The sequence below is a fragment of the Colobus angolensis genome, unplaced genomic scaffold, assembly GCF_000951035.1.
Source record: "Colobus angolensis palliatus isolate OR3802 unplaced genomic scaffold, Cang.pa_1.0 Scaffold41, whole genome shotgun sequence".
Classification (NCBI taxonomy): Eukaryota; Metazoa; Chordata; class Mammalia; order Primates; family Cercopithecidae; genus Colobus; species Colobus angolensis.
The window spans coordinates 7,208,485-7,280,573 of record NW_012117488.1 but is presented as its reverse complement, the minus strand read 5'-3'; the positions used below and the strand labels follow the sequence as shown (position 1 = coordinate 7,280,573).

At 38.7% G+C, this 72,089-nt stretch overlaps 1 protein-coding gene across 7 annotated transcripts; it reads left to right on the top strand.

Moving 5' to 3' along the window:
- The first annotated feature begins 16,377 nt into the window (after positions 1 to 16,377).
- On the top strand, positions 16,378 to 65,685 carry SAMD13 (sterile alpha motif domain containing 13). 7 transcript variants are annotated; one of them, XM_011956125.1, is made up of 4 exons: positions 16,378 to 16,573; positions 21,165 to 21,249; positions 40,399 to 40,510; positions 64,522 to 65,685. In XM_011956125.1, the coding sequence occupies exons 1-4, from the start codon at positions 16,564 to 16,566 to the stop codon at positions 64,663 to 64,665; spliced, it is 351 nt and encodes a 116-aa protein (XP_011811515.1). In that variant the 5' UTR covers positions 16,378 to 16,563; the 3' UTR covers positions 64,666 to 65,685. The 7 variants fall into 7 exon arrangements, with proteins under 7 accessions (XP_011811515.1, XP_011811521.1, XP_011811517.1 ...); XM_011956131.1 differs by lacking the exon at positions 16,378 to 16,573 and adding an exon at positions 17,618 to 17,630; XM_011956127.1 differs by lacking the exon at positions 16,378 to 16,573 and adding an exon at positions 19,569 to 19,764.
- Positions 65,686 to 72,089: the final 6,404 nt, after the last annotated feature.

Sequence of the window (72,089 nt, the reverse complement as noted above, 5' to 3'; positions counted from 1 at the left end):
TATCCTGGTAATGACTCACAAATTTCACACACAAAAAAGGCATGTAGCAAACAATCAGAGATCAGTTGATTTTCTTAGAACTAATGTACCAGAGAGAATATGAGGAGAAAGGGACTGAGTCAGAGGCAGAATCAGGTACTATTTTCAGAAAACTGCATCCTTGGACACAAACCAAAGGGCAGGCAATGTGTATGCAATCAGCACTGAGACCAAGTCCCACATCACTCTCTCTGGTAACAGCTGCACACAGATAGCAAATCGTTATCTTACCATCTAAGGATCTAAGATAAATATTGCATGGCAACATAGCTCTTCTTCAAAGAAAACTTGTACCAACAGGCACCTTGCCTCTGAGTTCAGACTGTCTTTCCATCCTCTCTGCTGATCTGCAGACTGCAGTGCCAAAGTCGTCCCCAACCCAGGAAGCCCGCTTGCCGTACTAATCACATCTGGACATGCTCAGCTGTTTGGAAACTCTCCTATCCTAGCAGCTAGAGGTAGAGGCAAAACTTGAGCACAAGTCTTCTTAACCTGACTTCAAATTTGGCCCTTTTTTGTTTGTCTTCTAACCTAGGATTTATTTCAACCCAGGCCATGCATCCATCCACATCCATCTAACCAGGAAAGTCTCAGGCACTGGGCCTGGTGGTGGAGAGACAGTCAATAAGACATTATAGAACCAGATGCGAGTGTAATGCTGCCATTATAATTATAGGGCCAGAATTTGCAGGATGAGTAGGAGGTGGCTAAATGGAGAAGGGAGGAAGAGCATTTCTGGCCAAGAGAAAGCAACATGTACTAAGGCATGGAGGCATGAAGTGCCATTGTGTGTGGTTTTGGAAGATCCATATAGATGGAAATAAAGAATGGGTTTAAAGGTTTGGAGGGATGTGACACTAGAGGGATGGTGAGGGGCCAGAACATGAAGAGCCTTGTGTGGTAAGCAAATGCCAGTGGCACAGAAGCTTCCTATGTATGCCCCACACCAATCTGTATAGCCTGCCTCCTTGGGCAAGCCACCCTGCTAAATTATGTGTTTATCGTTCCTTTGCTTTAATTTGCATAGTTGCCTAAGAATTTTTGTTTGTTTGCTTGTTTTAACAAGGATAAAAAATAAGTTGTATAGAATAATTTATCTGCAACCATTCATACTAGCATGTGCTTACTCTCTATTAATCTGTAATTTAGTGAATTGTATTCATTTGATTTTCTAAAGTTAGACCATCCTGTGTTCTGAGAGTAAACTCAATTTGTTTAAATAATACATTATTATTAAAAAATAATACATTATTTAAATAAATTGAGTTTGTTTAAATAATACATTATTCAAATAATAATAATAAAACAATATATTATTTATTTATTTATTATTATAAATAATAAAATAATAATAAAATAAATAATAGTAATAAATAATACATTATTTAATACATTATTTAAATGTATTTAATCATAATATGTTATATTCTGTGCATTGCTGGATTACATTTTTATACTTTTTTGCAGAGTTTTGCTTCTACATTCATGAGTGAAGTTTTTTTTTCATTTTTTATCTCTTGTATCATCCTTATATAGTTTGCTATATAAAATATATATTTTTTCCATGGAATGAGGCCATCAAATTTTTGAGGGGGGGTGTTTTTCCTTGTTTCAAGTTTTTGAAAGTGTGCCTTACACTGGAATTATGTTTTTTAGGTGTTTGTTAATATTCACCTATAAAGTCACCTGGGTCAGGTCTTTGTGTAAGATTTTAAAGTTGGTGAACCAATTTCTTTAAGGGCTTTATAATGACTGAATTTCTATTTCTTTCTCAGTTTGTTTTGGTAAGTTCCTTTTTTTTCTAATAATTTGACCATTTTGTCTAAATCTTCAAATGTGACACCAACTTTTTTGTACTAGTTTACTATTTTTTATATCTCTGAATTTTTTTAATTCCTAACATTTTTGTTGTCATCTTTCTCTTCTTCTTCCTCATCCTCCTTCCTCTTTCTTCTTTCTTTTAGTTCAACCAGGCCAGATCAATTTATCAATTTTAACTCACTTCTTTGAAAATCTTAATTTTGGCATTGCTGATCTTTTTTATTTTATTTGTGTTTTCTATTACATTAATTTCCAGGCTTATTCTTATCATTTTGTTTCTTCTGCTCTCTTTAAATTAATTCTATTTTTAAATAATTTCTCATGATTGCTTAGCTCAGCAATATTCAGCCTTTCTCAGTTTCTAATTTAAGCATTTATGACTTCAAATTCCCTCTAAGCCTCTTTTAACCATTTGTTTTAGTGAAGTTGGTAAAGTGGATTTTATTATTGCTTGATCCTAAACATTTTCTGTTTTGCATTATGATTTTCTCCTTGATTGATGAGTTATTCAAAAGTGTTTCTGGATTTTCTAAATTTTTAAAACATTACCTTTTAGCTAAAGATATCTTTATTAATTGAATTGTGGTAAAAAAATATAATGTGTTTAAGATCAGTTTCTTAAAATTGGTTGAGACTTGATTTATGGCCTAATTCATGATAAATTATTGTAGTGTTTCTTGCATAACCAAAACTAATTTGTATACCTTAATTTGGAATGTAGGAATCTATATGTTCAGTAGATCAGCTTTCTGTTTGCTTAAATTAATCATATCTTTAATGTTTTTGGTCCATTTTATCTATCAATTATTGTGATATGTATATTTAATGACTCACAATAGTGGAGAATTCGACAGTATCTCTTTGTAAATATGTCAAATTCCCTTTTATCTTATTGAAGCTATGTTATCAAGTTTTAAACTTTAGAATTTTTTCCACCTGGGGAGTTAAACCTCTTATCATTATTAAATGATCTCTTTTGTCTATCATAAGGTTTTTTTGCCCTCAAATCTATTTTACATTTTATATAGAGAGATATTCCAACTCTTTTTGCTTAATATTTGCTTAAAATATATTTTTCTATTCTTTTACTTTCAACTATTCTTTCTTAATGTCTTAGGTATGTCTCTTATAAAAAGCACAAACATAGATTTTGTTTCTTTTATCCAATAGATTTTGGTTTTTTAAATCCAATCTCACAACTTCCCTTTCAACTGGGTTTATTTCATTGATATATTTAAATTTACTCCTGTCATCAGTTTTTTAACTTTCTATTTTTTCTGGCTTTTCTGTTTCTTTTTTCTCTTTCTTGCCTCTTTTCAATTGATTAAATTACCTTTTTTTTTTTTTTGAGATGGATTTTCCCTCTTGTCACCTAGGCTAGGGTTCAATGGCATGATCTCAACTCACTGCAACCTCCACCTCCCAGGTTCAAGCAATTCTACTGTTTCAGCCTTCTGAGTAACTGGGACTAGAGGCACGCCCACCACCATACCCGGCTAACTTTTTTGTATTTTTAGTAGAGATGCAGTTTCACAATATTGGCCAGGCTGGTCTTGAACTCTTGACCTCAGGTGATCCGCCCGCCTTGGCCTCCCAAAGTGCTGGGACTACAGGTGTGAGCCAACCTGCCTGGCAGATTAAATTTCTTAAGTCCCAACTTTCCCCCCTCTAGTTTTGAAGGTATAGGCTTTACTTCTCTTCTGTTGAGTAGTTCCTTTGAAATCAGAACATGAATACTTAAACCTAACAAACTCTACATTTACTATCCTTATAACCTTCCCAAATGTGCAAAGAGCTAAGAATGTTTTAACGCCTATCAGCACTTCCACTTTACCAGCTATTATTTTTGAACTCCACAGGTTACACTCCGTTATTTATTTGTATGGTTTTCACCAGCAGTATGTGTTCAGATTTACCCAACAGTTTGTCTTTTACTTTACTGTGTTTTTTGTATCTCAGACTTTCTTTTTCAGATCACTTTCCTTCTTTTTGAAGACATGCTAAGAAGTTCCATTATTAAGAGTTTTTTGATGTTAAACTTTTTAAGTGTTTATCTAAACAGCCTCTATTTCATCCCCATGTTGAAAAATAGTCCTGGCAGAGAAAGTCAGTGAATATCCATGTGACTCTCTATATTTCCCACTCTGCCTTGCAGTTAGTTTGGGACCTTGTGACTTATTCTGGTCAATGAACTATGACTAGAAGTGATACATTTCACTACTAGACAAAGGCAGCTGGGACCTGTGCTCCTGCGCATCCCCTTTCCCTTCTGCAGTGATCTCATATGTCCCTACAGCACTGGATGCTGCAGCTACAGAGGGCGGTACTCTCTCAGCCTGTCCCTACTAATGGTGTAAGCAGAGCTCCACACAACCCATACTGGATGTGTAACTTGAGAGGTTTCAGAGTTAATTTTTGACTAACATGAGAGGCCAAGAGGTTTCAGAGTTAATTTTTTACCAAAGCATAATGTAACATATTCTGACCAATAATTTTAATGAGTAAATAATTCTATTTGAGAGTTACCCTCTCAGTACGTTAAAAATATTTTCCCACAATCTTCTGTTTTATGGTTTTTGTTGCTGAGAAGTCAGCTATCTAATTGCCATTCCTTTATTGGTAATTTTATTTTCTCTTCATCTAATTTTAATGTCATCTCTTTGTCTTCGGCTTTCTAAAGTTTTCTAACAATTTGTTTAGGGGTGTGTGAGTGTGTGGGGGTGTGTGTGTGTCTCAATTTATCTGTCTTACTAGGGATCTTTCGGGGTTTTGGAATCTGAGGTTATCTTTCATCAATTCTAAAAATGTCTCATTCATTGTCTCTTCAGTTATTGCCTCATCCTCTCCTCTGTTATCGCCTCTTAAAAACTCTGGTTACAGACGTTGAAGCATGTCACTCAGTCCTCCAAGTCCCTCAGCCTCTCAGTCATATTTGCCAGCCCATCTCTCTGCATTCTGTGTAAGGTCTTCTGGTCTATAATTCCCACTCGTTAATTCTCTCTTTGGCTGTGGTCTTGTCTACTGTTAATTCTTCCACTGACTTTTTAATTCCAATCTGTTTATGTTTTTATTTATATAAGTTCTATTTTGTTATTTTTCAGATATGATAGACATTTTTATGGTCTTTTACTTCTTCCTTGCATTTATATTTCCATTATATATTTTAGTTTTAAATTTATCCTTGCACTTAAAAGATTTATATATTTTATTACTCATGTTAAGTTCTTTAGAGTAGAAGTCTGCTCTCTATATTTTTACTTGTATTTTTATTATTTCAGATTGTTTATACTTGGGATATAAGGAAAATATCCCTGGGTCCTTCCCTGTCCCTAGATGTCTGATACTGGTTCCCTTTAGAATACTCACTATTGTAAGTAAACCAACATCACCTTATATTTGCTGTTTAATATATATTTCTCTTGTCAGTGAGCTTGTCTTCAATTGGTCATCCTTCTACAAAAAACTTCATTATTTTAATTCAGAATGTTTATGATTCTTTCTAATGCTTAGAGACCTATCCCTCTTTCCAGATTTCTAGACTGCTACTGTGTTTTGGAGAATGTCCAAAAGTTTGACCTTTGGATAAAGGGATGAGGCTGTACAAACTTTTGCTTCTTAATGCCATCTGCCTGGGAATAAAAACCTCTAGACAGGAAAAATAAAGGAAGGAAGAAATGAAGACAATTTTTGGAAAAATCTGTAAATGCATCCTTCCCACTAAGAGGACATGAGGGCGGAGATCCTGTATTCCAGTAATGACTTTTCAATGACTAGGGGTGGTTTCCACAGAAAATTTGGTTTCCTTATCCATACGCTGCTATAAATCTTGGCATATCAACTACCTAAAATTATCATGCATTTCTAACTGATTTATAGCTAATAATATATGTCACTCCAATTCTTATAGTAAGTATAGGTATCACCCGTTTTGTAAACTTTATAGATTAAATCATCTCAGTAATGTTCATTTACTACATATGATAAAACAGATCCCACACTGTGGAAGAAGAAAAGGAAGAAGAAGAAGAAGAGGAAGAAGAAGAAGAAGAAGGAGGGGGAGGAGGGGAGGAGAGGAAAAAGGGGAAGGAGGGGAAGGAGAAGAAGGAGAAGAAGAGAAGAAGCAGCAGAAGCAGCAGCAGAAGAAGAACCAGTAACCCTGGACTTGTTTTAAAATACACACTCAGCCCTTCCCCACATCTAGTGTGATGACTAACAGCCCAAGTGTGAACCTCAGGTGTCCCAATGTTCTCAAGGATGTCAACCTCACCAATATTTGCAGGTTTAAAATTTAAAGCATATGGATCTATCCTCAATATCAGCACAGAAAACCCACTTCAGTCACTTATCAAACTTTCTACTGTCCAACACATACCAAATCTTGATTGAGAGAGCTAACATTTATAAAACATTGTTGACTGAAATGCAGTTTATCTGTATTAGTTTCGTAAGGCTGCTGTAATAAAGTACCACAAACCAGGTGGTTTAAAACAACAGAAATTTATTCTCTTCCTTAAAAGGAAAATTACATAACATAAATCATAATATTTTGATGACAATAGACTGGAACAAGAATCATATTTGCTCTCCAAACTAAGAGGTGGGAAGAGAAAAGAGAGAATTTAAGTAGACTGATTTCATCATTTCATCCTCATTGCATTTCTAAAGTTAACTGAAAAATAAAAATGTAAGCATATTATTTAAAACAGACTTCACAACTCCCCAGTTGCCAGAGTGTGGTAGGTAGCCTTCTTAAATAGCTCCCAATTGGCCCCACTTCCTGGCATTCATGCCCTTGTGTTAGTCTAGACCTAATGACTTGCCCTTACCAAAAAGAATGTGGCAAAAGTGATAGGATTTCCCTTCTGAAGTTGGGCTATAGAAGGCCAGGACTTCTGTCTTGCTTACACTCTTACTCTGACTCTTCCCGCATACCACTTGCTTTGATAAAGTCAGCTGCCATATTGTGAGCTACCCTGTGGAGAAGCCCATGTGGCAAAAACTGAGGCCTTCAGGTGAACAGCCCAAAAGGAACCAAATCCTGCCTCCAACCATATAGGTGAGCCTGAAAGTAGATCCTCCCTAAATCTAGCCTTCAGGAGAGAAGAGCCCTGTCCATTACCTTGATTGCAGCCGTGTGAGACCCTGAAGCAGAGGATTCAACTAAGCCACACCAGGACTCCTGACCCACAGGAAGTCTGAGATAATAACTGTGTGTTGTTATAAGCTGCTAAGTTTTGGGGTAGTTTGTTACACAGCAATAAATAACTAATAACAAATATTTTCCTTGACCAGATTCTAGCCCTTCTCCTCTAAGCCCTCTTCTTGGTAAGGTATCAATCTTGGCCTATAAAGACTTGTACAAAAACTAACGTACTTTCTAACAATTCAAGGCCACATCCCTAGGTTGACATTAGCTCCTCCTAAAGTGCCTCACTGAGAAAGCTCAAGAATGCCAAAAAATTTACTATTTGTTTGAGCCGACACTTGGCAGTACGCCCCTTATCACCCTTTCTCAGACCATTTACTAAAAAGGGCTTGCAATTGTGACTCCTTCCTCTGTCTCTTTGAGATGTACATGTATCTCCTACAACTCAGGAGTGTCTTTCTCACTGACCCAAAAGCCATTTATTTGAAATATAATCATCAAGAAGAATAGGGCCTCTGTCTCCCAGTCTGTAGGAAGATAGAATCCTAATGTTTGTAACTGTCACCTACCAGAAACAGCTCTCCTTACCACTTTGTGATGTGCAACCCTTTGTAAAGTTTCACTTCTCTGACTCTCCTGAGCCCTCACTCACTCCCTGTCCTACTCCTATTTTAGTTGGTCATCTCTATATAAATCAGAGTTCAGTTCATGCTGGATGCTTATCTCTATTCTCTGATTATTCTATTGTAGATTGTCTCTATTACTTACTGATTAAAGTCTGTCCTTGCCACTTTAGAGTTCAGCTTTGTTAATCTTTGACACTAAAATGTAGAGGAAGATAAAAATAAAACCAAGACAAAAGAAAAGCAAAGAAAGCACAGATTGTAAAGTAAAAGAGAAAAAAAGAACAATGTGAATTCAAAAAATAAACACATGATCGAGATAAGGTTAAACATATCTAATTCAAATAATTTCAAGTGGGATAGAAGAAGCTATTTAAAAGCATTACATGGAACAAAGAAAGTCACCTTATAATGGCAAATGACACAGCTCACAATGAAGAAAATACTAGTATAAATGCCTATGTATCAAACAACACAGCATTAAAATACATAAATCAAAACTTCAAGAAATAAGAGAAAACAACAAGATAAATGTTAGGAGACTTTAACAAATTTCTTTTTATTTTTGAACAATCAAGAAAAATACATATTATATGGAAGATGTGAATAACAATTATCAAAAAGATTGATGCGATAATATCTATTATGTAATAGATGCTCAACAAATTTTTATTTATTATTTAACCTGAGAGCCTGCAAAGAAAAAATACTAATATTTTAGGTACTCACATGATATAGTTTGGATGTGTTTCCCTGCCCAAATCTCATGTTGAATTGTAATCCTCAATGTTGGAGGTGGGGCCTGGCAAGAGGTGATTGAATCACAGGAGTGGATTTCTCATTAATGGTTTCACATAATCCCACTGTCCTCACAATAGCAAATGAGTCCTGGTGAGATCTGGCTGTTTAAAAGTGTGGCACCCACCCTCTTCTGCTCTGGCCACGTGAGGTGCCTGCTGTCCCTTCGTCTTCCACTATGATTTTACTTACAGAGGAATCCACAGAAGCCAAGCAGATGCCAGCATCATGCTTTGCTTCCTACAAAGCCTGCAGAACCATGGGCCAATTCAACCTCTTTTCTTCATAAATTACCCAGTCTCAGGTATTTCTTTACAGCAATGAAAGAATGGATTAATACTTCATGTAACATTTACAAAAAGAAGTCATAAGCACAGGATAAAAATTTAGACAATATATACCATTTAACAGGGATTATTTTAGGAATGGGTTTATTGGGAATTTTCACTTTCTACTTTAAGTTTCTGATTGTTTCAATTTTTTTTATTATACAGTGTATTTTCACAATAAATAAAAAAATCTTTAAATAACGTTATACCCCCTTTTCTCCTTAGAATTTCCCTCAATATTACTAAATCATTCCATTTGCTTTCTTTCTTTCCTTTTTTTATTTTTTTGAGATGGAGTCTCACTCTCTCACCCAGGATGGAGTGTAATGGTGCAAGCTCGGCTCACTGCAACCTCCACCTCCCTGGTTCAAGTGATTCTCCTGCCTCAGCCTCCTGAGTAGCTAGGATTACAGGTGCCCACCACCACGCCCAGCTAATTTTTGTATTTTAGTAGAGACAGGGTTTCAGTATGTTGGCCAGGTTGTTCTCAAACTCCTGGCCTCAAGTGATCTGCCCGCCTCAGTCTCCCAAAGTGCTGAGATTACAGGCATGAGCCACTGTGCCTGGCCTCTTTCTTTTCTTATAGGAAGAAACTGTACCACTTTTCTTCCAAAGATCAAGAATCAATAGTGCCTTCTTCTCTAGGAAAATATTACATCAGTTACACCCTCTGTTCTGAACTTTCACATTTCTGCATCTAGTGGCTTCTTCACTTCACTGTACAAATATAGTTGTTTCCTATCCCCAATCCTAGAGCATCCTTTCACATTAAGGACCAAACTTTCTCCTGTCCTTCTTTGCCAGAATTCCCCATTTGCCAAATTTCTCAAAATTTCTCCATTTCCAGAATTTTAAATCTACTTCAGTCTATGTTCTAGAATACACTTTATTGAATCATCATTGTTTCTGGGCCTTTGTGCTTAGAATAATTACCAGCTTGCCCCAATCCTCAACTGCATCAAAAGGGCTTAAGTCCATCAAAAAGGTCAAGAGCAGAGGTAGAGAGGACTGCACACTCTGAACAAGTCAGCCTACTCCTGGCAGGAGTAATGAATAAGCATTGGCCTAGGGACTGAGTCCTCCTCTCCCCGGACCTTCAACATTCCATCAACATGGATTAAGAGTCCACCTGATTCTCAGACTTCTTCACTTCCATCCACAGAGTCAGGGAACTCAAACATTCATCAATACCCCCTACCCCCCAACACTCACAACCTCTTCACCATTTTATTTCTTGCCTTCTCTTGGACTGATTTCATTATACCCTTTATCTCTGTTTATGTGAGTTACCACAAGAATTCCCAGGCTACTAACTAGGTCATCCCCCAAGTCACATTCCTATAAGGCCCTGAACATACTTTAATGTATCTCCATCTCCCATCCCTCCCCAACCACTGAAACTCTTCCAACATGCACTATAGAATTCTTGATTTCTTTTCCACATCCACACCATCACTTTTCACTGCTACTGCTCTAGCTCAAGCCACTAGTATTTCTTGCCTGGACTACTACAATAGCATCTTGCCTAGTCTGCTTCCACCATTGCCTCTTAAGATTTATCCTTGATAGAGCAGCCAGAATAATCCTTTAAATCTATGCCTGACCATGTCACTCTTCCACTCCAAACTCTCCAACAGCTGCCCATTTCATTCAGAGTGAAAGCTGAAATTTCTTGCAATGCCCACAAGCCCTACATCATCTGTTTTCAGCCCAGGGGTTTTCCTGTCCTCCTTCTACTCAGCCCCTGCCCATATCCAACCACACTGGCATCCTTGCTGTTTCTTTTCTCAGAAATCCACAAGGCCATTCTCTTACCAACTCCAGCTCTTTCCTTGATTATCACCTTCTCAATGAAGTTTACCCTGATCACTATATTTAACATTTCCACCCACACCCTCTCCTACACTCCCAACTGCCTTTATCCTCCTTTTATTTTTCACAGCATTTATCACTTTATAATATAGTAGAGAATTTACTCATTTTGTTTATGTCTATTATTTATCATCTGCCTCTCCTACGTTACAATATTAACTCCATAAGGGCAATAAACTTTTTCTGTTTCATATATTGATGTATCTCAAGTACCCACAATGAGTAGGGACTCTGGAGATATTTATTTATTGAAGGAATAAATAGTTCTCCATCTTTTCAATCTTAACGATCCCTTTTCATAGCAAATATGAAACAATATGCTTTTTACTATTGTGAAGCAGAAGACATAAGCTACCTGCGTATGTAATTTTCTAAAATTAAAGCAATACCTTAACTATAATATAAAGTACAAAATAAAGTAATTTACCATAAAATACTGCATGATCCGCCTGGTGCAATGGCTCATGCCTGTAATCCCAGCACTTTGGGAGGCTGAGGCAGGCGGTTTGCCTGAGGTCAGGAGTTCAAGACCAGCCTGGCCAACATGGTAAAACCCCTCTCTACTCAAAATACAAAAACTAGGAGGGCATGGTGGCAGACACCCGTAATCCAGCTACTTGGGAGGCTGGGGCAGAACTGCTTGTACCCAGGAGGCAGAGGTTGCAGTGAGCTCAGATAGCGCTATTGCACTCCAGCCTGGACGACAAGAGCAAGATTTCGTCTCAAAAAAAACCAAACCAAACCATAACAAAACAAAAAAAAAACCCTGCATGATCCAAAATGCAACTGCTCAAGCATCCCTAAGCTAAGACACAATAAAGTAGTCAGATACTTGTTCCACATGCAGAATCACAATCACCATGAAAGATACAGCCACAAAATGAACTGTATTGGTGATACAAATTCCATAAATGATATTGCCATTCAATTTGCTTCATTCCAGGAAAATTTGATATAACTTAAAACTGTGTGGAAAACAGTTTATGTTTATATATAAAATAGATTCTAGGCTCAGATAATTATAAACAGATTTTTCATCTACATAAATGAGCTGAGCAGTGGGACAAATAAGTCACACAAGATGCAGGACAATTCTTTGCTCTGCGTGACTGTCCTGGTCAATGAAGGATGTCTAGAATCTTTGACCCCACCAACTATATTCCAGTAGTGCCCCGCTCCCTCATATGGTTTGGCTCTGTGTCTCCACCCAAATCTCATCTCAAATTATAATCTCCATGTGTCAAGGGAGGCAGGTGATTGGATCATGCAGGCAGTTTCCCCCACACTGTTCTCATGACAGTGAGTGAGTTCTCACCAGATCTGATGGTTTTATAACTGTAAGTTCCTCCTTCACAGCACTTCTCTCTTTCCTGCAACCTTGTGAAGAAGGTGCCTGCTTCCCCTACCTCCATGATTGTAAGTTTCCTGAGGCCTCCCCAGCCATGTGGAACTGTGAATCAATTAAATCTTTTTATAAATTACTCAGCCTTGGGTATTTCTTTATAGCAGTGTGCAAATGCACTAATACACTCCCCAATCACTGGGACAAGCAAAATCACTCTGGTAAATTTCCAAAAGAACCCCTGGAAGCAGTTCAATCCCAATAGTTTCTTGGTCTGTAAATCCAGAGGCCTCTTTTCTGTTGTCATTGGCTACCTCTCTAGAGCGTTTGATCTGTTGAGAAGCTGCTCCTCATCTCTCCATCCTCCCTTGCATCCCATGTCACTACACCCCTGAAGCTGTCCTTTCCTCCTTAACCAATTCCGGCCTGCTATTATTATCTGACTTCTCACCTCCCCATGCTCACGCCTGCTGTCCTTTCTTTTTCCTCTCTACATGCTCTTCAACTTTCTCTCCTAAGTAATTGACTCTCAAAGTCCCATTTCTACATGAAAAATCCAAATCCACATTTCCAACTTCCACTTGGTCATTCACTCAGATGAATCCTTAAGTTATGCATGTCCAAAATCAAACTGCAGGCCCCTCAGGAACACTGTGGGCTCAGTTCCAGACCACCACAATAAAACAAATATCACAATAAAGTAAGTCACACACATTTTTTTGTTTCCCAGTGCATATAAATGCTATGTTTACACTATATTGTAGTATATTCAGTATGCATTAGCATTAGATCTTCTAAAAAGTGCAAATCTTAATTTAAAAATACTTTATTGCTTAAAAATGCTAACGATCTTAAAGTCTTTAGCAAGCTGTAATCTGTTTGCTGGTGGAGGGTCTTGCTTCATTGTTGATGGCTGGTGACTGATCAGGGTAGTCAGTTGCTGATGGTTGGCATGGCTGTGGCAATTTCTTAAGACAACAATAAAGTTTGCCACATCAATTGACTCTTCCCTTAATGAAAGATTTCCCTGTAGCATGTGATGCTATTGAACAGCATTTTAACCACAGTAAAACTGCTTTCAGAATTGGAGTCAATCCTCTAAAACTCTGATGCTGCTTTATCTGCTATGTTTATGAAATATTCTAAATTCTTTGTTGTCATTTGAACAATGTTCGTAGCATGTTCACAAGGAATAGTTTCCATCTCAAGAAACCACTTTATTTGCTCAATCATAAGAAGCACCTCCTCATCCATTCAAGCTTGATCACGAGATTGCAGCAATTCAGTCATAACTTCACGTACCACTTCCAATTCTATTTCTCTTGTTATTTCTATCACATCTGCAGTGACTTCATCCATTGAAGTCTTGAACCCCTCAAAGTTACCCATGAGGCTTGGAATCAGCTTCTTCCAAACTCATGTTAACGTTATATTTTGACCTCCTCTCATGAATCATGAATGTTATTAATGGCATATAAAATGATGAATCCTTTCCAGAAGGCTTTCAATTATGATGCCCAGCTCTATCAGAGGAATCACTATCTGTGGCAGCCATAGCCTTATAAAAAGGATTTCTTAAATAATAAGAATTGAGAGTCAGATTTGCTGCTTGATCCATAGGCAGCAGAAAGGATGTTTTACTAGCTGGCATGAAAACAACATTCATCTTCTTGTACATCTCCATCAAAGTTCTTGGCTGAACAGGTGCATTGTCAATGAGCATTAATATTTTGAAAGGAATCTTTTTTTCTGAGTAGTAGCTCTCAACAGTAGGCTTAAAATATTCAGAAGACCATGTTGTAAACAGATATGCTGTCACCCAGGCCTTTTTGTCTCATTTATAAAGCACAAGTAAAGTCAATTTAGCATAATTCTTGAGGGCCCTAGAATTTTCATAATGGTAAATGAAAATTGGCTTCAACTTAAGGTCGCTGGGTGCATTCACCCCTAATAAGCCTGTCCTTTGAATCTTTGAAGTCAGGCTTTGATTTTTCTCTGGCTAGAAAAGTCTTAGATGGCATCTTCCAATAGAAGGCTATTAAGTCTACATTGATAAACTGCTGATTATTGTAGCCACCTCCATCTACCTTAGCTAGATCTTCTGGTAACATGTTACAGCTTCTCCATCAGCACTCACTTCTTCATCTTGTACTTCTATGTTATGCTTCTTTTCTTAAACCTCGTTTAAGAAACCAAACTCTGCTAGCTTCAAACTTTTCTACAGTTTCCTTACCTCTTTCAACCTTGAGTTAGGGCCTTGCCCCGGATTAGGCTTTGGCTTAAAGGAATGTTGGGGCTGGTTTGATCCTCTATGCAGACCACTAAAACTTTCTCCATATCAGGAATAAGACTGTTTCACTTTCTTATCATTCAAGTATGCAGTAGAATAGCACTTTTAATTTCCTTCAAGAACTTTTTGTTTGTATTCACAATTTGGCTGTTTGGCACAAGACGCCTAACTTTGGCTTATCTGGATTTCTGGCATGCCTTCCTCACTAAGTTTATCATTTCTAGCTTTTGATTTGAAGTGAGAGACGTATGACTCTTCCTTTCACTTGAACACATAGAGGCCATTATAAGGATATTAATTGGCCGAATTTCAATATTGTTGTGTTTCAGGGAATAGGGAGGACCAGCAGAGGGAGAAAGGTGGGGAACAGCTGGTAGGTGGAGCAGTCAGAATACACACAACATCTATAGATTAATGGGCATGGTCTGTGGCACCCTAAAACAATTACAATTGTAACATCAAAGATCAATGATCACAGATCACCATACCAGGTACAATAAAAATGAAAAAGCTTAAAATATTATGAGAATGCCCAAAATGTGACACAGAGACATGAAGTGAGCACATACTGCTGGAAAAATTGCACTAATAGACTTGTTCAACACAGGGTTGCCAAAAACCTTCAATTTGTAAAATAAACAAACAAAAAACACATTTTCTGTGAACTGCAATAAAACAAAGCACAATAAAATGAGGAAAACCAGTGGTCATCTTCCTCCAAAACCTGTTTTTCCATCAGTTGTATCTATTTATGAGAATGACAACATCATCTACTTAATCTAGAAATAACAACCAATTTGATTCTTGTTCTTCCTTCCCCACATCCAATTGATTGTACTCTCTGTTTTCCCTATCTCATGACAACATGGTTGCCTTTCTGTCAATGTAGTTCAAGCTATCATTGCCAGTAGCTTAGAGTATTGTCACAGCCTTCCAACCGGTGCTTCCACTCCAATTTATTTTTTGATACTTACACAAAGGGAATTTCTGCAGATAATAATAGAAGATAACATTAATTGCCTATCATATGCCCAGCACTATACTATGTGCTTCCTGTCTCTTTTTAATAGGCACAGCCACACGGTAAAGTCAGAACTTTTGTTTGTTTTTTTAATTTTGCAGATGAGGCAAAATAGGTTTGGGGAGGTTAAAGAACTTACCTAAGGTCACAGAGATAGCTCAGAAGTGACAACACCGGGAATCCAAGGTTTATCTGGTTTCTAAAAACTCTGTTTGTTTTTTGCTTTCTTTGCTACTAGCCTGTTTGCAATCTTTAATGTCTATCCCTATCCCATCTGCCTTTTCCTTCTCCTTCCCTTCTTCCAACCCATGAGTCCTTCTTTTGGTTTTACTTATTTCCTTAAAGATTTACTTGTTAGTCATTTCAAAGAAGTCTGTCACAGCAGGCTCCTCTTCTTCCACCGTGTCCACATCTGTCCTGAGACCTCTTTCTCTCCACTCTCTCTTCCCAGCTGCTAAGAGAGGCTGGAGAAAGAAATGAATAGACAGGATGACTCCGACCTCTGCAGATGCAGATACACAAAACTCCAAAACTCCCTGCATCAAGCCAAGATGGCGCTACAGAACTCCAGCCTGGGCGACAGAGCGAGACCCCGTCTCAAAAAACCAAACCAAAAGAAAAAACAAAAAAATAAAAACTCCCTGCATCTTTAGCTTTTCTGACTCTCAGGCTTGCTTTACGGTTCTTATATATAATGAACCAATCAAGTACAAAGTGCTTTGTAAAGACAGCTATAAAGCACCCTGCACGTGTAAGGTGCAACTAACTATTCACCTTCCTTTTACATGCTCAGGGCTTCAACTGAGATATTCTGTGAGCAAGAATATTCTGTGTGCGTCCAAGCAGAGAATGGCACATCTGTGTTCAAGATAAAGGGAGAATAGAGCCCTAAATAATATGAAGTTGGCAGGGAAAATCTCTACTTAACATTACTGCCAGAGTCCAGCTTAAAACTTCATTGGGGTTGTGATAAGGCAGTAAGACAGGAAGAAAATGGTATTAACCTAAAAAACCCTCACTTTAAAAATCTCTCTAGGAGGGTTCTCCTCCCCCCAGGTCCCTGAAGTTTTAAGTTTTTGCAAATATCCTCCCTTGTCCCGCCCAGGTCTTGTCCCTTCTAGTCCTGGCCTTCCCCATTCCTGGGAGCCCCCGCCCCTCCGACCCCCGCCGACCCGCGGTGGACTACAACTCCCGGCGTGCTGCGCGCGTCCGGCCGGCTGCACCAGGGCTTTGCGCGTGGCGGCCGCCGAGCTCCGCGCGGGGCAAACCTCCCAGCGCGGCCATGCGGGGAGGTAAGTAATCCGCCTGTGCGGCCAGGGCATGGGAAGGTGCCCGCCCTCTCCTCTCTCCAGGATGGAGGGAAACGAAGAATGCCGCAATGAAAACCGCTCTGCCCTCCCTCATCTTGGCCGTGTCCGGTGCTCCTGCAGCTCGTTGCACCCACGGACGTGGGCTCTCACCGTGGAGTGGAATGGGGGCAGAAGCGTGCCCTGCCCCACGGAGAGCCGGGGCTCGCCTGGGGCTGCTGGCAGTGCTCGGGGAGCGGGACGGGGTGGTGGCACGACTCGGCGGGGTGCCCCGAGAGCGCCACACCTACACCCTCGACTTTCCAAAGACCGGCTTTCCCGGGGAGCCCCCACACTAAACGCCAGCGAACCGTCTCTCCGTGAAAGTCTTAGCCAGAAACTTTCCCCGCTCTGTCCCCAGTGCTACAGAGAGTCGTGTGGCTCTGGGCCGGCGCTGCTGGTCCAAGAGGCAATTGGCGTCTTCTGCCCCTACCGTCCCCTCTCCAGGCCAATTCTCACTTGCCCCTGAGACGCCATTCCCGGCGCGGTGTGGTCGGCCCTGCCCTCGGGCGACTTCAGGCTGGACGCACCTGGGGTCGGATCCCGGGAGGCAGGGCCGGCGGCTCCTTTGGAACCGCGTTGGTTCCCTAGGCGAGTCCTTTCTGCCTGGGGGATGAATGCTGATCTAGAAAAGAAGCCAATCAAAGTCAACAGCTTCCCGCCCTTCCTAACCGCCTCCCCTCTCCCTATCTGAGCCCGTTCCCATGTGGGTCGAAAGTTCTGTTCCAGAATACTGACACCAAAGTTAATTTCAGCATATAATTTGGAGATTTCAAGATCTCCAAAGTTATTTCAGCATATCCCATAATGTGCTGGATCAAAAGGTCTTGTTTGGTTGCCTCTCTCCCTCACCCCCACACACTACATACACAGCCACATATGTACCACACCCACACACAAAGTACACCACATAGTACACACATTACACACACACATTTTATGCTACACACTACACACACTTTTTATCAGCAGAGGATTGATGTCAGTTTGTTGGAGGGAGTGTGTACTAGTGTGTGTATATATATATTTATATTCACAAGTGTCAGTTTACTACCAAAGTTAGAAACTAGCTGGTAAGTGAAACCTCCTGTTGTCATAATTTAGAATGTCTTTGTGGCCCACTTTTTATACCACGGGATTAACTTCCTACAACACTTTCTGAAACTTTACTGTTGTGTAACAGGCAAACTTTTGATCACAGCAGGCCAGATGGGAGGGGATGTCCCTTTGTACATGTAGGAAGAGATGCTTGGAAAATCTTCACAGAATCCTTTCTCCTGTGGCTGTGTCTCAGGAAGAGCTGGGTGTAACTACAGTCCCTTTGCCTTTTCCCCCTCAAGAGTGGAGAGCTGAACATGCTTTTGTTCTGAGCAGCACTGTCAGGAGAACCCCAGCTTCCCAGAACACAGAACTCCCAGTCCAACTCGCTTCCAATTTGGATTTACTGGGAGAACAGTTCAGGAATTTCAGATCAAGTCCAAAAGCATTATGGAATCTGTTAGTGAAAGAGCTCTTTATCTCCGTCAGAGTCCATCATTTTGACATCAGCCGTGGTGAAAGATCCACATGCCTGACCCGTGCTCAAAAACAGTGCTCAAAAATATTTAATTGGTTCCTAGATTACTATTGTTTGCCTTTTCAAGAGAGCAATGGCAAATATTTGAAATCTTTCTCGGCAGTGATCTTTAAGGAAGTTGAAAATTTCTAATATAATTCCTGGAATAAGTAAAGGACCAATTTTTGACCTTGAAATTCAGGTTCCAAATTTAGATCAAAGTTGATCTTCTAATGTCCTAAAAGATTATTTTTAAAAAGGGAGGCAGGCAGCTTTCTCCTCGGATTCTACCTGAATTCTACAGCATATTACAGCAACACATAACTTTTCCAAGATCTTTCTGGGAAACCTGTGTTCTGTGTCCTGTTTTGAGTAGTTTTGTTGACCATCTTGACCTAAAAGTGTACAAATGTTGATTGATGTTTATTTCAATGAAGAGGCAACCATGTATGTTTTCTGTGTATGTGCAGAACATTTATGGGATGAGATTATTACCCTGGAAAAGTGGTTTAAGCCAAGCACAGAAACTGTGAGAATGACCAGGGTAACTTAAACAAAAGATCTTGCCCAGCCTCTCTGCTCCACCTCCCAGTTTTCTGATTTGGTATTTAGGATGATGGCGGGAGAGACTATGAATTTTGGGGTGGGCATAATGTCTTTCTACTCATATGCAACTAATATAGTACTGGGTACTCATAGATGGTAAGTGTTGGTTGAATTTCTTGAATTATGCTTTTTGTGCAACTGGGATAAACAGTTAAAATTAAACCTCCCAGAACTAATTGTTTTCATTTTGTAGAATAAGGTTTTGTTTGTTTCGGTCTGAATTTTTGCTGGCTTCATTTGGCAGGATAAATGCCAAAATAAAAGAATGTGGGCGTTTTCAGGAGATCTGGTCATCTATTTTGCATCCTCTCTGAAATATGTTACTTCCTGCATAATGAAGTAAAAGGATTTGCTGCTGGGCAGTGCTTTCCTTATTCTCACAAAGAGATTACTTAAAAGCCAGCCCTGGGAACTTTGTCCACCAATCTCTATTAGGAAAAAAAGAGTAACATGGAACTGCAGCTTCCAAGTGTTCTCTGGTTATAGCCTATAAGCACTGGGTTCTCACTCTTATTCTTCCCTCTGGGGAGAAAACGAAATAGTTTGAAACATGACATTCATGCTCAGAACAACAGCTAAGACCTATCATGCAGCAACAATGAAGGGGAGGGAGAAAATAAGAAGCTATTGAGAGAGCTTGTTTTTCTTTGTACAAGACAGGTGCAGGGAGAATTCTGCAGGTTTTGGACTCCTGACTCATTCTCTTGCACTAATTGTGCTGAAGGTAGTTAGCAAAAGTGAACAGGCACACTGTAGCTTTAAAAAGTCAGCCATGAACCAGAAGGCAGTTGGTGCAGCTTGTGTGTGATTCCTAACGTCATGTTGGCTGAGAGCCAGCCTGGTTTTATTTCACTGTGTCAAATTGTACCTCCTTATTGAATTCCTTTGCCAGCCTACTTTGTGAAAGAAAACATTGGGGTTTCTTTGGCTGTTCTTGATAAGCCTATAAAAAATGATATTTTTTAGTTGCTTATAGGTAGGTTTTCTTTTTACTCTTCCACAAAAAAAGAAAATAATAGTAATAATAATAAGACAATGTAGTGTGATGTTGCAGAGTATCAGTGTGAGTGTTTTGTTTTGTTTTGTTTTCTGAGATGCTTAGAAAATGGTGAATGTGTAACAGTTTCCAACTGAAGTGAAATCATATTCTGTTAGCATGGAGCAGCAGCACTGTCTTCCTGTCTACTCTGTAACGGTGTGTGAATGTATGCTAATATCTATCTATATATTAAATGTTGGATTTCTCTATCAGTGATCTAAGTGGTTTAGCAACTGGAAGTTTGTGTGTGTGTGTGTGTGTTTCAGGAGTGAAAATTATCCCACACTTATAGTGTTATTGTTAATCATCTACTTCTCTAACAGTGATAAAATCTTGCGAATATACTAAATGATGCACTTGCCATGTCAGAGTAATCCCTAGAGAAGGAGTGCCGAAGTATAAAGTGATTTGAGTGGAAATGTGTTTAATTTATGGCTTCAACTGAATAAGAGCAAACACGTTTCGGGACTGTTTCTTCCGTTTTTTTTTTTTTGTTTTTTTTTTTTTCTTAAAGCAGTTTTGTTCATAGCTTTTTCATTTTGCTAATTGCATATTAATTGTGGAAGGCTTTTAATTTTTCACAGCCCTCATCCTACTAAACAAAAAGACAGAATGATGGATGCTACAGTATCTCCTTAAATGTTTTGATGATTTTTCATAAATCTAATGAGCTACCTACTCTTTCTTACACACACACACACACACACACACCCCAGCACCACCTTTCTGTGCTAAGGGCTATCTGGCATTTTTTGTGAGCTTCCTGCTTTACCACAGCATGGCCATCTCACAGACGGGTTTTTGAGGCTTTCGTTGAGAATGTGAGGTAGGGGAATACTTACTGACAAAAGCTTTAAGTGTCCTTCTGCATTGCAATGAAAAAATCTAGGAGCAAGGGGGAGTGGACAAAAAAAAAACAAATGCAATAAGAAAAAACAAATCACAGCCCATAATGGGAGGAGGGAAGGAAAAGGGGGATTGTTTTTCTCTACTTTGACTCATTTATGAGTTGCAGTGTCTTAAGTGAGAGCTAGGCACCCAGGAGAAGCTGTGCCAGTTCACACAGCACTTGTTTTCAACAAGGATTCAATTTCATTTGCAAATGCTTATTGTCAAGGCAGGGAGTGCCAGTACAGATGAAAGCACCCCAATCCGTCTCCTCCAGTTCTTTAGGTTTAATCACGTCTCTCCAATCGCCGAGGGAACTGGAGATTTAAACAAACATATGTGAACTGGTGTGAAGCTGTAAAAGGGACCATTATGTTTCCGATTCAGAATATATATTCTTCTCTCACTTTCTAAGAATTAAACACAAGCTTTTCTCCCTTATTGATTAGTTGCTGAAGTAAAGGAACCCTGCAGCCTTCCCATGCTATCTGTTGACATGGAAAACAAGGAAAATGGCTCTGTCGGTGTAAAAAAGTAAGTGAAGCTGGCTTCTGAGTTCTGCTTCTGCAAACAACAGAGGGACTTGGTTTCTATTTTCGTACTTCTTGCTTATCTACTACAATATACAGTTCGGAGGTCGCCTTGGTTTGTCTACGTTAGCCAGCAACCTCCCTTCTCTCCCCTACCCCAGTTACCTTTTACCGTATTCCATTTCTAAGACAGAGATGACTCAGACATCAAAATATATATGAAAGGTTTGTGTATCAGGCTTTGGAACAAGGATGGTTGAGGATTTCAGCCCAGCATTCTGTATATTGAAACAAAAACTCCAAGCAGAGACTCTTCCGTAGACAACACAGAATGAGGGCAGAAAATTGAGTTCAAATTTTTTTTTTTTTTTTTTTTTTTGAGATACAATCACCTCTAACTCTGAAAACTAAGAGCTATAGTGCAGGAAGGGAAAAAGCTTCAGTAGGAATATAGAATATAGTTTAACAACTTCTCCGTCCTAATTTTATGAACTGTTTAATGAATGTGAAACATTTCAGTGCATACATGGTGTTTATGTTAATGTCTGTTCTCACATTTGAAACTTGTGTTTCTATGTGTTGTGTAAGAGTTATATACTTGATTCTTTTAAATGGGAACATTCAATTGCATATGTAACATAATATTTTGATATTTATGAGTATATGAAAAAATATATATTCTCACTTAGGAGTTATAGCAAAGCAATAAGTACTTTGATTACAAGGAGAAAGTAAGTTCCAAGAGGGAGTTATCTGCTTCATTTCTCTCCATATCATTTAGTTTAAAATTGACATCAACTTGAGCTTTGGAGGAAACTAATTAAATATAATCCATAGAAGCTGTGATATCTAAATGAGGAAACAGTGTGCTATATGTTTATGAATAGAAGGTATATTTTGCTCCACAGCAAAGTTACATTAAAACTAACGTAATAAAATCTGTTTTTTAAAGTTCTCGGGTAATTTATATATCAGTGCCATACTGCCTTGCTTATTACCATCCCTAAAGTTTGGGGTAGGTAGGTGGAGGAGAAATGAAAGAAACAGATGCTGTTTTATGTATGAGTTAGATCAGTGTTATCCAACAGTACTTTCAACAATGATGGAAATGTTCTGTATTTGTGCTGAAATGGTAGCCACTAGCCACATGTGGCCACTAAGAACATGAAATGTGACTAGTATAAGAAACTGAACTTTTATTTTTTACTTAATTGTAATTAGTTTTAAAATTAACAGCTTTACTGAAGTATAATCCTTGCATAATAAATTGCATGTGTGTAAAGTAAGTTTTGATATTTTTATCCCCTCTTGAAACTACTGCCACAATTAAGATAATGAATATTTCCATCACTTCCAAAATTTCCTTATGACCTTTTGTAATCTCTCCCTCCTGTCCTTTTCTGCCCCCATATCCCCTGGCAACCACTGTTACGCTGTCATTATAAATTAGTTTCCTTCTTCTAGAATTTTATATAAATGAATGTGTACACACCCCCCCACACACACACACATATAGTTTCTGTCACTCAGCATAATTAATTTGGGATTTATCCATGTTATCGTATATATCAATACATCATTACTTTTTAATTACTCAGTAATATTTCATTGTTTGGATCTATAACAGTTTGTTTACTACCATCCAAATGATGATAGACGTTTGGTTTGTTTCTATTTCTTAGGTATTATAAATAAAGCTGCTTTGATCATTTGTGTACAGGTCTCTGTTTGGACATATGCTTTATTTCTCTTTCATAATTACTTAGGAATGGAACTGGCTGGGCTCTATGGTGGGTGTCTGTTTAACTTTTTAAGAAACTGCCAAACTGTTTTCTAAACTAGTTGTCCCATTTTCATTCTCACCAGCAGCGGGTGTCGTGTTCCAGTTGTTCCACATCCTCGTGAGCTTAGTGTGATCAATCACTTTCATATTAGATATTATATCAGGTGTTTTATGTTTTAATTTTTATTTCCCTAATGACTAATGATGTTGGGCGTCTTTTCCTGTGTTTATTTGCCATTCATATATCTTCCTAGATGAAGTATTGTTCAAATCTTTTGCCCATATTTGTATTGGGCTAGTTTTTTCATATTTATTGTATAGAGAGTTTTTATATATTATGAATGTGTCCTTCATCATATATACTATTTGAAAATATTTTCTTTAAGCATGTGACCTGTCATTTCATTCTCTCCATAGTATCTTTCAAAGTATCAAAGTTTTTAAATTTTAATGAAGTCTAGTTTATCAATTTTCTTCTTTTATGGATAGTGCTTTTGGTGTCATATTTAAGAATTCTTGGCCTAATGCAAGGTTACAGTTATTTTCTCCTAGGTTTTCTTTTAGAAGTTTCACAATTTTAGGTTTCAGGGTTTAGGACTATGATTTTTGAGTTAATTTTTGTTTGTGGTGTGAGATAAGGGTTTGAAGTGTTGAAGAGCTTTGTGTGGTGGTGGTAGTGGTGCTATGGATATCCAGTCTTCCCACCTCTGTTCAAACACTTCTGCAACTTTGTTGAAAAATTATTGATCATATATGTGCAGGCTTATTTCTGGACTCTGTATTCTATTCCATTGATCTTTTTGCATATATTTATGCCAATACAACACTGTTTTGATAAATGTAACTTGAAATCAGGTAGTGTTAGCCATCCAACTTTGTTCTTTTTCAAGGGTGTTTTGCCTCTGTACATTTCAATATGAATTTTAGAATTAGCTTGTCAGTTTCCACCAATTTTTTTTTTGAAAATCTGTTGACATTTTGATTGGCATTGCATTGAATTATATATCAATTTGGAGAGAGTTGGTATTTTAACAATATTGTGTCTTCCAACAAATGAACACAGTATTTTTCTCCATTTGCTTAGGTCTTCTTTAATTTCTCTCAACAATATTGTGTAGATTTCACTGTGAAGATCTTGCACCTTTTTGCCAGATGCATCCCTAACATTTCATGTTTTTGATGCTATTTTAAGTGATACTGCTTTTCTAATTTGAATTTTCAATTATCTTAACATATACAAATACAATTGATTTTTTATATTGATCTTATATGCCACAACCTTACTAAACTCACTTATTACTACTAGTAGCTTTTTAGTAGATTACACCACATTTTGTAACATAGACAATTATGTCTTATGTCTTGTGAATAAAGACAGTTTTACTTCCTCCTTCCCAATCTGAATGCCTTGTATTTCTTTCTCCTACTTTATTACACTGACTAGAATCTGCAGTGAAAAGCTGAAAAAAGTGGTGAGCTGGGTATGGTGGTTCACACCTATAATCCCAGTACTTTGGGAGGCCAAAGTGGGCAGATCACACATTCTGAGACGGAAGAGTAAGTGAATCTTATATTTAATTTTATATTCAGGGTCTTCAATAGTAATAACCAATAAATCAGTAAGAAAAGCGCAAACAGAAAAATACCAAAGAAAAATGGCCAAAACGTGAGCAAACGTTTCACAGAAGAGGAAATATATATGGCCAATTAACATATGAAGAGATGTTTAGTACCACTAGTGACAAAAAAATGCAAATTAAGATCATAATGACGTACCCATTAACTTGGCAAAAGTTTTAAAACGAGGCAATTCTAATCATTAGTGAAGATATGGATAGGATACAATGCTAGTAGGAATATTAACTGATAGGGCAGCTTTGCAGAACAGTTTGGTACTTTTTCTAGTGTTAAACAGTGGAATATTTTATACATTAATAATTCAGTTTCTGGATATATGTATCAGTCAGTGCTGTCCAACAGAAATAAAATCTGAGCCCCATATGTAATTTTCAGTTTCCTAGTGGCCACATTTAAATAGGTAAAATACATTTTAATAATATATTTTATTTAACTCATTATATCACTTTAACATGTAATCAACATGACATTATCAATGAAATATTTTACATTTTTGCACTAAATTTCCTAAATCTGTTGTGTACTTTACACTTAGAGCAGGGGGCTACAAACTTTTGGCTTCTCTGGGCCACACTGGAAGAAGAATTGTCTTTGGCCACAGATGAAATACACTACCACTAACAATAACTGAGGAGGACAAAAAAATCTCATAATGTTTTAAGAAAGTTTGCGAATTTGTGTTGGGCCACAGTCAAAGCCATCCTAGGCCACATGGAACCCGTGGGCCACAGGTTGGACAAGCTTGACTTACAGTATCTCTCATTTTGGACATAAACATTTCATTGGACATATTTAATCTGCATTTATATTTCCTAAAATTTACAGTTCAAAAGGTAGGATCACATACCCAAATAATTCCAAACATATTTAAAAGTTTTCCAAAAACTGAATTATGTGAGAAATTATTTTCTTACAATATTTACATCCACATTGACACAACTGATTTGTCTTGATTTGACTTTGAAGCAAAAGCATATTGATTTCAAAACTATGTCTGTTCAAGTTAAATCAATTTACTAACACACGTCAGTATTACCAACATTGAATTCAAAGAGGTTTTGCATAAATTGATAAGCAACAATAATCTTATCAATTTAAATAAATCTGCAAATTTTCTTGAAGTTTATTCATGTTAGAAAATGTATGAAATTATTATTGTATATTGTATTGCACTCTGAAAAGCTGCAATTTTAGCCTAAAATTTTGTTCCTCTTTAGCTAGATCACAAATCAGCTTTTCATTTCCTTGGAACTTCAAATTTAGCTGTTTCATATGCAGTGTGATATCAAAGTTACTCAGTCGTTTTTGTCTTTAATTTTTGAATATTTGGCCAGGCGCGGTGGCCCATACCTGTAATCCCAGCACTTTGGGAGGCCAAGGCAGGCAGATCACTTGAGGTCAGGAGTTCGAGGCCAGCCTGGCCAACATGGTGAAGCGCCATCTCTACTAAAAATACAAAAATTAGCCAGGCATGATGGTGGGCACCTGCAATCCCAGCTACTTGGGAGGCTGAGGTAGAATTGCTTGAACCCAGGAGGCAGAGGTTACATTGAGCTGAGATCGTGCCACTGCACTCCAGCCTGGGCAACAGAGCAAGACTGCCTAAAATAATAATAATAATAACAACAATAATATTTGACAAGCATTCCTTTTGTTTCAGTAAAATCTTGAACAGTAGAGCAAATCTTTGTGAATCTTTTCTATTAGTCAACAAGCATTGGCAAAGAACACAGATTATTACATTCATTGTCTTCTATTTCTTTTAACAGTTGCATTAACAGGCATTGATCCATAGCATTTGCAAATATATGCTGAACAATTCAACAGTAGTATCTGTAACACTTTTCAAGAGTCTGCTTCAGAAAATGAAACATAGATATCATACAGTGGAATGAAGCAGTAAGAAAACATCAGTCTTTTGTTTTAAAATTACAATAAATTCCAATTTTTAAAATTCAGATTTTTTAAAAAACTAGCATTGCTGGAGCACCATCCATCTGGATAGAATTTGATTTTTGTATATCTAGCTAAAATTCTTTGACAGAGATAAAAGATTCAAAAATATCTAAACCATGAATTTAGTTTTTCAAGTTGTAAATTGACGTTCCTTTATAAATTAGGAAGTCTTCTGAGATGCAGCATACCTCAAGGATTAATTAGGCAGTGTCTTTATGTTGTACTTTCATCTAAAACTAAAGTTTTAATGGCTTTTTACATTTTGAATCGGTTGGTCTTAGGTTTGGTTAGAAAGACCTTGTATTCTTCAGGCAATTGTTTGGTTGCTTGATTGGAAAATCTTTTACATTTTGTGATAATACCTGTTGAGTCTTTTCTGATAATATTCTAGCAAAATTTCTGTAACTGAAATAACCATATGTCCACTGAAAAATTGTTTGTCTATGTAAAGATCCAAGCCATTTATAGCTAAACAAAGTCATAAGCTCAGATTCTGTTTTAAATCATATTATCTTTACCTTTTTTTACACGACAAACAGCATTTTCTTTCTCTTGCTATCTTCTAACAAATTGCAATTGCTATTCATCATGAAATTTCCAACATACCTTCTTTCGGTCCCTTTTTTCTTTATTGTATGTTACTAGTTTCTGCATCTCCTCTCAATTCTGCTTTCTTTTTAGATTTTAAAATTTAACTGTGCTTATTTTTAACTAAAAATATTTAATTATATAATAATTAAAATAATAATAATAATTTCAATTTAATTACCAGTTACAATATAGAAATATACATAACTCCTGCTGTCCATAAGCATTCAGCAAACACATTACAGTGTTACCTGGGTGAATAGGAAAAAATTAATTTGAACTGAATCAATCTCTGATACCAATCAAACAGGGGATGTACTACCAGAAAGGACACATGCACCCACCATGAGAACTTCAACCATAGTACCCTATAGGATGGAACAGTTCAATTAAAATGTAGGCAAAACAATGGAATTGTGTTTAACATAAACATATTTTGTACCACTTCAAGTTTTTACATTTAAACTAAATTAAATTTAAAACTTAGTTCCTCAATCACATTTTAAATGCTCAGTAGCCACATGGGACTAGCTGCTATCATATTGAAAAGCACAGGTGTATACCCAGACTAAATTCTTGCATCAGGGGAAAGGTTATATGAACATGAGGTTGAGGGTGATGATTCACTCAGGTGGGGAGAGCATGAATGGGGAGCTCTGAATCATGTAGATAGATGTGATTATTATTAAGATTCCAGATTGTATTTTGCCTAGTAAGTCCATGAGTATTTATTTCATTTTTTAAAATAGCTACCTAAATAACTAAGATGGAGCCATCTGAATAGTTGAGATATCCTTTTTGGCAGTTTTTGTACACATACTGTATGTATCCACATGTACACATAATTCAAGAATATATACATATATTCCCATGCACTAGGAATGTACACGTATATGGGAGCACACACAAAAATGTATACATATATTCAAAACACACATACAAATAGGCTTTTATCGAACAAATGGGATCATAGTATTCTCTTTTTGTGGATTTCAGATACACAGATTTGGGATTAATTATAAACGTTGGTTCATGACACACTCTTATCATTGATCTATGTTTGGCCATGTTAGATTCATGTTAGAATTTAGACTAAAAATTTTTTAATCCATGTATTTAACGTGTATCTGTTCAAATCATGAGAATTCAATTTTTTTTTTCCCATTTGCTTAGTCTTTCTCCCTTTTTCAGATGAAAAATATCTTTTTCCCCCTTTTTCATTTTATCCTAGGATGGGAGAAGGAATCGATGTTTCCACATGACACATGCATGTAGTAAGTTCCTTTTCAACAGGAAGCAGTTTATTTCCCTACCACCACCATGCCCCCAAGCCCCTCAGTGGAGAAGACCTACTGCAGTAGAAAGTTCCCAGTGATGAAGCTTAGCAAGGACTTTCAAAGCAAGCCATTTCTTATTAAAGCCACTTCTTTTCTTGCACATGCGTCTTCACCATATTCCTCTGCCTTTGTGTTCACTGTGTTGTTTCATTTTGAAGCAAAGGCATTTAAAAAAAATTTTAGAACTAACATTCCTGTCATAATTAGTAATATGATGCTTTTTTTTCTTGGTAATGAATGTTGTAAGGCTTTGAACTAACTGTGAAATAATTACTTTTGAAATAGCCCTCTCTGAAACCTAACTGTATACCTGTTAAGCTGTGTATTATGTTAAAGAAATTACCATTTTTGCTCGTGTGAATTAGATGATTAGAAAGTGAATGACAGAACTAAAATATTAAGGTAGACTTAGAAATTACTATGGTATTGCTAGAGTTTCAAAACTCTGACTTCATTGTAGAGTTAAAAGAACTTGTATAAAACATTGTAGAAAAGAGAACTTTTCATATAACAATAATAAAACAACAGCTACTATTAGCTCATTAAAAAAACGTCCCACCATGCATACATGTACAGCAATCTACAGGTCAGTCAGGTCTGCATCTCCATGGGAAGCAGTCACATCCAGAAATGAATAAAAAACCTCACAGGTCCTTGATTGTTTGCCCGGAAGCCTGGTCTGGCTTCTCATGAAAAAAGGAATGGGAAACCGACTGAAGTAACTATGTGCCTGATCACTGACTTCAGCATTTGTTTATTTACTCCTAAGCCTATCCTCTTGTAGTATAGAGCATAAATAATTATCAAGCCTCAGATGTATCTTCTTTGAAAGCAGTGAGGGGATTTTATTCAGCTTGCTAGGTAGTTTCTGCGTGATCTCTCCATCAGGCACACTTTCGTCTGTTCTGTCCACTCTTCCCAGTCCCCACAACCTCACTGCCTTGACCCTACCTGAATGTGCGATGGTTCCTGGAATGCTCTTCTTCCCAAAAAACAGCAATGTGGAAAGGGGTGGGGGTGGGGTGGGGGTGCAGCTGTGATCATGATGGTAAGATGTTGTATCCTAAAAGCCAGGGAAAGTATTAACTCCCAAGACATTGTAAGTGTCTAGTTATTAAATATCTCTTAACAGTCTGTCAGAAAATGAAAAGAAAGAAGCAAACTGAGCCAATAATTCAAACCTGAAAAGTGACCTTTCTAGCCAGGATCTGATGTTGTAAACCCTTTTCCAGATGCATATGATAAGATAAGTTAGAGTGTGCTATGGTTCTTCCCTCCCTCCCTCCCTTCCTTCCTTCCTTCCATCCTTTCTCTCTCGCTCGCTTTCTTTTTCTTTCCTTCCTTCTTTCTTTTTTTTCACTGTCTTTTTTAATGTGGTAAGAACATTTACTATGGGGTTCTACACTCTTAACAGATTTTTAAGTCTACGATACAGTATTATTATCTGTAGGCACAATGTTGTACAGCAGATCTCTAAAACGTATCCATCTTCCAGGCAGAAGTTTTATACCTGTTGATTATCAACATCCCCTTTCCCCCTTCCCTTAGCCTCTGCCAACCACCATTCTATTCTTTGCTTCTATGAGTTTATTTTAGATACCTCATATAAGTGAAATCATGCAATATTTTGCCTTCTTTGACTTGGTTATTTCACTTAATGTTCTCAAGGTTCATTCATTTTGTTGAAAATGTAAGGATTTCCTTCTTTTTTAAGGTTAAATAGTATGCCATTGTAAGTATGTACAGCATTTCTTTTTTGAGGTGGGTCTCCCTATGTTGCTCAGGCTGGTCTCAAATTCCTGATTCAAGGGATCTTCTCATTTCAGCCTCCCAAGTAGTTGGAATTATTGGCATGAGCCACCAAGCCCAGCTATTACACTGTATTTTTCAAATTCATTTATCTGTCAATGGACATTTCAGTTGTTTCCGTATCTTGGTGAATAGCGCTGCAGTGAATATGGGAGTGCTAATATCTCTTTGAGTTCCTGATTGCAATTCCTTTGGATAAATACTCTGAAGTGGGTTGCTAGATCACCTAGTAGTTCAATATTTAATTTCTTGAGGAATCTACAGTTCCGTAGCAGCTTCCCCATTCTGCATTTCTACCTTTTCTACCAACAGTATGCAAAGGTTATGATTTATTCACATCCTTGCCAACATTTGTCATTGTTGTTTTGATAATAGTATCCTAAGAGGTGTGAGATGATATCTCATTGTTGCATTGATTTGCATTTCCTTGATGATTGGTGATTTTGAACCTCTTTTCGTATATGTACATATTGGCTGTTTGTGTTTCTTCTTTTGAGAGATATCTATTATGACCTTTAACCATTTTTTCAAATTGGGTTATTAGTTTTTTTGCTATAGAATTGTAAGAATTCCTTACATATTTTAGAAAGTAACCTCTTATCAGATACATAGTTTGCAAGTATTTTCTCTCATTTCATAGGTTTCCTTTTTACACTATTATTTCCCTGGCTGTATAGAAGCTTTTTAGTTTTATATAGCGCTGCTTGTCTATTTTTGCTTTTGTTGCCTATGCTTTTGGTGTCATATCCATGAAACTATTGCCAAACTAATGTCTTGAAGTTTTCCACCTGTGTTTTCTTTTAGATATTTTACAGTTTCAAGTCTTATGTTTAAGTCTTTAATCCATCTTGAGTTGATATTTTGTGTATGGTAAAATATAATCCAATTTTATTCTTTTGCATGTGGATATCCAGTTTCCCCAAAACCATTAGTTGAAGAGACTCTCCCTTCCCCATTTTGTATTCTCGGCATTCCAGTCAAAGATGATTTGACCATATATCCATGGATGTATTTCTGGGCTCTCTGTTCTGTTCCATTAATCTACATGTCAATCTTTACGCCATTGTCATACTGTTTAAATCACTGTTGCTTTGTAATATATTTTGAAATCAGAAAGTGTGTTGCCTCCAACCTTGTTCTTTTTCAAGATTGTTTTGGCTATTCAAGATCTTTTCTGGTTCGATATGGATGTTAGAATTTTTTTTCTATTTCTGTAAAAATATCATTAGGATTTTGATGGGGATTGCATTGAATCTGTGGATTGCTTTGGGTCATATGTAAATTATAATAATATTAAATCTTCCATCCATGAACTTGAGATGTCTTTACATTTGTTTATGTCTCCTTTAATTACTTTCATCAATGTCTCCTAGTTTTTAGTACGAATGTCTTTCACTTCCTTAGTTAAGACTATTCCTAAGTATGATGTAATTGTAATTGGTATTGTTTTCCCAATTTCTTTTGCAGATAGTTAATTATCATTGTATAGACATGCAACTGATTTTTGTATGTTGATTTTTGTATCCTGCAACTTTGCTGAATTTGTTTATTCATTCTCACAGGTTTTTTTTTGTGGAGTCTTTAGGGTTTTCTCTATTTAAGATCATATAATCTGTAAATGTAAGGACAGTTTTACTTCTTTCTTTTCGATTTGGTGGCTATTTATTTCTTTGTCTTGCCTAATTGCTCTGGCTAGGATTTCCAATCCTATGTTGAATAAAAGTGGCAAGAATGGGCATCCTTGCCTAGTTCCTGATCTTCATAGAAAAGTTTTCAGTTTTTCACCTTTGAGTATGATGTTAACTATAGCCTTTTCATAGATAGCCTTTATTAGGTTAAGGTAATTTCCCTCTATCACTACTTTGTTGAGATTTTTTTTTTTAACATGAAAGGATTTTGAATTTTATCAAACACTTTTTTATCTTAGATGATCGTGTGATTTTTATCCTTCATTCTGTAAATGTGATATGTCACATTAATTGATTTTCGTATGTTGTGCCATCCTAGGAATAAATCCCACTAGGTCATGGCAAATGATCTTTTTAACGTACTGTTGAATTCTGTTTCCTGGTATTTTGTTGAGGATTTTTACATCTATATTTAATCAGGGATATTGGCCTATAATTTTCTTTTTTTCTGTGTCTTTATCTGGCTTGGTAGGAGGGTAATACCGGCCTCATAAAAAAAAGTTCAGAAATGTTCCCTCCTCTTCAGTTATTTGGAAAAATTTGAGGATTGGCATTCATTCTTCCTTAAATGTTTGGTAAAATTCTCCAATGAAGCCGTCTAATCCTGGGCTTTTCTTTTATGGAAGGTTTTATACTACTGATTTAATCTCCTTACAGATAGATCTGCTTGGATTTTCTATTTCTTCATGATTCAGGCTGGTGGGTTGTATGCTTCCAGGGACCTATTTCTTCTAGGTTATCCAGTTTGTAGACCTATAATTGTTTATAGTAGTCTATATGACCTTTTTCATTTCTGTAGCATCAGTTGTAATGTCTTTTCATTTCTGGTTTTATTTATTTGAGTCTTCACTCTCTTTTTCTCTTAGCCTAGCTAAAGGTTTGTCAGTTTTGTTTATCTTTTCAAAAGCCCGAGTCTGAGTTGATTTTTTCTTACTGTTTTTCTATTCTCTATTTTACTTCTTTGTCTAATTTCTTTAGGTAGAAAGTTTAGGTTGTTTGATATCTTTCTTTTTTTAATGTAGGTATTTGTGACTAGAAACTTCCCTCTTAATACTGCTTCTGTTTCATTTCATAAGCTTTGATATATTGTGTTTTTGTTTTTATTTGTCTCAAGATATGTTCCAATTTCACTTTTCATTTATTTGACCTATTGGTTATTCAAAAGTGTGTTGTTTAATTTTCATGTATTTGTGAATTTTTCAATTTTCCTTCTGCCATTGATTTCTAGTTTCATTCCATTGCAGCCAAAAAAGATATTTTGTATGATTTCATTAATTATATATTTGTTAAAAATTGTTTTGTAACCTAATATGTGATCTATACTGGAGAATATTCCATGTATGCTTGAAAAGAAATGTATATTCTGCAGTTGTTGGGTTGAATGTTCTGTATATGTCTGTTAGGGTCACTTGGTCTACAGTGTTGTTCAAATTCACTGTTTCTTTGTTGAATGTTTTCTTGAATATTGATAATATATGGGAATTAATAATGATACTTGTAAATGGCACTATTTTATTTTTCTTACTGAAGGTAAAATTCATTCCTTGATATGTTATAGTTATCTGTTCATTCTGATATATGGTCTTATGATAAATAAGTCTTTGATTATTCCCTTCGATTAAATGATAATGGGTTAAGAATTGAGTCTGTTTATTATTTTGAGTTATACTATTTTTTCCATTGTAAATACCTGCCTTGAAGTGTACATTTCAAAAGAGTAAAATACATAAAACTATAGAGTCAGTTAAGCATATTAAGACATCATATTTTAAATGTGAAAACAAAAGGAGTTTCAATCAATGCCAGCAGAATTCACAGACATTGACTATATATCTTTTATACATTGTCAGCCCTCAAGGACTGCTGTTTTTTTTATATAGTTTCTGTCTTGCTGCTGAGATCCCTACAGAAGAAAAACCAAGTTTGTCTAAGCAATGAAGCCACACCCAAATCCTTTGGAACAAAGACCATTGTGCTGTGGCTCAGAGCAGGGAGGAAAAGTTCTTCAGGTAGTCTCTAGACTGTTGTGTTTAGTATTAATGATTAGGATATGAAATGTTTATGTTTGTGTTTGGCATGAATTGTATCTGATAGTGAATAAAAATTACTCATTGAGTCTGCTTGAAAGCAGTGTTCTTGGCCAGGCACGATGGCTCACACCTGTAACCCCAGCACTTTGGGAGGCCAAGGCAGGTGGATCTGAGATCAGGAGATCAAGACCACCCTGGCCAACATGGTGAAACCCTGTGTCTACTAATAATACAAAAATTAGCCAGATGTGGTGGCATGCACCTGTAGTCCCAGCTACTTGGGAGGCTGAGGCAGGAGAATCGCTTGAACCTGGGAGGCGGAGGTTGCAACAAGCTGAGATCCCACCACTTCACTCCAGCCTGGGTGACAGAAAAAAAAAAAAGGAGTGTTCTTATTTACACTAGGGGATTTTAGTTGTACTAGAATGTACAAATAAAAAGAGGACAAGGAAAAGAGGCTGTTTATAAGATCCTTTGATTTCAGAAAGATGGGTTGGGAAGACATTCCAGGCAGAGGTATGCCAAGGAGAGAATGCTGTATGATTTCAGAGGAAAGCCATTAGCCTGAGGGGAGATACCTATACAGAGGAAAGAAATTCTGCAGGAAGATGCTCCATCCGTCTGGGGTGCCTGCTCCTAGTCTTACTGGTGACTCAGGGCTCCAAATCCTTTCATCCACACACCTAGCACAGGCTGACTCACATTGCCATGTTTACTATCCATCCTTCTTTCACTCATCTATTTCCCCTGTTCCTTAACCACTTTTTGGAATAGAGCTGGAAACAAACATCATGACCCTCTTCCTCCCACAGCTGACCTGAGATTATCCTCTTGATTAGACTATGAGTTTTCAATGCTTATTAAGTGCCGGGCTCATAGTAGGCAGGTTAAAATTAAGGGGACATTAAACTGGTCTCTTTATAATGAGCAGGACTAATCCCTGGAATTTGAACAGAAAGGGTTTGACTGACATAAGCAAAGTCATGGGTATGGAAAAGTCTGGGATGTTGCCCAATTAGGTTTGAATCAAGCATCTGAACTCTAAGCTAAAGAATTTGGAATATACAGAAGGTTTGATGAATTATTTGCCTTTTCAATGCTTTCATCATTTTGATGTGCTGCATCTAAGTCAGTCAACTCTTATTTATCTGAATATTTAAAAATGGAAAATGTCCTGTCCATAAACTTTCAATCATCCTTTCTCTTTTTGGGCGTGCCATTTAGCCAGATCCCTGCTTGTTAGCATGAAGGGAGAGGGAGAAAGGAATGGAACTAACACTAACGTTCATTTAGTTGCTTCATCCTTAGGTATGTCATAGGCAAAGAGATCAATATTAATTTATTAGAATCAGAATTAAATTGCTTTTAGCCAGAGGCTGTTTTAAGACATGAGCAAAGAGTAGGTTAATTTCATTTTGAAAATAAGTTATAAATATCTAGGCAGCACAAAGTTAGAGTGCACTGCTGAGTGTAAAAATAAGTAACATTCAGAATCAGCTTTATAAAAAAAGTAATGTGACAAATATATCATCATAATATGTTAACCAGTGTCTAAAGTAACTTGCTCCGAACTTTGAAGTGGAAATACAATTGATTAATATAATGGAGTTGTGATATTACATGTGGATTGCATTTCCCCAGAGTACCCTTTTGGCCTGACCAACTCTCAGCATCCGTAATATCATAAATACCATAAAATGTACATACGCTAGAAAATAGTTTCAACTATTTTCTGCCTACCTTCTTACAAAGGAAAATGGAGACTTTTGCTGCCAGAACTTAAAATTATGATGTGCCAACATGAAAACCTCATTATAAAGGCTCAATTGATCTGCATATATCTCCCAAATTTGTTATTATTGCATTTTTGTCCCCGTGGTTGTGTCTCTCTAACTCTCATTAAAAATGAGGTGATTGTTTAATTAAGGTATAATCATTTCCTTATGTGAATTATTCACGCATGATATAATTTTTATCAATACTTGATGGACCTAACCATATGCACAAGGACTAAAAGGTGACTGAGCTAAATGGAAACATTGATAATTTGATTAAGTACTGAGATTTCTTGCTAATTTTTAATAATAAAGCTGTATATAAAATATATATTTTAAAGATTATGTGCCTGGAAAATACTCATATATTTATTTATCATATTAACATGTATTATATTCTAAGAAACATTTTGCTATGACGATAGTGAATAATAAATATCAAATGAAAATGGCACTTTTGTATCTGCCATTTCATTTTATCAGCGCAAAATTAGCAGCCACAATGGAACCACCACCTGGCAGGTATTTTAAACAGTGTGACATTTAAATTCCTTCTGGAATTTGACATGCAAAGGTCATAAGAAAAGATGTGGCGAGAATGGACCATTTATAAGGAAATAACTAAAGCTAAGTGTCTCAATTTGGACAAAATACCAGTCCTTGGGGAGACATCATGTATTCCTAGCAGAGAATGGTGCTGCTTAAATCTATCCTCCAGTACCTTCCCACGTCAAATGTTATCTGGTTTTGGCACTCTGGCTCCTGCCCTGCACACCCTTCCACTTGGCCTATCCTTGTTATGTTATTTTTGGATCATCACCAGCTTTCTCCTTAAAACTGTTGCTGAAACCACTGGAAGAGCTCAGTGAAATCACCCATCGTGCATTAACACAAGCAACCTAGAAGTGATGGTGTGTGCCTGCGGAGACATGCCTCTGCAAGCCATCCCCTCTCTGGGGCCCCGCTCAGAGTGTGTTGAGGGCAATAAATGCCTTTTTAAACTGCCATTGAAAATCTTCAAGTGTTCTAGGCAGGCTGAACTAACCAGTCCTCCCTTACATACATCCTCAACCGCACTTCGTTCACCCCTTGATTCGAGTATTCCTCAGAGCTAGCTGTTTCCACATCTGCTCTCCCTCACCAGATTGCCAGCTCCTTGAGGGCAGGGACTATGCATTCCCTGTCCTTGTAACCCTGCATCTAGCACAATACTGAGAAGACAGACTTTCAATAAATATCTGTTGTGTCAATGAATAAGTATAGTCTTGGAGTCAAGCGTATCTGGAATCCAATCCTAGCTTTATCTACCATGCGATTTGGGGTGCATTTCTTAACCTTTCTGAGCCTTTGTTTCCCAAAAGCAGGTTACAGTAGCCAGTTCACAAAGAGGTGGGAGGCTGATATTGAGTAACGTGTGAAAAACAGATTTTAGGTTGTAAGTGCTCTCTGGTTGTTAGTCCATTGTGATATTTTGCTGTGTATCAACTGTGCACCGGTCAGACTGTGCTAGGCGTTGGTGCTACAGAGATGAAGATAGATTTTTCTTCTCAGGATCTCAATAGTCTAATGTGATTTTTTTCCATGTTAATTTGGCTTTGGGGGGCTATCAGGCTTTTAAACTTAAGTAGATCAATCATTAAATGTATTGGTTGGTTTCTAACCCCCTGTTTCTTCTGAGTGAATTCCCTTACCCTCTGAATGAGAGAGTGCCCTGTTCCACATTGCTTCTATTCATGGTACACTGCCAGCAGTTTTACAACTCTTTCTTCTCTGTGGCGTTGTTATACTCAATAATATTTCAAAATTATGGAGGTCATGATGTTATATCCCACCAGAATAAAAATCAAGAAAGCCTCCCATCTTAAAATTACAATGTAACATATTTTGTTATTACAATTGAGTATTCTTTTTAAAATGTTTTATTTTAGGTTTGGGGCTACATGTGATGGTCTGATAACTATTTTTGGTGAGGAAAGACAACTGAAGTCAACCACAGGGAGAGTGAATTCAGATGTTTTCTGGGGGCACTTAAAAGTGTGTTCGATGGGACTCTGTGTTCACTATCAGAAGTGAGCTAATTAGAAAACTGTAAAGACTTGTTGGAACAATGAACTCCTTTCCAAACATTCTTCAAAGACACCTTAAGAGAGAGGGAAGGAAAGTGGTACCTTGAAGAGGGTCCTCAGTGCCAGTTGCCGATTGCTTGTGTTGCTAGTGTATGGAAAATTCCAGCACATAAATAATTTTTTTTAAAATTTACCATTGATTTAAAAACACATAGTTAATATTTAACAATGTTAGGGTGAAAAATAGTTTTCTTCCTGATGTATATTGCCTGCTAAATGGTAGGAAGATTGTGTGTGTGCATGTGTGCACATGAGTATGTGTGTATACAGGCATGCAGTGGTTATAGATTCACCATCTTTAAGTCCAAAAGAGAAGACATTTAGAGTATTGGCTTTAAATGTTTTTAAATTAGGTGCTGTTTAGAAATGAACGATGACATGTGCCATTGATCAGTGACTCCCTTTAACTAGTACAGAAGTTGATTTTGTTTTCTTAAATCAAATATTTTAGGTTCCTGCTATGGGCAAAACATGCTGGGGGATGAGGTGGCTGGATCCTTGACTCTTAGACCTTTAAAGATCTTCAGGAATCTCCCTAAATCTAGCCAATTTTGTTTCCATTAAAAGTAACCTGGATCTTTTCAACTTCTACTAAATATTGAACCTCTCAAGCTTAGTTCTAGTCCCGGCTCTCTTCTCCTCCTCTCTCAAGATTTCCATTACTGTCTAAATGCCTCTGTCTCCCACAGGTGTATCTAGCCCACTCTTCTGCTTTGTGCTCTAGACTTATAGCCCACATTAAATCTCTACTTGGGTATAGACAGTACCCCAAATTTAGCATGTTCAGCTGGATAGATGTTACCACCATCCATCCAATTCCATGACACTTCTAATCCCTCCATTCTCTATATCTGGTCTAGCACTAAGTTACACTGATTTTATTCATTAGCTATCTTTTAAATCCACACACTTCTCTCGTTTTTCATAACCACCACCCTTGTCTAAGCATGATCTCTGGCTTGCATGACTGCAATAGGCTTCTCGTTGACTGGCTCCTCTCCAGCGTTCTCTTTCAAAATGTGAATCTGATCAGGTCACCCCCTTTACACAGGACCATTCAGTTCTCCTCATTGCTCTTAGCAAATATCCAGAATCCTCAGTGTGGCCTCCAAGACCTGCCTGGCTCCCTCGGCTGTATGTGTTTCTGCCACAGGGCCTGGAACATTCTTCATGTGACTTCTTCATACAGTTAATTTCTGACTGCTTTTTAGATCATACCTGAAAAGAAACTCCCATGGGAAAGCTTCCCCTATCGCTTAAACTATCGTAGTACGTGATGCTTGTCCTTCTTAACATTTAGCATAACTTGCAGCTGTATATTTACTTGTGTGATTATTGATCAATGTTCACTCCCCACAGGACTGTAAGGCCCATAAGAATAAGGGTGGTGTCTGTTTTGCTCTCCAGTGTATTCCTAGTTGGAGAGGTGAGGAGGGGCTTTGTCCTGAAGGACCTCCAAAGCAAAGTTAGGCTGTGTGATTGGATATACACTCTGGGAAAATCATCTTGGATGAGGTATAGAGAAAGCGAGACAAATACTCCCAGTGCAGAAATAAGGCAGAGTCCCAGTAACTGCAGGTCATTACCATTCTTTATTCTACTTATCCTTTCCCTCCTCTCTAATCCAGTGAGGAGCCTTACTCACAGACCCTCTCAGACAAATGCTTGATTGTCATCTGTTTATTTATTTGAACAATATGGATTAAGTTCCTAAGTACACTCTTGATACTAGGAATAATAAAATGATAAATGGTCTAGGCTCAAATGCATATCTCCAACCTGCATCTCCGACTCTAATGGGAGAGACTGTTCAATAAACAGAGGGTATAATTCAATGTGGAAGGTGCTACAATGGGAGTTTGAATGAAGTTCTAGAAGTCAAAGGAGGTTATGACTAAAACATGCCCTTGGAAGAGCCAGAAAAATGCCTCAAAGGAGGTAGTTTTGTACTGGTAGAAATGGTAGAGTTTTGTCCAATAGAGACAGGTGTGGGGGCATTTTAAGTGGCTGGGACAGAATGTGCAGAGGCTCAGATCTATGAAAGGACTTGGCCTATTGTGGAAGGGCTTTATCCTAGATGTGTGGGGTTGGGGCTAGGGAAGGTGTTAGGAAGACAGGAAGAGAGAGAGGTATGTTGAGGTCATATTGTAAAAGGCCAGGTGTTCTGAACTCAGAAATATGAATATCATACTCTGGGCTGCCAGCAGTCACTGGACCACTCTCAGTGTCTCTGGATTAAAAACCAGAGGAAATAATTTACATTAAATGTCAAATGGTTTATTAGCAGTGACTAAGCCAGTGAGAGTAATCATCATCTGAACCCAAGAAACACGAGAGGCCTGCCCCAGAAGACCCGTCTGTGAGCCTGGCCACACCCTTGTGCAGACACTGCCATGACAACTGTCTGGATTTGTGTTTTGCAGTTCCATGGAAAATGGGAGACCACCTGATCCTGCCGACTGGGCCGTGATGGATGTCGTCAATTATTTCAGAACCGTGGGATTTGAGGAGCAAGCTAGTGCTTTTCAGGAACAGGTAACTTGGTCTAGAGAAAGACGGGATGAACATGTGATGAACCCATGGTTACCTCCCTTCCTGACCGTGGGCATAAGGGAGTGAGGAGGAAGAGGACCAAACAGCAGGGAGGAATCAGTGAGGCTCTGAGAAACTGAGGGGAAGGCGAATGGATGTTCCAGGTGAATTATCCCTTTGTGCAAGGGGAAAACTCAAAGCCGGAGACAGTGGCAACTGTGGAGAAGAAGGCTAAAGCTCATTTACGTCTGTGTCTTCTGAAAGACTGATCATACTGAGGGGTGGAGTGAATCAGCCCTACCTTCAATGAAAACACACTAGAAAGCAGAAAACAGAAAAGAAAGGAAAAGCAGGGACAAACCTGACCAAGAGACATGCACCACCTTCTACTACTGGCCTCAGCACCCAATGAACTATTAAGCCCTTTGCAATTTGCTTTCTGGGTGCTTAGCAAGGTAGACTGGAAAAAGCATAGGATTGATAGTCGAATCCTGGTTCTTCTATCTCTATGTGACCCTAGGCACATTACTATGTCTCTCTGAGTCTTGGTTTCACATTTATAATATCAGACTGTCAATAACTCTATAGGGATGTTGTTGTGAGGATTAGCGGCCAATATATGCACAGTGCCTAGGATGGGTTCTGGCATAGTGTTGATGCTCAAAAAATGGGATTTCCTTTCCCTCAGGTCCAGGGTTGGTATCAGAAAGAGGGAGGAAGGGGCAGAAGTCCGTCCCAATTGTCTAGGTGATTCTTAGCTCCATGTTGCAGGCTGCACCAGGTCTGCAGGGGTGGTCCTCAAGGGGCTTTGACCTGAGGAGGCAAGTGGAGGCAGCACAGTGTGGTTCACACGAGGCTAGTTCTGTGGGGTAAACACAGAATTCCTATTCCTCCATCAATGAAGGCTGCAGTTTTCTAAGCATTACATTTTCTTTTCTAATATAATATTGTAGGGAGAATTAAAAACTGAAAAATCCCTTCAGCCATTGTTTATTCTCTCAAACTGTTAGCTGTATGGCCTGAGTTTGGACAAGGTAAACTTTTCTAATATTGCACACACCAATTTCTAGATTTCCTTCAACCCATATTTACTTCAGACTTGATCTTTGTACATATGTATTTTTTTTCTAATTTGGAAAACTTGCTAAAATAGCAGCTTAAATTACTTCACACTCACCAGAAGAGCTAAAATGAGAAAGGTTGATAACATTAAATGTTCATGAGGATGTGGAGCAACTGAAACTCCTTCATTGTTGGTGACAATGTGAAATAAACATTCAGACATCTATCCCATGATGCAGCAGTTTCACTCCTGGGTATTTACCCAAGGGAAATGAAAACACATGTCTGTAAAAAGATTTGTGCAAAATTGTTCTTACTAACTTTATCTCAATGGTCAAAAATTTGAAGCCTAGGTGTACATCAATGGGGGAATGAATATACAAACTGTGGTATATTCATGTAATGGAATACTCCACAGTAATAAAAAGGAATGGACTATGTACAACCATTTGCCTGAGTCTCAAAAACGTATTACCGATTGAGAGAAACCTTACATAACTGATTTCATACTGAATGGTTCCATTTAGATAAGGTTCCAGAACAGGAACATGAATCACTAGTAAAAAACAATCAGAACAGTGGTTGCCTCTGGCTGGGTGGGGATGGAGAATGACTGGGAAGGAGTATGAGGGAACTTTCTGGGTGATGGTAACATTCTGTATCTTGATACAGGCTTGGGTTCAGGTATGCATGGGTCACTGCTTGCTTATACACAGGCATATGCAAATGATTCAGATTTGTGCATTATAGAACATATAAATTTTACTTCAAAAAGAAAAGAACTATGAAAAACACCTAAACAGTGGTATAAAAACAGAAGTATTTGGGGGAAAGTATACTGATATATACAACTCAATTTAAAATGCATTGAAAATATGCATTGGCCATTAAATAGAAGGGTGACCATGTGGACATATTTGTGGTAAAGCAAGTACAGAAAATGTTAATTGTAACATCTAGGTGTTCAGAATATGGGTATTTACTATAAAACTCTGATGAGTTTTCTTAATGTTTGAAAAACTTTTATGAATTGTGATGGAAAAATACTGCTCAGGTTGGAAAGTGGAAGGCTGCTGATCAGTTGGAACATATTTTGTTTTTCACTGGTACAATGTCCATTTGTGTCACTGCAATTGAATGGCACTCTTCTAAAATTAAATTTAAGTAGTATTGTAAATGGTTAACAAAAAAAAAATACTTAGCTAAAAGGTCTCTTGGCCAGATTCCCAGCTGACCAAAAGCCCTTTGCAGGTTGAGCTTTTGCTCAGACTCCTTGGAGGCAGACATCCCAGACTGGGGGCACACGATGCTCTCTGGACCTTCCAGGTTCTGTGAGGTACCTCAGAAATGGGACTGCCAACTCTGAGCCTGGCCCACGAGCAGGCCCCTTCTCCCATGGATGATCTCATTCTGTCCCCATGGACACTGGGAACCATAACGGGAATAAACTCTTCTAAAGCATTTCATTCAGAAATCCTTCAAGGGAGAAGTGAGCATCGTCTTGCTGCTATGTTCAACCTGCCAACTCGGAAGCCCAAGAAATGAATTCTCAAAGGATCAGAGTTTTGCAAGCATGGTCCAGAAGCTTGAGTTTCTTCCTTATCATGGAAGGGTGATTGGGTCGGGGAAGAGTCTGCCTTGAATTAGTCTCTGGCAGTGATTCAAATCTCATTTCTCCTTTTCCATTAAAGGAGGTGGAGGGCAGGGAGGGAATCACTGGCCAGGCTTAGGCTGGTAAGATAAGTCACTGCTATGATATTCATGAGGACTGAGAATTGGATCCTCTACCATGTTAACCTACTCTTTCATCAACACACTACAGAGGCCATCAACATTTTACCTCTGGGGTCTTCCTGGCAATGAACCTAGTTGGTTAGCACCCACTCATCATCCTGATGAGAAGATGCAGGCCGTCTCCAACCCAAGCACGTGGCCCTTCCAAGACACATGCAGGTACATGCAAGGTCACAGCAGCTGAGAAACAGAACAGCTGCCTCCTTAAACTCTCCTCAGGAAAGCTTTGCCCTTCCACTTGACAGAATCAGGGCAGGGATGGAGAGCATCCCCTAAACCACTTTTGAAAAGGGCAAGTCCAGAAAGGGCAGCATGGTTGCCAGTGATGTGGGGAGCTTATTGTTTCATGGCTGACTACTATGGGCTGAAAGTTTATGTCCCCCCAAAACTCTTACGTTGAAAACCTAACCCACAGTGAGGATATTCGGAGGTGGGATCTTTGGGAAGTAATTAGGTTTAGATGAGTTCATGAGGATGGAGCCCCCATGATGAGATCAATGCTCTTATAAGAAGAGGACAAGACCCCAGAGAGCTTACTCTTGGGTGTAAGGATACAGCAAGAAGACAGCCTTCTACAAGTCAGGAAGAGAGCCCTCACCAAGAACCCAACCATGTTGGCACCCTGGTCTTGGACCTCCAGCTTCTAGAACTGTGAGAAATATCTGTTGTTTATGCTGCCCAATCTACAGTATCTTGTCCTAGCAGCCTGAACGGACTAAAATACTGATATTGATGGCAAACAAGTCCGCCATCATATGGCCTGACTTCCAGGAGATTATCTATCTTTGTGGTATGGTCTCATAGCACAGTATTGGAAACTGTATGGCTGTGGCAACTAGACTCGGATGTGGCTTTCTAGCAGCATGACCTCTTGGAAGATGTCAGACCATTGAGCAAGATTTCTCAAAGGGCAAGATTTGTCCTGTGTTCCTGTGGTATGGAGAAGCAGCTGGATTAAGGTGGTGGTCTTTGCCTAACCTCCTTTTTCCTGTGCAGGCACCCCACTGTCAAAGAACAATGATCATCGTTAAGTTTTCCTCTGCTTCAATTATCTTCATCAAATTTTCTTCTGGCAATCCTCTTTTGAGTTTTCTGTGTTAGTCACAATTACAAGTCAAAAGAATCATCAAGAGTTAAGGCCTAAGTCCCTGCCTAGCCCATCACGAATAACCCAGTGTCAACAGCATGTATGTTTTGGACAGCGATGTCGATGTCACTACTCCTTGGGTTGGCATGAGGTCTGTGTCATCAGGGTTGCAGTTTCTCACCACATAGGGAGTCTGGCCCACTGGACTCATTCAGCTAGCACTCCAAAGGGTTCACTGACCTATGAAAGCAGGAGGCAGTGGGAGCCCTGGAGAAGGCAGTGATTACAGCCTTGTTAGTACCATCTCTCTTTCCCACAGACACTGTGGTATGGTGGCTATTTTCCCAAGTGCCTTCTAGCAGGCAAACATTTTGGGCTGTGGTGAAGGAAATGAATGAAAGTCATGACTTCTGATATGTTTTCTTCCAGTTTACTCATGGTTACTGAATGGTCCTGGAGAATCTGCCCTTCTAGGACTCAGATTTCTATAACGTTAATACTGAGTTAAACAAACAGAATACTGTTCAATCTCCTGCTTTAAGAGTCAAAACATGTCATCTTAAAACTGGTCCTCAAGAAGTATGCTTTCAGTGCACAACACAGGGCACAAAACCACTTGAGACACAGTTGAACTTTTGTGAATAGGTTTTTTGTTTTTAATGACACTTGTCCATGGGTATGGACTGCTTAGCTTTCCAGAGTCAAAGGCACCTCAAGAATTTTACTTTGATAAAAGCTTTGGTTTTTAAGCGACTATTTTGACTAATCTTGTTCAAAAGCATCCCTCCCTTCCTCACAGAGAACATTTAGGATAAGGTTTGCTTTGTCAAACTCTGAAGGCTAAATGAGCAGTATTCTCTGTTATAAAGCCAACTATGGGCAGTGCTTTTAGTTGCCATCTAAGGAACTCTGGCAATCTAGTACAGTAACTTCACCACTCAAATTGGACCCTAATTGCAAGTCACAAAGACAGCTCTGCCTGTTGTGGTATAGTCACTTCATTTCTATGTCTTTGTCTGTTTGACTCACATACTTAGAATATATAAGAAGAAGATGGAAGACAGAGATCTGCCAATCAATGTCATATAGTTCATATTTTTCAGATTTCTCAAACTTACAAGCAACATTCGTGATTTTATTTCGAGAACAATATGTATCTCTGAAATAATCATGACAAAATAATATGCAACTCAAGGTGACAAATTAATTTTACTCTATTATCTCTTCATTTTTCTCAAACCATATGAATAAGAATAGTATCTATACTCTGAAATGCCCAACTGGTTGCTTAAGTCATTCATTTGAAATGCAAAGATTGACATCTCTTTACAGATGGCTTATTGCTAACTTTTGATAAGTTTCTGAAGTCACTGACTTAATAAAAAATAAATGAAATTTCTTATGGCTACATATTGCCAAGTAATACTAACTACCTCAAAATGGAATCATAGGGTGGAGAGGCCAATCAGAGCAACCCTGAGCATAGTGTTCTAATCACGGCCAAATTGAATTCAGTTGTAGTGATTCCAAATGGAGATTTCTAATTAGAACAGAGACAAATTCAGGTTTTGTGGAGCCCAAAGTTTATACAATTATAACAGCCCTCGGTGAAAAAAAAAATTACAAAATTGTGGATACAAACTTGTTAAGGTGAAACTTAAACATCATTACCTTTCATGGCAAATCTGGCTTTGAATTAGACCAGTTAAAACCTCACAAATTGAGAATAACTTGATTTACTTCATCAGCATCTAATCATACCAAGTATTGAAAGTATTTGAGGTGCTTTGATGCCTGATAATTTTTAACAGTTAGAGGCTACTGAAATGCTTAAAATATTTTATAGCATAATGAACAGGGGAAGTGGCAACTCAATCTCTGCTGATGTGTCCTTTCAGCCCATGAAAATTTAGAAAAGAGGTGAAATCACAAGTAAGTTGGTAGTGCTAATAATAAGAAAGTAGCCAAGAAAATTGAAAATTGATAAGGAAAAAACTTGAAGTTTTTAAACTTTTATTTTAGATTCATGGGTACATGTGCAGGTTTGTTATACAGGTAAATTGTGTGTCACAGGGGTTTGGTGTACAGATTTTTTCATCACCCAAGTAATAACCATAGTATCCGATAGGCAGCTTTTCAGTCTTTACCCTCCTCCCACCCTCCACCCTCAAGTAGGCCCCAGTGTCTATTGTTCCTTTCTTCATGTCCATATGTGCTCAATGTTTAGCTCCCACTTATGAGAATGTAAGGTATTTGGTTTTCTGTTCCTGCATTAGTTCACATAGGATAATGACCTCCAGCTCCATCCATGTTGCTGCACAGCACATGATCTTATTCTTTTTTAATGGCTATGTAGTATTCCATGGTGTATATGTGCCACATTTTCTTTATCCAGTCTACTGTTGATGGGCACTTAGGTTGGTTTCATATCTTTCCTATTGTAAATAGTGCTGCAGTGAACATACAGACGCAAGTGTCTTTATGGTAGAACAACTTATATTCTTTTGGGAATATACTCAGTAATGGGATTGCCAGGTTGAATGGTAGTTCTATTTTAAGTTCTTTGAGAAATCACCAAACTGCTCTCCACAATGTCTGAACTAATTTACATTCCCACCACTACTGCTGTATAAGTATTACCTTTTCTCAGCAACCTCACCAGCATCTATTTTCATTATTTTTTAATAGTAGCCATTCTGACTAGTGCAAGATGGTGTCTCATTGTTTTGATTTGTATTTATCTAATGATTAATGATGTTGAGCATTTTTTCATATGCTTATTAGCCATATGTATGACTTCTTTTGAGACGTGTCTGTTCATGTCCTTTGCACAATATGTAATGGGTTGTTTTTTTGCTTGTTAATTTGTTTAAGTTTCTTACAGATTCTGGATATTAAACCTTTGTTGGACGCATAGTTTACAAATTTTTCTCCCGTTTTGTAGTAGTCTATTTGCCCTGTTGATAGTTCTTTTGCTATGCAGTAACTCTTCAGTTTAATTAGGTCCTATTTGTCAATTTTTCTTTTTGTTGCAATTGCTTTTGGCATCTATATCATGAAATCTTTGCCAGGGCCTGTGTCCAGAATGGTATTTCCTAGTTTATCTTCCAGGGGTTTTATACTTTTAGGCTTTACATTTAAGTCTGTAAGCCATCTTGAATTGATTTTTATATATGGTGTAAGTAATGGGTCCAGTTTCAATCTTCTGCATATGGCTAGCCAGTTATCCCAGCACCATTTGTTGAATAGGAAGTCCTTTCCCCATCGCTTGTTTTTGTCGACTTCGTCAAAGCTCAGATGGTTATAGATGTACAGCTTTATTTCTGTACTCTCTAGTCTGTTACATCAGTCTATGTGTACCATGCTATTTTGGTTACTGTAGCCTTGTAGTACAGTTTGATGTCAGGCAATGTGATTCCTCCAGATTCTTTTTGCTTAGGATTCCCTTGGCTATTTGGGCTCTTTTTTGGTTCCATGTGAACATTAGAATAGTTTTCTCTGTTCTGTGAAGAATGTCATTGGTGGTTTGATAGAAATAGCATTGAATCTGTAAATTGCTTTGGGCAGTATGGCCATTTTAATGATATTGATTCTTTTTATCCAAGAGCATGGAATGTTGTTCCATTTGTTTGTGTCATCTCCGATTTCTTTGAGTAGTGTTTTGTAATTCTTATTATAAAGATCTTTCACCTCCCCAGTTAGCTGTATCTCTAGGTATTTTATCCTTTTTGTGGCAATTGTGAATGGAATTGCATTCCTGATTTGGCTGTCAGCTTAGGTGCTGTTAATGTATGGTTGTTGTTAGGAATGCTACTGATTTTTGCACATTGATTTTGTATACTGAAACTTTGTTGAAGTTGCTCATCAACTCAAGCAGCTTCTGGTCAGAGACTATGGGGTTTGCTAGGTATAGAATCATACCATCTACAAACAAGAATAGTTTGACTTCCTTTCTTCTTATTTGGATGCCTTTTATTTCTTTCTCTTGCCTGATTGTACTGGATAGGACTTCCAGTACTATGTTGGATAGTAGTAGTGAGAGCAGGCATCCTTGTCTTCTTCTGGTTCTCAAGGGGAATGCTTCCAGCTTTTATCCATTCAGTATAATGCTGACTGTGGGTTTCTCGTGTCAATAATAAGATGGCACTTATTATTTTGAGGTATTTACCTTTGATGCCTAGTTTGTTAATGATTTTTAACATGAAGGGATGTTGAATTTTATTGAAAGTCTTCTCTGCATCTATTGGGATGATCTTGTGGTTTGGGGTTTTAGTTTCGTTTATGTGATGAATCACATGTATTGATTTGCATATGTTGAACCAACCTTGCTTCCCAGGGATAAAGCCTACTTGATTATGGTGGATTAGCTTTTTGATATGCTGCTGGATTCCTTTGCTAGCATTTTGTTGAGGATGTTTGCACCTATGTTCATCAAGGATATTGGCCTGAAGTTTTCTTTTTTGTTGTTGTATCTCTGCCAGCTTCTGGTATCAAAATGATTCTGGCCTCATAGAATGAGTTAAGGAGGAGTCCCTCCTCCTAAATTTTTGGGAATAGTTTCAGTAGGAATGGTACCAACTCTTATTTATACATCTGGTAGAATTCGGCTATAAATCCATCTGGTCCTGGGCTGCTTCTGGTTGGTAGGCTTTTTATTACTGATTCAATTTCAGAACTCATTATTGGTTTGTTTAGGGCTTCAGTTTCTTCCTTCTTCAATCTTGGGAGGCTATGTTTCCAGGAATTTATCCATTTCAACTAGATTTTCTAGTTTGTATGCATAGAGGTGTTTGTAATAGTCTCTGAGGGTTTTTTAAAAAATATTTTTATGGGGTTGATGGTAATGTCCCCTTTGTCATTTCTGATCGTGTTTATTTGGATATTCATTCCTTTCTTATTTGTTAGTCTAGCTAATGGTCTATATATGTCATTTATTCTTTCAAAGGACCAACCCCTCGATTTGTTAATCTTTTGTATGGTTTTTTGTGTCTCAGTTTCATTCGGTTCAGCTCAGATTTTAGTTATTTCTTGTCTTCTGGTAGCCTTGGGGTTGGTTTACTCTTGTTTTTCTAGTTCCTCTATGTGTACTGTTAGGTTGTTAATTTGAGAGCTTTGTAACTTTTGGATGTGGGCACTTAGCAGCATAACATTTCCTCTTAACACTGCTTTAGGTGTGTCCCAGAGATTCTGGTGTGTTGTATTTTTGTTCTCATTAGTTTCAGATAATTTCTTGATTTCTGCTTTAATCTCATTGTTTACTCAAAACTCATTCAGAAGCAGGTTGTTTAATTTCCTGTACAGTTTTAAGTGACCTTCTTCTTATTGATTTGTATTTTTATTGTGCTGTGGTTTGAGAGTAGAGTTGGTATAATTTCCTCTTTTTTGAATTTGCTGAGAATTGTTTTATGGCCAATTGTGTGGTCAGTTTTAGAGTATGTCGTATATGCAGATGAGAAGAATATTTATTCTGCCATTTTGGAGGTGGAGAGTTCTGTAGATGTCTTTTAGGTCCATTTAGTCAAGTATTAAGTTCAAGTCCTGAATATCTTAGTTGTCTGCCTTAATGGTCTGTCTAAACTGGCAGTGGGATATTGAAGTCTCCCGCTATTATTTTGTAGTCATCCAAGTCTCCTAGGTCTCTAAGAACTCATCTTATGAATCTGGATGCTCCTGTTTAGGGTGCATATATACTTAGGATAGTTACATCTTGTTGAATTGAACCCATTACCATCATATAATGCGCTTCTTTGTCATTTTTTGTTGGTTTAAAGTCTATTTTGTCTGAAATTAGAATAGCAACCGCTGCTTTTTTTCTGTTTTTCCTTTGTTAGGTAGATTTTTTCATCATCCCTTTACTTTGAGCCTGTGTGTGTCATTACATGTAAGATGGGCCTTTTGAAGACAGCATACAGTTAGGTCTTGCTTCTTTATCCAACTTGCCACTCTGTGCCTTTTAATTGAAACATTTACTCTGTTTCCATTCAAGGTCACTATTGATATGTATGGATTTGATTCTGTTATTTTAATGTTAGCGGGTTATTATGCAGACTTGATTGTGTAGTTGATTTATAGTGTCAGTGGTCTATGTACTTAAGCATGTTTTTGTGCCAGTCAGTAATGGTCTTTCCTCTCCTCATTTAGCACTCCCTTTGAAAGGCAGGTCTGGTGGTAACTAATTCCCTTAGCATTTACTTGTCTGAAAATGATCTTATTTCTCCTTCATTTATGAAACTTAGTTTGGCTGGATATGAAATTCTTAGTTGTAATTTCTTTTCTTTAAGAATGCTGAATGTAGGCCTCCAATATCTTCTGTCTTGTAGGGTTTCTGCTGAAAAGTCTGCTGTTAGCCTGATGGGGTTCCATTTGTATGTGACTTGCCCCTTGTCTTTATCTGCCTTTTATATTTTTAATTTCTTTTCAGCCTTGGTGAATCTGATGACTATGTGTCTAGGGGATGGTCATCTTGTGTAGTATCTCACAAGGGCTCGCTGCATTTCCTGAATTTCATTGTTGCCCTCTCTAACAAGGCTGGGGAAGCTTTCATGGGCAATATCCTCAAATATATTTTCCAAGTTGTTTGCTTTCTCACCCTCTCTTTCAGGGACACCAGTGAGTTGTAGATTTGGTCTCTTTACATAATCCCATATTTCTTAACAGTTTTGTTCATTCTTTTTAAATTTTTTTCTCTATTTTTGTCTGACTGAGTTATTTCAGAGAGCCAGTGTATTAGTTCATTTTCATGCTGCTGATAAAGACATGTAAATTGCTGAGACTGGGCAGTTTACAAAAGAAAAGGTTTAATTGAACTTACAGTTCCACATGGTTGGGGAGGGAGGCCTCACAATCATGGTGGAAGGCAACCAGGAGCAAGTCACATCTTACGTGGATGGCAGCAGGCAAAAAGAGAGAGAGCTTGTGAGGAGAACTCCTCTTTTTAAAATCATCAGATCTCCTGCCTCTTTTTAACACCATCAGATCTCCTGAGACTTTGTTCACTATCATGAGAAGAGCATGAGAAAGACCTGCCCTCATGATTCAATTACCTCCCACGAGGTCCCTCCAACAACATGTGGGATTTCAAGATGAGATTTGGGTGGGGACACAGCCAAACCATATCACTCCACCCCGGCCCCTCCCAAATCTCACATCCTCACATTTCAAAACCAATTATGCCTTTTCAACAGTCCCCCAAAGTCTTAACTCATTTCAGCATTAACTCAAAAGTCCACAGTCCAAAGTCTCATCCAAGACAAGGCAAGTCTCTTCTACCTATGAGCCTGTAAAATCAAAAGCAGATTAGATACTTCCTAGATACAGTGGGAGTACAGGCATTAGGTAAATATAGCCATTCCAAATGGGATAAATTGGCCAAAACAAAGGGGCTACAGGCCCCCATGCAAGTTCGAAATCCAGCAGGACAGTCAAATCTTTAAGCTCCAAAATGATCTCCTTTGACTCCATGTCTCAAATCCAGGTCATGCTGATGCAAGAGGTGGGTTCCCATGGTCTTGGACAGCTCTGCCCCTGTGGCTATGCAGGGTACAGTCTCCCTCCTGGCTGCTTTCATGGCTGGTATTTTCATGGCTGGTCTGCAGCTTTTCCAGGTGCACAGTGCAAGCTGTCAGTGGATCTACCATTCTGGGATCTGGAGGATGGTGGCCCTGTTCTCACAGCTCCACTAGGTGGTGCCTCAGTAGGGACTCTGTCTGGGAGCTACAACCCCACATTTCCCTCCACACTGCCCTAGCAGAGGTTCTCCATGAAAGCCTTGCCCCTGCAGCAAACTTCTGCCTAGACATCCAGGTGTTTCCATACATCTTCTGAAATCTAGGCAGAGATTCCCAAACCTCAATTCTTGACTTCTGTGCATTCGCAGGTTCAACACCACATTGAAGCTGCCAAAGCTTGGAGCTTACACCCTCTGAAGCTATGGCCCAAGCTCTGTGTTGGCCCCTTTCAGCCATGGCTGGAGCAGCTGGGACACAGGGCACCAAGTCCCTAGGCTGCACACAGCACGGGGACCCTGGGTCTGGCCCACAAAACCATCCTTTCCTCCTAGGCCCTCCTGTGATAGCAGGAGCTGCCATGAAGACCTCTGACATGCCCTGGAGACATTTTCCCCATTGTCTTAGGGATTAACATTTAGCTGTTCATTACTTATGCAGATTTCTGCAGCTGGCTTGAATCTCTCCTCAGAAAATGGAATTTTCATTTCTATCACATTGTCAGGGTGCAAATTTTCTGAACTTTTTTGCTCTGTTTCCCTTATAAAACTGAATGCCTTTAACAGCACCCAAGTCACCTCTTGAATGCTTTGCTACTTAGAAATTTCTTCCACAGAATACCCTAAATCATCTCTCTCAAGTTCAAAGGTCCACAAATCTCTAGGGCAGGGGCAAAATGCCACCAGTCTCTTCACTAAAATATAACAAGAGTCACCTTTGCTCTAGTTCCCAACAAGTTCCTCATCTCCGTCTGAGACTACCTCAGCCTGTACCTTATTGTTCATATGACTATCAGCACTTTTGTCAAAGTCATTCAGCAAGTCTCTAGGAAGTTCCAAACTTTCCCACATTTTCCTGTCTTCTTCTGAGCCCTCCAAACTGTTCCAACCTCTGCCTGTTACCCAGTTCCAAAGTCGCTTCCACATTTTTGTGTATCTTTTCAGCAATGCCCCACTCTACTGGTACCAATTTACTGTATTAGTCCATTTTCACACTGCTGATAAAGACATATCCAAGACTGGGCAATGTACAAAAGAAAGAGGTTTAATTGGATTTACAGTTCCACATGGCTGGGGAGGCCTCGCAATCGTGGAGGAAGACAAGGAGGAGCAAGTCACATCTTATGTGGATGGGAGCAGGCAAAAAGAGAGAGAACTTGTGCAGGGGAGCTTCTCTTTTTTTTTTTTTTTTTTTTTAAGATGGAGTCTCAGTCTATCACCCAGGCTGGAGTGCAATGGTGTGATCTCAGCTCACTCCAGCCTCTGCCTCCCAGGTTCAAGTGATTCTCCTGCCTCAGCTTCCCAAGTAGCTGGGATTACTTGTGCCTGCCATCACACCCAGCTAATTTTTGTATTCTTAGTAGAGATGGGGTTTCACCACGTTGGCCAGCCTTGTCTCAAACTCCTGACCTCAGGTGATCCACCTGCCTTGGCCTCCCAAAGTGCTGGGATTATAGGCATGAGCCACCATGCCCGGCTGGAAACTCCTCTTTTTAAAACCATTAGATCTCCTGAGATTTATTCACTATCCTGAGAACAGCATGGGAAAGACCTGCCCCCATGATTCAGTTACCTCCCACTGGGTCCATCCCATGACATGTGGGAATTCTAGATGAGATTTGGGTGGGAACACAGCCAAACCATATCAGCCAGTCTTCAAGCTCTGAGAATGTTTCCTCAGCTTCATCTATTCTGCTGAGATTGTATTATGAAACTCTTGAAGTAAGTATTTAAGCTCTGCCAGATCAGTTTGATTCTTTCTTAAAATGACCATTTCATCTTTCAGTTCCCATGTATACCGTAGATTCCTTAGACTGTGTTTTAACTTTCTCCTGAACCTTAATGATCTTTATGCCTATCTGTATTCTGAATTATATGTCTGTCATTTCAGCCATTTCAGTCTGGTTAAGAACAATTATTGGGGAACTAGTACAGTCATTTGGAGGTAAGAAGACACTCTGACTTTTTGAGTTGCCAGAGTTATTGCACTAGGTTTTTTTGGTTTGGTTTGGTTTTTGTTTTTTGTGTGTGTTTTTGTTTTGTTTTGTTTTGTTTTGTTTTGTTTCATCTCTATGGGCTCATACTTCTTCAGTCTTTGAAATTGCTGTCCTTTGGATGTGATTTTTTTGCCTTTATTTTCTTTAATGCCCTTAGGGCTTTGATTGTAGTATAAGGTGACTGTCTTCATTTCTGCAAGATGTTAGGGGACAAGGCTCAGCTTGGCACTTCTGGGCTGCATGCTGTAACTCTGGGGGGTTGGTACTGGGTCACAGCTTTATTCTTCGGCCCCTTGTGGTTAGCAACCTGCTTTACTGGAGGGGTCGAGGTATTCCCTGTCTGCTGGCCACAACACTCCAATGGGGGATGCTGGCCACAGAGTTTCACTGGGCCAGTGGCAACGGAATCTGTGCTTGCTCATGCATGCCAGCAGCCGCAGCAGCATGTCAGGGTGCACACATATCAGCTGGGGAGGAATTTTCCCTCCAAGTTGAGGAGTGAGTAGGAGGCAGGCCAGTAAGGGAGAAGCAGCAACTAGAGAGTCATGTAGGCAAGAGAGTTCTCTTCTAAGAGAGGAGACATCCAGACTTACATCCAGGAAAGTAGCTAAAAGAATTGGACAGATTAAAATTGAAATAAATTGAGGAAAGTTAAGTGAAGCAAACTCCCTGAGGATATAGAAAGGGATGAGGTCAAAAGAATATGGAGGAGCAAGGATGTGGAGAAATTTCTTTGTATATTGCGAGTAGAACTATAAAATGGTGCATCTGTTGTGGAAAATAATTTGGCAGATTCTCAAAAAGTTAAATACAGCTTTACTGTATGACCCAGCAGTTCCACCCAAAAGAATTGAAAAGAGGGAATTAAACAGATACTTGTAGTTGTGCAGTGGTTATTACAGCATTGTTCACAATAACCAAAGGTGGAAACATCCCAAGTGTCCATGAACAGATGAACTGATTTTTAAAATGTGCTGTATACATATAATGGAATATTATTCAACAATAAAAAGGAATGAAGTTCTGATATGTCCTATAACATGGATAAACATTGAAAACATGCTAAATGAAATAAGCCAGACAAATATTGCATAATTCCACTTACATGAAATATCTAAAATAGGCAAATTCATACAGATACAATGTAGATTAGAGGTTACCAGAGGCTGAGGGGAGTAGGGAGTTATTAAGTGATGGGTGGATAATTTCTTTTGGAGATGGAGGAAGTGTTTTTAAAATAGCGGCAATAATTCATAACACTATAAATGTAATCAATGCGATCGTATACTTAAAAATGGTTAAAATGGCATATTTCATGTTATATGAATTTTATGCCAATAAAGTTTTTAAAATGTAATGCCAGCCATAAAATATGTCATGATTCAATTTGGTCAATAAAATATTCAAGTATTTTATTTTTAAAAATATTAAGGAATTAGCACCGAGCAAGACAGAGTTCTCTTCCTCTGAGTTGGGGACATAGGTGAAGTTGTGTACAGATATAAATAAGATTGTCCTTATGTGATGGTTAATGTGTCATCTTGATTGGGCTAAGAGTTGCCCAGATGACTGGTAAAGCATTATTTCTGGGTGTGTCTGTGAGGGTGTTTGTGAAGGAGAGTAGTATTTGAATCAGTAGGCTGGATAAAGAAGATGGCCCTAACTGATGTGGGTGAGCGTCACCTAATCCCATGATGGCCCTAATAGAATAAAAATGTGGAGAAAGGGTAAATCACTCTGTTTGACCTGAGACATCCATCGTCTCCTGCCCTTGGAAATCGGAGCTTCTGGTTCTCAGGCCTTCAGACTCTGACTGGACTTATATCATCAGCCCCACCTCACCCTCCCATTCTCAGTCCTTCAGACTTGGACTGAATTATACCACTAGCTTTCCTGTTTTCCCAGCATGCAGGTTGGCCATATCTAACCAGTATCTCATTGGTTCTATTTCTCTGGAGAAGCCTGACTAATACACTTTGTCTTCATGGACATTAACAGAGTTCCTTATGGTCTCTATTTCCTTTGCTAAACAAGAGTCAGGCTTCTCTGCTTGGGGTAGATAGGGATTGGTAGAGATTTAATAAGGAACTGGAGGAGAGCAGTGAAGGTTAAGAATGGCCACCAAGGGGATGGGAGAGGGAGATGACCAAGGATAACAAAAGAACAGCTGAGGTATTCTACTGGCCAGCTGCAATTGGTACACTGCAAACGTGTAGTGTTTCGTCTTCATGGTTTCTTGATTTTTTTCCACAGCTGCACTAGGTAGAGGAGTTAGAGAAGCTGGATTGCTGGACTCATCCTGGATGGGGGGTTTGTGGGATGGACACTGCAAAAAGCTAATGGCTTAAGAGGGCTATTTTAGAGGGCTAATAAAAGAATGGTTCCCAGGCCAATCATCAGGTTCAGACTTGGTATGAAAGAGGAGTCAGAAAGGGACTGATAACCCTGGAGACAGTGGAGTTGACATGAAAAAGTGGGTTTAATGAGAGTGAGGAGTGAGAGACAGAACAGGATATTGGGCTTTCAACGTTGCAGAGATAGGACTCCTTTAGTTGACGACATGATAAGAAGAGGTTGTAAAGGTGAAGGGGAAATTGTAGAAATGGTTGGTATATTAAAGTAGACCAACAGATATGACAAGTAGTGTATAATGGCTTAATTATAGTAGAATATTATTTCTTGCTCCTACAAATAGTCCAAGGTAGCTAGTGGGGATTTTCTACTTCACTGTCATTCAAAGACCCAGGTGAAGGAGGCCTTGTTACCAGTTGAATAGCTTTCAAGATTATCTGGGCATTGACATAAGTTAGCATAAGGAAAAAGAGCAAGAAGCCTGTGCAGGTAGTTTTATGGGCCTGAAAGAGGCATGCATCATCCCTTCCCATCTCATTGGCCAGAGCTTAGTCACATGGCCACACTAAGTTTCAAAGAAGCCTGGGAAATCTGTAGTTGTGTGTCCTGCAAAAAGAGCAACCAGCAGCTCCCTTTTTAAAAGCATTTGTTGTTTTGATGCTGCTGCTCAGTTTAGTTCTTAAGTCCAGGGATAAATTTTGAAAAGGTTAACAGTGAAAGACCCTTCACAGAATTACAAGAAACTATTTTAAAATTCAGATGGAACAACAACAACAACAACAACAACAAAAAAGCTCATATAGCCAAGACAATCCTAAGCAAAAAGAACAAAGCTGGAGGCATCATGCTACCAGACTTCAAACTATACTACAAGGCCGCAGTAACCAAAACAGCATGATATTGGCATAAAAACAGACACCTAGACCAATGGAACAGAATGGAGAACTCAGAAATAAGACCACACATCTACAACCATCTGATGTTTGACAAACCTGACAAGAACAAGCAATGGGGAAAGGATTATCTATTTAATAAATGGTGCTGGGAGTATTGGCTAGCCATATGCAGAAAACTGAAACTGGACCCCTTCCTTACACCTTGTACAAAATTAACTCAAGATGGATTAAAACCTTAGATGTAAAACCCCAAACTATAAAAACCCTAGAAGAAAATCTAGGCAATACCATTCAGGACATAGACACAGGCAAAGATTTCATGATGAAAACATCAAAAGCAATTGCAACAAAAGCAAAAATTGACAAATGGGATCTAACTAAAGTAAAGAGTTTCTGCACAGCAGAAGAAGGTATCATCAGAGTGAACAGGTAACCTATAGAGTGGGAGAAAATTTTTGAAATCTATCCATCTGACAAAGGTCTAATATTCAGAATCTACAAGGAATTTAAACAAATTTACAAGGAAAAAAATCCATTAAAAAATGGACAAAAGACATGAAAAGACACTTCTCAAAAGAAGACATTAGTGCAGTCAACAAACATGAAAAAAGTTCTACATCACGGATTGTTAGAGAAATGCAAATCAAAACCACAGTGAGATACCATCTTACATCAGTCAGAATGGCAATTATTAAAAAGTCAAGAAACAACAGATGCTGGCGAGGTTGTGGAGAAGTAGGAATGCTTTTACACTGTTGGTGTGAATGTAAATTAGTTCAACCATTGTGGAAGACAGTGTGGCAGTTCCTCAAAGATCTAGAATCAGAAATATCATTTGATCCAGCAATCCCATTACTGGGTATATACCCAAAGGAATATAAATCATTCTATCACAAAGATGCATGCACATGTCTGTTCATTGCAGCACTATTCACAATAGCAAAGACATAGAATTAACCCAAATGGCCATCAATGATAGACTGGATAAAGAAAATGTGGTACATAGACACCATGGAATGCTGTGAAGCCATGAAAAGGAATGAGATCATGTCATTTGCAGGGACATGGATGGAGCTGGAAGCCATTATCCTCAGCAAACTAATGCAGGAACAGAAACCAAATACTGCATGTTCTCACGTGTAAGTGGGAGCTGAAGAATGAGAACACATGGACACAGGGAGGGGAACAACCCACAATGGGGCCTGTCAGGGGTGGGGTGGGGAGAAGGAGAGCATTAGGAAAAACAGCTAATGCATGCTGGGCTTAATACCTAGGTGATAGGTTGATAGGTGCGGCAAACCACCGTGGCGCACGTTTACCTCTGTTACAAACCTACATATCCTGTACATGTACTTAAAATAAAATTAAAATTAAAATTAAAAATTTTTTTAATCAGCTGAAGAAGACTTATTTGACAATATATGGGAGGTTTTCAATTCTAGCTATATTTTGTAAATCTATTATTTTTAAAAATCTGCCTAGTTTCATCTCTATGACCCAGTTTTCTCATTTGATAAAATGGGTTTTACTTATTTTCCTTCATCAGAAATGTGTTTAAGGGTTTTTGGTTTTTGGGGTTTTTTTTTTTTTTTTGTAATACAGACCCTTTATCACCTACCTTGTGCCAGCAGAAAATATTAACTAACACTAGGAAATACTCATGAAGTCACTGAAAGCATTAGCCCTTACAGTGAGCCAAAATGGATTTTGTATCCGATTTAAGTGCAAAAGCCATTTTGCTTGTGACTGTTACTTCAACAAATGAAATAAAGACATTTGAGCCACACAAATAGTTTGCCTCTGAATAAGCTGCTCAGTGTTCATTTTTAAATAAGGTGAAGCCTCCCCAAAGTGTATATTATCCACTCTAAATTTCCCACCAATAGGAAGGCAAGGCAAGCACAGCCATCAGCTGAGAGTCATTGGCTGGGAATGTTGAGCTCATAGTCACTCCACCCACAAGGAGCTGCTGACAGGGGGTGGGGCGGGGGTGGAGGCATGTGAAAGATCTGTACAACAAAGAGCAACTTCTCTCCAGAAGATACTTTATCCCAAGAGCCATGTGATAGTAACTTTCAAAAGGCCTTGGTGTAAACTTGAATAGTTCACCATCTTCCTTTCCAACCTTATAGGGAAATTCTTCCGAAAATAAACCCTGTCTTGGTGGGGAAAGGCTGTTTAAAGAAACATGGTGAATTACTACAAAGTACTAGGTGTGCCTCAAAATGCTTCCTCCTCTGATATTAAGAAGGCTTATCACCAGTTGGCTCTACAGGTGCACCCAGACAAGAACCCAGGGAACAAGGAGGCATCTGAGAAGAAATTCAAACAAGTAGCAAGAGGTCTAGTCTGATGCCAGGAAATGAGTATGACAAATCCAGAAGGAACCGAATCAAAAGGGAAACAGAGGAGATGGCAGAGACAAAAAACATTTGGAGGAGGAACTATGCATTCTCAGGATTCTCAGGAGATAATTTTTCCATTGGCCTTGTGGGTAAAGCCAGAAGATTCCACTCCTCCATCTTTAATGTGACTCCCATATTGGACACAGGATTTTCCATTTTCATATCTCTGGGCTTCAGAGCAAGTACCCCTACCTCTGAGACATTTGAACCCTTTGTAAGCAGCGGAATGAGAAACTTCAGACTGGTCACCACTTGTAGCCAGACAGTAAATGGCAAGAGAGTTGTTACAAAGAAAGTGCTAGAAGATGTGAGGGGGAAGAATGAAGCAGAAAAAGAAAGACTGTTTCATGAGATTCCTCCACATCATTGGTAAGAAGTTGCCACTGTGTTCTTTAACAGGGAGATTTTCATATGAGGCTGGGGTGTTTTGATGCTTATGAAAGACTGAATTGAAATTTGAGAATGTGTTGAACGAGGATGGACAAAGGTCAGCTTAGTTCAAACCTCTCATTTCACAGAGGAGGGGGATAATGTGCCAGATGTTGCATAAGAACCTAGTAAGTAGCGGGGTAGAGCATCCATCCCCAGTTTTCTGATTCTAAATTGAGCCTCCTTTCCCTTATGCACCATCTGGGACAGTAGAGGCCACCACCATAAATATGGCCTTCCCAGTCAGCGCAGAGCCCTGCCATCATAAATTCCATTGACTTCAACGTTTTTTTCCTGCCCTACCTTGTAATTGCCTAGTTGCCTGTATTGATGGCTACTGTTTGTCTCTTCCTAGGCTCTTTTCTCTTTGCTGCTTCTGTTCCTACCTATTCTTTCTTCCTATACATTTCCCATGGACCATATCACAAATAGCTTCAATTCAGTTACTTAGGTATAGATTAATGTTGGCAGAGAGAATGAGTGAAAAGTAAATGGGTTAAGATCTTTATATGCTTTTAAAATTTATACTTTTTTTATTTTAATTGTTTAGAGATAGGGTCTCACTATGTTGCCCAGGCTGGCCTTGAATTCCTAGGCTCAAGCAATCCTCCCACCTCAACCTCTCAAGTAGCTGGGACTACAGGCATATACCACCATACCCAGCTTTTATATGCTTTTTTCAATAGCTAACATTTATTGAGTGATCAGTGCATGTCAGGAATTCTACTTCACAAAAATTATCTCAATAATATTTTCAGCAGTGAAATACAGTAGTTACTTTCCCCCATCACATAGATAAGAAAATGAGGCTTAGAAAAATTCAGTAATGTGCCCCAGGCCCCACTAATAAGCAATAAAGTAGTGTCTTAGTCTAAAGCACATGCTTAGCTAGTGAGCTGTAATATCTATGAATCCTACTCATTTATTTTTAAATCTAGATTCTTTCCCTCATTGGAAATATAAACCTATCATCTCTAAACTTTACTTCCATGAATGAGTACTTGCTGGAACTTAATAAGTATGTAAGCATTTTTTATTGCCCAACAGGAACCTGAAGGTTACTTTTACATGAAGACACAATCAATATGAAAGTTTTACTGACACTAACAAATGATTATCAGTTAACACACAATTCCCAAGATATGAAATATCTTTTTGTTTTGGACCTCGTCATGATGTACATGCAAAATCTTGGTTTGGTTTTGTTTAGCTGGAGTTGGTCACACTCCAACCCCTTCATTTATATTAATATGCACACTGGGATCCAGAGGAGTTGTTCCTTATGGAAAGGTAGTGATAGAGTCTGCATTAGAACCTGTCTTCCAGTTTCCAATCCCAGGCTCATTGTAGTACAGCATGCTGTTGGCAGAATTTGGATTTCACTTGCATCCCATGGAAGTTATGTATCAAATTATTAGCTTTCTTAATCAAGGAACTTTCCTGTGTGTACGTTTTATGTAGTCTTTGAACTTTTTAATCTCAGTGAATTTTCTGAGCCTAAACAGGAATATGCCTACATCTTTCTGGCAAAGGGGAGCACACTGGCAGAAAGGAAGCAGAAGGTGGATTTGGAATCAGAACACATCCCATTTCTTTCCAAGCCTATCCATTTCCACTTCATAGTCACTGAGAACCTCCTACATGTCAGGCACTGTGCGTGGTGCTTTGCATCCATCATTTCTAATCTCTAAAGTCCTTCATGGGTTTATTTCCATCTTAAGGTGAGGAAATTGAGGCTCAGGGCAGTTAAGTCCCCTACCCAGGGTCACATAGCAGTTTCTGGAGACAGGATTCAGATTGCAGCTTGCCTGACCATAAGCTTCACTTCCATTATGCTCTATTCCACTCTCATTCCTTTGAGCTGCTCTAGTCAGGGTTTAAGAGGAATGTTTGGTTGTGTGTATGAATTAACTATATTTATTTCAACATTTCTAAAATGAGGATTTCCAGATGGAGCTTTCTTTTACCAACCCTGGTCTGAGGTGAACTGCAGTGTGTCTACTGAACAAAGGGAAAATCAGACTAGAGCATGAAACATGATTTTTCCATTTTGTCTTAAGTAAAATCCAAATTTCAGCATTTTTCACAGGCATAGTTGGCTTTTGACAGAAATGCTGAGTTGTCAAAGGACTTTTTGCCAGCAAAGGTTTTTTAAAAATTCGCTTTGAGTTAGTCGAGGAAGTTTTCTTGGTGTATAGAAATGAAAGCAGTCATCTCTTCCTGATGTCTGTTTAAAACATGTAGTAAGTGAAGTGTGAGCACACAACAGCCGAGGAAAGATAGAGGGCAGGAGGGCTTTGCTGTTCAGTATAACATTCCGAGCCGGTGTGCAAGACACAGCGTGAGCTTTAAGGTCACATCTCATTTGGTCTCTGACCTCACAGTGTCTTCAGCACGGCTACTGTGGTTTCCAGGGGCCAGAGGCTCCTCTGCCAAGTCTCAGACATGCAAGTTTCACTAATCGGCAATCTCTAGGATTACTACTTGGCTAATAGGAAGAAAAGTACTTTAGGATTATTGAGTCAATTCCTTTGTCCTTAAGGATTTTCCTGCTCTTGTACTATGAATCAGCTGCTTTTTAATGTTACAGTCTCTCACAAATTAATGTGAGACATTTTGTGTTCTGGTAGCTGACAGAATAAAGATTTCCCAAACTCAAAACCACCGTAGACCAGGTAGAAGTAATTCCTTGTTCTGCTCTAGTTCATATTAGGTGGGTGACAAGTAAAACGAGGATCTGGTCCTGTCGAGAATGATGGAAAGGATAATGACAAGTGATTGTATAACTCACAGCTCAGGGAGCATTTGCAAGAGCAGTTTCTCATAGAATCTTGTCAGAAACCCCACCAAGGAGGAAAGAGAAGAGAAGGGACTTGCCTAAGGTCACAAAGTGGGTGTTTCTTCAGCCGCCTAGTCTGCTGCTATTTCTCCCACACTCTCAGGAATTCAAAGCACATCTTCTTCCCAGCCTGGCAAGCAAGGCACGTGAGAGTTGGAGGAGCTGCCCTGGGGATGGTGTGGGAGGGAGTCCGTTTTATGTAGTTGCAGCTACACACGGTGTCCCCATGTCTGTTGGTCAGTGGAGGAGGTAGGTACAGAAGTGTGTGGGTATAACCATGAACAGAAATGTCATGACTCACCGACCGTGCACAGCTGGTTTAACTCTTGAATCCAAGTCACCTAAGAACCAGCTCAGGTTCTTAAGAGACATAAGGTCCCCACAGCAAACAATAACGAAGATAATGTGGCATTCAGCATTCTTCTCAGTGCTTCCTTTCCAAAAGTTTCAAACCACTTTGTATATTTGGGATCCCCATCTCTTTTGTGAGAAGCCTGTTTTTATTTCACCTAAAGTTTTGTAGTCTCTCCAGAATACCTGGAGTGCAGCGTACCTGACTCTGCCTAAGGGTGCAGGGAATGGACTCTGAGCAGAACAAGGAAGGGATTTTCAGCTGGCAGGGCCCTGCCCCTCACTACCTTATTTGGAAGTTTGAGGATCCATTGAGAGGGAGTGTGGTAGAGAAACTCATCTTGGAGAGGTTGATTTTTGGGTTGAGGCAGGATGGTTCCCCCTTTAAAGGGCAGGAAAGTCTCCCAGAGGGTGAGTCATTTTTCTAATGCCCAATGTTGCAATTGTGAAGACTCCAGGAAACCTAAGACTCTAGTCCCCACAGGACCATCTAAAAAACATATATTTAAGTATCAAGAGAAGCAGAGGGGGGTTATAAAAAGAACATTGGCTTTGGCTGCAGGTATATGAGAGTTCAAATTCTATGCACCCCTTTCCTAATTTCTTGATCTTAGAGGGTGAACTTCTTGCTTGATCCTTGGCTTGCCTGTAAAATAGATATGATCATCTCTGCCCATTCTCATTTACAGAGTTGTTTTAGAAATTAAGTTCATGGAAAATTCTGCATAAACTTTAATAGATTTTATAAATGGAAAGTGTCATTATTCTTTTCAGAAGCAACATCTTTGATCCTTAAGGGTACATGCAGTAAGCTTGCTATCTGCTTTTTAAGATGTGATGTTTGCGATAGGATCTTGAAAGCAAGATCGGCTATGGATTGTATTTAATGCCAAAATATAGCTAAAAGATGTAAGATAAAAATAGAGGATTGCATTTTCTCCATTTTGGCACAACTACAAATGCTATATTTTTAGCTTGGGCACAATTGGTACGACTTTTACTTCTGAACTTCCTTTTTTCTTCATTATCCTTGAGCTTTTGGACTCACATGTTGGCTTTACCTTCTGCTTCCATTACAGGAAATTGATGGAAAATCCCTGCTATTGATGACAAGAAATGATGTGTTGACAGGACTTCAGTTAAAATTGGGGCCTGCTCTGAAAATCTACGAATATCATGTAAAACCTCTGCAGACAAAGCATTTAAAGAACAACTCTTCATAGTACAAATTGGGGTCTTTGACCTCAAAAAATACATAATGACATAATTTAGTTTCATGTGATGAAACTTTGTAAACAGAATACATACATGTGTATATGTAAAGAATTTCAATCAAATGAAACGTTATCCTATTGGATAGACTAGGCAATTCATCAGCTGACCTGAAATCAGCCAGGAGGAGCAAGGACAAGATGCACACAGGGTGGTTTTCCTCATGGAGTTTGTCAAATAGAATGATCTTTGACATGATTAGACACTCCTCCCCACAAAGGCTTTGAAATCATAAGGATTTTCCTCATCTCTTTATAGATTGCTTTCCCAAAATCTTTATAAAAGAATTTAATTGAATGACCATCTTTTGGTTACAGATGTAGGATGAGTAAAAACAAGAAAATTGGGGGAGGGGGAGAAAGACGAAAGGGATTGCTGTCTCCCTTGAATTCCTCTGCTCCTTAGAGCTTGTGTTACTTGGATGGAATTGCCGACACCCTTTTTTATAGAGGGTTCTCCACTTGACCTTATTAAGGTTTTATTGGGATATGCTGCAGTGTTTGAAATGAACATGCATCAGCCCCTTCAGGAGCAGAATCATAGCTCTGAAAAGAGAAGCTCCGTTGTGTACTGAGGATATCCATCCATATTCAGCTAGCTTTCAAATGGGGTAATGATATTTTCTGCATAGATTTTCTTTTAAATCGGTTCTCTGTTTCTGAAGAAAGGATTTTTTTTAACTTCATGGTTTTATTTATAATAATTTGTTTCTGAAGAAGTTTGCTGCGAGTTACAGGTCAAAAAGCCTTGTTACTAGTACAGAATATTTTTATATATATTCCTTCATGATGGTGTAATTTTTTTAATTGTCCTATGCTTTGTTCAGTTCCTGGGTTAAGTACTTGTTTTTAAGAGCTTGGAAAAAGTGGGCTTGCTACATCTCTGTTCAAAGAGACATTTGTTCAATCTCTGTGTGTCAACGCCTTGTTGAATTGGTGCTTTGTGTTTGCAATAAAGCATTGCTTCAGTTTCTTGCCAGTGTATCTTTGATCTTTTCTGTTTTGTTGCTTCTTCAGTTGGGATTAAGGATTAAGGTCTCCTGGAAACCAGGGAAAGAAAATTAAGCATTTTGGGGGGAAAAACTTTAGAGGTAGAAACTATATAAATCTATGTGTGGATTTATCTTCTTTTTAAAGTGAATCATTCAAGTGGATCTCATTTCTTCTCTCATCCCCAATTTTAGGTATTATTTTAGCCAAAGATTTTTTTTGTTTGCTGTAGGCCAGGGCGGGGTCATGAGTTTTTTGAAATTCTAATAAAAGCTACTGACTTTCTCTGCAGACAGAAGCTCACATTTCCACATACAAAACTTGCAGAGAGTTGGTGGACTCATAATTTCCCTCTTCCTCCTCCTCAAGTTAAGAGTTCCTATTTTAGAGAATACCATAATTCAGTCCCCTGTGGAGGTAATTTCTTGAAAGAACAGAAAGTCTGAAGATGACAGTGAAAAAAACACAGGAAGTGGTATAGATAGTAGGTGGGTTTAAAAATGCATTCCAAATTAATTCAATTATAGAGCGTACGGAGTATCTGAAATTTAAGTAATGCTTTGTTTTCACTGTAAGTGGGAAAAGTGGTTACAAAAGAGACTTTTTTTTTAATCTCCAAGTTACCACAGTCTACCTAAGACAGAAAACACAAGTAAAAGGCAAAATATATAGTTAAGTGTTGTGAGGAGTGATGGAGACAAAGGGTGAGAACGGCAGCTGCTGGAGACCTGGATAGGAAAGAAGGGATTCCTGGATCAAGCAGAAGGAAGATGGAATGAGGATCTTGATGAAAACCTCTGTGAAGGAGTTTTCTGCAGTAAAATCATGATGATGTTAGACCCGTCTCTACCTCAAAGGGATAGTATGAGGTATTTCTAAGCCTTGCTTTTGTGCACCCACCTGATATGTTCTGTAGTCGTTTGGAATAGGTTTGGTTGTGAGCGATGGAAACTGTCTCTCCCACACCCACCAATTAATAAACTAGATAGACACCTACTTCCCTCTCATGTAAATGTCCAGATAGCGGGACCAGAGGTGGTGCGGCTCTACGTGATGGTAAGAACACAGTTTCTGCCTATGGTTTCTTTCCATCATGCATGACATCCATTCCCAGAATCATTTCATAAATAGATGCTGTTTTTGCCATCATCATTTGAATTCCAACCAGTGGGGAGAAGAAAGGGGAAAGGAACAGACCTTCCTTTAAGGATACTTCCAAGAAATTGTACCTACTACTTCCTTTCATATCTTGTGGACTGGAAGTCAATCACATTACTTGAAATATTTCATGTTTTTATTGGAAACCATGAGCCCAGTTAAAATTCAAAGTTCTGTTATTCTGTAGATAACGGAAAACGGATATTGAAAGACAACTTGCTGTTACCGCTGTCAGTTGACCACTAAACACTCGTAGCAAATGACACTAAAAGGGTGTCTTTGCTGGTATTTTTTCTCGAGATTCGAACTTGCTTTCAACTAAGTCAACTAAACCTCAGATTTGGACTCCTCTATGAGTACTTGGGGGTGAGGGGAATTGAAAAGCAAACAGAAAAGTATAAAATCATCCTTCAGTCTCTGATGAGAACTTTCAGGCAAAATTAGCAATTTAAAGATAGTCTGCCTTCCCTACACTCAGCATAAAGGCCTAGGACAGGCAGGCCTGCACACCTTGGCAATAGCTCAAGGTGATTTCATCTCCCTCTATTTAGGGGAAAACCAATGTGATCAAAATAGGCCAAACAGAGAGGCCAGAAGTACTTGAAATTCAGCAGGTAGGCAGCCTTTTGTCTCCAGATAGCTGTAAAAACCAGAGACGTCTGGTTCCTTTTCAGATCACACTGGATTTCTGTTCATGTGATCTGGATCTACCATGAGTAGCAGATACATGTGCTGTGTGGGAAAACACTTCATGGCTGTGAGTGTGCCCTGATGGCAATATATTTAATGGCGAAGGTTTATATGAGAATTGGCTAATGTTGAATTTGATTATTCTCAACCAGAGAAGCAGACAGGATATCAGAATCAGAAGGAATTTGAGAAAGTAATTGCTACTCCTCGCCACCCCCATATTTGAACCTCTGGTTCAGACTCTGCAGAGGAGATTGAATGAATTGATTTAAAGGTGAGGTCACAAACTGGCCACTTTTCAGTGAAATCTAAGCCAACATGTTTTACTTTGGCCAATGCAGTATGTGTGTGTTTTAAAAACCACATTTACACACTTCTAGTGAGGCTGAAAACTCAAATCTGTTACTCTTCCATTCCCTAATATCTTAAAACCAGCAACTTTACACTTACGTTAACGTAACCCCCCGCCAAACACACACCCAACCCAATCTAAACAAAAAAACAGAAAAACAGTGAGTTCATTCAGGAATTGAAAATTGCAAATAGATTCAGCTGAAAAGAAAACAAGCTAGCATATTGCATTGGAATGTGCAGCAGACTTGAGCATCATTTTTTATACCTAGTGGGCATGATGAATATAAGGAAAAAAGGCCAATTGGTAGCAGTCTTTTCTTTCTGTCCTCAACAAATATCCTATGTGAATACAGCGTGCATTTTCTTTCTTTTTTTTTTTTTTGTTGTTGTTTGTTTGTTTGTTTGAGACGGAGTCTCGCTCTGTCGCCCAGGCTGGAGTACAGCAGCGCGATCTCAGCTCACTGCAAGCTCTGCCTCCCAGGTTCAAGCAATTCTCTGAGTCAGCTCCTGAGTAGCTGGGATTACAGGCACCCGCTACCATGCCCGGCTAATTTTTGTATTTTTAGTAGAGACGGGGTTTTACCATCGTGGTCAGGCTGGTCTTGAACTCCTGACCTTGTGATCCACCCGCCTCGGTCTCCCAAAGTGCTGGGATTATAGGTGTGAGCCACCACACCTGACCCAATACAGGTTTTTGTCTCTCTGAGATTAGCTTCTGCAGTTAGGGACACACACTGTCCTTCAGTTGCATTAGTGAAATATATCTTTGGGGGAATTTAATTTGCAAAAGTCTAATGACCCACTGTTGCCCAGCCACTCCCATATTTGGAAGCCAAATGCAAAAAGAACTTACTGGTGGTGATTCATCTGTCTTTGACAGTCTTTGTAAATGGGATCTGCAGGGGTCAGGTCTGGGCCCAGAGCCATTAAGTGTTTTCTGGAATGATTTGGAAGATGAAGTTAAATGTTCAAAGAGCTGACTGCTGCAGGACAGATATGCCTCTTAGGAGAAAACTTGTTAATTCTGCTTCTAAACCAGGAACAGAAGCCACAGGAAGGAGAGAGCCAGCAATGGATGCATTAATGAACAGCTCGTTAGTTTCATGCTGTAGCTCCATGGGCAATTAAGGATTCTGGGTACCATTTCTAGCCAGTTGTGGCAGTACTATAGAGCAAGAAGATTAAAATGATTGCATCCAAGTTCATTTGGTGAGTGTGGCTGTCTTACGTCTTAGAATCCCTTGGAGGTGGTGAACCCCAAGGAAGAATTGTGTCTAGCCTAACACTGGAGCATAATAATGGAGGATCCTGTGGCTAAAGCGAGTTGATGTCCCTGCACCTCAGTTAAGTCAGAGTGTTCCTGTCCACAACTATCTTCAGGGAGAAATCAAGAAAGCTGGGGATGCCAGGCCATTTCCAAATAGAAACTGTGCCCCTCTTCCACAGAACAAGTACACGAGCCAACCTACCACCTATTTTAAAGAAGTGGGAAAGGGGTAAGTAAAGGTGTAAATAATACTGAACATACTTGTTACCTGCAGAGGATGCCTGACTCAACCAGATAAAGGGAAATATGCTGCAAAATGGTTGATGTTATTACCCAGGCACCATCCATGGGGCATCTTTGGTCAGAGGGGTTAGAGGCCTTAAGCTTCCAGCAAAGTGAGATAAAGCAACCAAGGAAAGTTTTGCCATTAGGGCCTCCAGCTCTGTCACTGGATATCTGTGGCAACGTTTTCCAAATTAAATGTCTTCTTTCTGAATCAAAGGCAGCAGAAGCGTTCAGCAAATTGTGTTTCATAGCCTTTTTCAATGATTATATTTTATTTTTATGTGCGGGGGAATATGTGATTTGAGAATAATAGGATAGATTTCATCAGATTATAAACATATTTTGAGTGCAAGTCAATAAAACTCCAAGCCACCATCAGTTTCTGCCTATAATAATTAGTGTTTGGGATAGTATTCTGTCTGCTATACCAGCACCCAACGACACCAGTTGAGATACACAGTAGGTAGTGGGTGAAGTCACTGAGGTTGCACCAGATAGACCTGAGCTTGAATCCAGTCCTGCCATTTACTTGACATGGGAACTTGGGTAAGTCGTATGGCTCCTCTTAGCCTCAGGAACTTCATCTATTCTCTAGTGCAGATGCGGAAACAGAGCAGAGCAGCACCAGCCTAGCAGTGCCCAATAGAAACAGAATGTGAGCCATTTATCTAAATTAAAATTTTCCAGTAATCACATTTGGAAAGGTGACCCAGGAAAAAATAATTTAAATAATACAAATTTAAGCCAATTTATCCAAATATTATAGTTTTGATATATAGTCAACGTAAAAATTATTGATGATATATTTTGTAAAATCTTTTCATTTGCCTTTGAAATCCAGTGTGTATTTCATGCTTACTGCACATCTCAGTTAGGACAATGTAGCTCAAGTGTATCATTCAGAATTAGTTTTAGTTGATAAAAATAACAGTGACTTAAGATAGAAATTCTCTATAATGCATTTGAGTTGAAGGTAAGCAGTTCAGGGATGGCAGGGCTGCTACATAATGGTTGGGTCTCATTCCTCTTGTGTGGCTCCCCATCCTCAACACATAGTTCCCCATGTAGTCCACCGTGGCTGCTTGGGCTTCAGTTATCACAACTGCATTCTAGCCAAGAAAAAGAGGTAAAGAAGGACACCTTGTATGAGAAACTGCGCATAGCACTTTCCCTGACATCCCTTTAACAAGAACTTAGTCATTTGGTGATACCTAGCTGCAGGGGAGGTTGGAAATGTAGTCTTTATTTCAGGAAGCCAAGTATCCAGATAAACAGGGACAGGAGGGTGGATACTTTGGAGAAGCTGGCAATTCTTCTATAGTACCAGGCTCACAAGTTGATGGAGGACTGAAGAGAGTACATTGTACAGTTGTTTGTATTACATTAAAAATGCATTAAAAATATGGTTTTATTACTATGATCTCATTCCACTTCAAGCTCAGTACTGTCACAGAATTAATTAATGTATTCTGAACCTAAATACTGCTGATGGGATGCATCCTAATACTGCTAAAATAAAATATTATTATAGGTGGATGAAAATGGATATTGGGTGGTTCTAGATGCTTTGTTTTCAAAAGGTCACATAAACCAAAAAAAAAGAAACCTTGCATTATTGAAGCTCCTTGAAAATTTGTTATGTCGAGTTAAGGGGAATGTGCTAAGCAAAATGCATATATGTTTTTGTTGGTCCCCAAAGACTTAGAGAAGTTGGTTTGAGGCACTGGTGAATTCCAAATGGATCCTGTACCCAATCCAAAATGAGTGTTCAATGACATTCAAAATGGTTTTGTGAGATTAATGAAAGGGAGGTCTCTGATACTGTTGTGATTTTAATGAAGGTATATGTGGATCATAAACAAACAGAAAAAAATTAATAAAATTGAAAAAAATCTGAGTGGAGCTGCATTCATTAATTTGAGCCAATTAGGTTGACACCAGTCTGCTAAATTGCCTATTTGGGCAAATTTCTATTATGAATTTTTAATGCTAAGGTGACTTCTTGCCACCAAAATGTCTGCAAGTTATTGATCAGCCTTCTGTATGGTGCATATACAGAACGCGAAGTAAGTTAACATTGGCCTAATCCACACATGGTTAAAAAGGAAAACTGTGGAGCTATGCATCCATAGTGGTGGATGCAGGGAATCCTGGACTAGGGGTCAGAAGACCTCGGTTCTGGTCCCAGATCGGCCTTTAAAATATCCGCAAGACCTTGTACAAGTCTTAACCTCTCTTGCTTCAGTTGCCACTAAAATAAACATGTCCAATTAGAGGTTTATTTCGGCACTCAATTTGTATGATTTTCTAAAAATGCAATGATCTGAGTTATATGTGTCACTGGCCCCCTCCACCATTCAATTAAAACTCACAGCACTGTCACATTCTACAACGTCATTTCCCTTTCATAAATGTTCTCAAGTTTTGGTCTGATTATGGTTCTCTCTGTGCAGTAAACTGGAACAGCTATTTTATCTTGAGAATTGTCAAGTTGGCTGATTGCATAACCCTATAGCTTTAAGTTTAAATCACTCTCACTGTGTTCCCTGGTAGAAGTATCCCTCTAGGAATAGACCCTCTACACAATCGGAGCTTGGATTTGAGGGGGTGGGGGAAGCACAGATTTCCCTGG

Bases quoted from the DNA above. Each gene is read 5' to 3' on its own strand.
- SAMD13 (XM_011956124.1), top strand. From the start codon at position 59,771: ATGCCAGGAAATGAGTATGACAAATCCAGAAGGAACCGAATCAAAAGG. The intron at 60,193-64,521 runs GTAAGAAGTTGC...CTTCCATTACAG, and splicing joins GAGATTCCTCCACATCATTG to GAAATTGATGGAAAATCCCT.